Source organism: Temnothorax longispinosus, unplaced genomic scaffold, assembly GCF_030848805.1.
Source record: "Temnothorax longispinosus isolate EJ_2023e unplaced genomic scaffold, Tlon_JGU_v1 HiC_scaffold_43, whole genome shotgun sequence".
Classification (NCBI taxonomy): domain Eukaryota; kingdom Metazoa; phylum Arthropoda; class Insecta; order Hymenoptera; family Formicidae; genus Temnothorax; species Temnothorax longispinosus.
In genome coordinates, this window is record NW_027270264.1 from 96,196 (window position 1) to 160,769 (window position 64,574).

Sequence of the window (64,574 nt, forward strand, 5' to 3'; positions counted from 1 at the left end):
CATGGGAGCTCAAACTTGGGCATAGTGTCGACTATCCGACTTATGCCGACTTCGATGCGTTCCTCGAGTCCCCGCGTCCGCGCTCTCGACTCAATATTGCCGTTCGCCGCGGACAAAGCGAACGACCCTGCGGCGAAAACAAAAGCGAAGTCCAAAGCGATCGCCTCGCATACCGCTAGCGCCTCAAAATTGTCGTGCCCTGTGTGCTCCGAATCACATCTTCTCTACCAATGTCACGAGTTTTGTAAATAAAACGCTAGTTCAACGATATGAGTTAGTTCGAAAATTCAAGCGCTGTCTAAACTGCTTTAGTTCAAAACACCAAGCGAAGGAATGTACGAGTTCCCGATCGTGCAAAACATGCCAGAAAAAAGCACCACACCTTGCTAAATTTCCCTGATAACTCGACACAATCCGACGAGAATGCGTCTCGTCAAGTCCGCAAGTTGAACCTGCCAGCGCCGACGTCGCTTCTCACCTCGTCGCCGGGGCCATCGCGCCTCCCCGGCAAATATTCCTCGCCACCGCACAAATTAGGGTCTATTCCGGTCACGGTCGATTTCAAACGTCCGCGCCCTCCTCGACCAAGGGTCTGCGGCGTCGTTAATGACTGAAAACTTAGCTCAGACTCTCTGCGTTCAAAAACTCGCGCGTCCGTTAATGTAACTGGCATTGGAGATACGCGTACCTCCGTTCGACATACCGTTCTAATAACGATAACTCCGAGTCATTCCGATACCCCTGCCTATCCGACTCACGCCTTAATTTTAAAATCGCTTACACGATACGCGCCGAATAAGCTGAATTGTCAGAATCAATGGCCACATTTGAAAGGCCTTCACTTAGCCGATCGCGATCCTGCTTCATCGGCGCCCGTTGACATCATCATCGGAGCCGACCTGTTCGGCTCACTACTGCTCGAGGGTGTCCGTAAAGGTACCGCGGACGAGTCCATAGCGTAACACACAGTGCTCGGGTGGATCATTTCCAGGCCAACAGGACAGGCGCGACGCGACCATCCGATTGAAGCGCATCACGTTTCCGTGGATGACGATCTCGACCTAAACCTTCGGCGATTTTGGGAGGTGGAGGAAATTCCCCACCAGGCTAGGTTAACCCCCGAGGAACAACTCTGTGAAGAACATTTTGTACGCACGCATTATCGGAATCTGGACGGCTGTTACGTCGTGCGACTTCCGTTTCGAAACGGGCCTCCAATCTTTATCGGAGAATCTCGAAACACCGCCATTCAAGCTACCTTCGTACGGAGGCTTGTCTTAAGCGCGAACCGTCGAACGCCGCCGAGTACCACGCGTTTCTTAAAGGAGTACGCTGATCTCGGTCACATGCGCCGCGTTGCCGATCATGAGAAACCCGAAGTTCCGTCACAAATCGTGTTCATTCCGCATCACGCTGTGTTCCTAGAAAGCAGCGCCACAACCCGAATTCGCGTTGTATTTAATGCGTCCAGCCGAACTTCCAACGGCACGTCTCTTAACGACCACCTTCTAGTCGGTCCGAAACTCCAAACAGATCTCGCCGCCATTCTTCTGCAATGGCGCCTTTTCCGGTACGTTTATTCCGTTAACGTAGCAAAAATGTACCGGCAGGTTCGAGTAGACCCTCGCGATTGCTACTATCAGCGGATAATCTGGCGGCCCGATCCTGCCGGCCCTCTAGAAGAATATATATTGTGTACAATTACATATGGCACGGCCTCCGCCCCGTTTTTAGCTATAAGGTCCACACTTCAGCTCGCAAGCGACCACGGAGCCTCCTACCCGCTTGCCGTACCTGTGCTCACACGCAAAGATATATCGACGATTATACTTTCGGCGCCGATGACAAAATCCTCGCTCGTCAAACCCGCGAACAAGTCGTGGCTCTCCTGGACAAAGGAGGGCTCACTCTCCGCAAGTGGGCCAGCAATTCGCCCGAACTTCTCGACGACATCGACCCGCACGACCACGGCCTTGCCCTAAGTCGAGACATACGCGAAGACGAAAGGCTACAAATCCTCGGCCTAACCTGGCAGCCCGAACGCAATGTTTTTCAATTTAAAGTAAACAGTCAACCACTCCGGCAGAAACGAAAGAGAGATCCTATCGGACATCGCAAACCTATTTGATCCGCTCGGTTGGGCCGCTCCCGTCGTCGTTCGGGCAAAGATTCTAATGCAGCAACTGTGGGCGGCAAGATGCTCTTGGGATGAACCCATTCCCTTCGAACTTCTCGAGATGTGGCGACACTATCACCGACAACTCCCGGAAATCGAGAACGTATCCATCCCACGTTGGACTCAGAGTCATCACTCGCTCCATCAAGAGCTGCATGAATTCTCCGACGCGTCAACCAAGGCGTATGCCGCCGTAGTCTACTTTTGAGTCATCGCTGTGAATGGTGCCATCACCGTCACCCTGCTGGCGGCCAAATCCTAGGTCGCTCCGATCAAGACGATGACTGTCCCGCGACTCGAACTCTCGGCTGCTCTATTGTTCGCCAGACTCCGGCATTTTATTTGCACATCGCTCGATCTAGACGCAAAAACCACAACAATTCACTGTCGGACTGACTCCCGCATCACCTTAGCGTGGCTGAGTCGCACTCCAGCCTATTAGAAAACCTTCGTGGCCAATCGGGTCGCGGAGATTAAGACGTTGCTCCCCAACGCAATCTGGCATCACGTTTCCACGGAAGAAAATCCGGCGGATTGCGCGTCGCGCGGAATATCTCCCGAGGAGCTCGCGTCAAATACCCTGTGGTGGTCGGCCCCTCCTGGCTCGCCAAACTAGAAGAGCACTGGCCGACGAGCGACCAACATTTACCACCCGGTACCGCTCTCGAGAAACGGTCACGTCACGCGGTAGTCCACACGACGACAGCTGTAAACTCCTGGGATTTATCGCAACGCTACTCTTCGTGGTCAAAATTGTTGCGGGTCACGGCTTACATTTTACGATTTGTCACGCGCATCCGAGCTCGGCAACCAGCCGCACGCGCGGTCTCCCCATCGACGACCCGAGTCGACAGCCTAACTTCAATTGAGATGAATGCATCAGAAGTTTTTTGGTTGCGGTCAATTCAAAACGACGCGTTTCCGATTGAGTTGACGTCCCTATCGAAATCGACTCGCGTTCCGAATTCTAGCCCTCTCCTCCCCCTCAATCCGTTTCGCTAGATAGTAGATAGGGACAGAATATGTCGTTTGTTTAACGTGCGGCACCTGCTCGTAGAGCCTTATCCACACGGCCCCCATGGGCGTGGGATTGGGATACGCCCAATCAGCGCGTATCGACCGAGGTCGGTACTACCAGTACGCCGCAGGATTGCAGGATCCCGTGGCAACCCACTGGTCGGGCGAGCGACTATCCACGCTCTACCAGCTAAGCAGGCTAGCACCCGAGCTGTTGGGACGCAAGCTCACCCGTCGGACACCCAAGTTCGTGAACTCGGGTATCCTAGCCAGCATTTGGCTTAACCACTGCCACCACGATGGTCCTACCCGCGACCGGCGGGAGCAAGCTCCCTGGGCGAGCGGTCCCCGTGGTACCAGTCTAGATCACTGGTCGGATCTTCGCAGTCGAAAATTGCTCCCAGTTGGGTCTCCTGCAGACCCGGCACTGGTAAGCCGCATTCACACGTCTCACGCATTTCCACTCTTTCTTCTCTGAAACACACATGCCGCAAACCTGCTCAGACTCTCATATCTTTCCTTTCGCTCCAGTACCTCGCTCACATCCACTCTACCATCCTCACTCACCCTGACTCCCCATTCGTTTAAGCTCCTGATGTCCTCATACATTTCACATTCATTATCACATGCTTCCAATCCTCGCACTCAGCACCACACGCACAATTTTCGGTCTTAGACAATCCCTTTTTATGCAAGAACTCATTCAAACTGCCGTGACCCGTCAGGATATAGCCGAGCCATAGGCTCGGCTCAAATCCCAGACAACCCTCGGCAAACCTCACATCCCGTATGAAGCCATGTGTCAATCGTCCCTTCGCACTGTTGTCCCATTCACTCTGCCATCTTTCATACAACCTAGCATTCAACAACTCCAAGCTCTTATCCACATCTCTCGTTCTTACATCCTCTTCACTCATAATACCTCTTTCACCCAATCTCCAGCCATTCTTAATTCTTACAGTCATACCTCTTTTCACGCATTCCAGGTCCCACGGAAGACCACCCATCAATACCTGCATGGCCTCCGTGGAGACCGTTCTACAGACATTCAAACAGGCGCTCATCGCCACTCTTTGGTATCTATTAATTGCCACACGCGCATATCCGTACCCCATGGCTTTATACCACACGCTCGCACCATACATAACACACGCAGCAAACAAACCCTCAAACCAAAAACGCGTCGAATAAGCCTAAATTCATCGTTTTTTGTGCTGCTGTAGCTAAACTGAAGAATTACCAAACTCTTATAAATCACACGCCATGCTCTCTTTCGCAATCCCCATTCACTCTTCATCACTCGTCTTAACTTTCCCACTACGCTCACACATTTCTGTCTCATACGCTCCAGGTGCGGCTTAAAGTTCATTCGCTCGCTCACCCACACACCCAGATATCTCACACACTTCACATACCTCACATGCTTTCCATTCACACTAACGCTCGAGTGTCTCGTTTCCGACATATTCCCTTTCAGGAGCATCATGACTGTTTTGCTCTCTGACACTTTTACACCGACACTCGCACCCCATTCGCTCACTATCCTCATCCACTCGTTCCCTATTCTCTCCAGATCCGCCCGGCTCTGTCCTTCGACAGGCACGAACAGATCATCGGCATACGCCGTCGCCTTGCATCCTCGTCCGCGGAGTTCCCACAGGAGTCTGTCCATCTGCAGATCCCAAATGATTGGGCCGCAGATGGACCCCTGCGGTGCACCCCGCCGAACCCTCTTCCATACTTCGTCATTCGTTCCCATCATACATGCCTGTCTCTCATCAAATAGCTTTCCCACAACCCAATCTCGTTACATCCTTCCTCACGCAATTTTTCAATCACACATGGCCATTCCAGGTTGTCGAAGGCACCCTGGAAGTCCACAAAAATTTCCAACACATACTTGTACCCGGACCCACTCACGCACTCACGCACGTTATTCCACGCACTCTCGGTCAAACGTCCCTTCACAAACCCGTGCTGTGCCTCACACATTCTGTCACTCATCAATCGCTCCAGCCTATTTACCATCAGTCGCTCCAACACTGTCCCAAGCACAGACAACAGGCTGATCGGTCTGTATGACCCGGGGTCCGACCGCACTTTCTCTGGGGACTTCAGCAGTACAATCATTCTCGCTTTCTTCCACACCTCTGGAAAGCGATTGGTGTTCAGACACACATCATACACTCTCTTCAACCATCCTGGAATTGCGCGCCAAACGGCACGCAACATTTCCGCCGTTACTCCATCCAACCCTGGGTGCCTTACCCACTTTCATCGCCCTCACAGCCACATCCACTTCATTCCACTCGAACGTTCTTTCAATCATCTCTTTCTCTGCCAGTCGTACATCATCCATTTTCGTGTCCGGGAAGAAGCGATCTAGCAGCACATTCGCACTCTCTTTCCACGTACTCGTTGTCCTGTCACCCACCTTCATGGCACTCAGTCTGTCTCGTTCGTACTTACCCATACACATTTTGTACACATCACCCCACGGATCCCGATTTCCCTTATCACTCACGAACTGTCTCCAGTTCTCCTCTTTCACTCTTTATATCGCTCTCTTGTACTCTCTGAGAGTACATTTGTACGCATTCAGACATCCTTCCACTCGATTTCTATCTTCCCTCTTATTCGTTGGTAGGCACGTCTACACTTCCTCACATCCTTCTTCATGCGCTCAAGCTCATCCGTCCACCACACAAGCTTCCTCGCAACCCCACACACTCGCCTTTTTATTCTATTATCATTCGCCCTCGGGATCCATGATGTGACGCGCTCCGCCAAGCTCTCCGCGTCCCAGTCATCCATCACATTCACAGCATCCTCCGACGCATACTCCACTAGATCGCTCATGTAACCCTCCCAGTCCACGTTTTTACACACCCATCTACGCATACCTTCCATCCGCTCAGCATTCTCACCATAGGTCATACGTATCAGCAACACATTATGGTCGCTGATACCCCAATCACTCTTAACTCCCCATTCAAACTGGCACCCCCCAAACGCATCGCTTACGAGAGTCACATCAATGTCGCTTTCCCCATTGGGTCCGCTAAACGTGTAACTCTCGCTCGGCTCATTCAACACAATCATACCATTCGCAACAATCCACTCCTCAAGCACTCTGCCACGCATTTCACTTTCTCTACTGCCGCCCCTACCCTTACTGTACCATAAGGGAGAGACGGCATTCGCATCCATACCCACCAGCACACGCTTTCCTCTGGTTGCCATTCGCACTGTGTCCATGTACGCCAGGTACGGCTCGATGTCCTCACCGAACCGGCAATACACAGACACCACATACATTTCGCCGAAGTCTTCCTTCAGCCACACACACACACACACGCCATACTCGTCCGAGCACTCCCTTACACACAACACATCGAGACTGGGATCATTCACCACCACTGCTGCTTTAATGCATTCACTCTCACTCACGATCACATCCATTCTTAGCGGGAGTCTAACTACTCTTCCATCCTTCACACACGGTTCCTGCAGCAGTGCCACACTCACTCGACGCTCACACAACATTTCACCTAGGTCACACATAACCGCATACGCCCTTTGACAGTTACACTGCACCACATTCATATTCGAGACACCCTGCGAGTCCTGCCTAGCTATTGTCGACAGTGCCAGCGTGCCTCTCCCTTGCTATCGCGTATGAGGGACACCCCCTATCGTCCACCGCATGGTTAGCCGGTCTCCCCCGCCTCTTACAAACAGCACACACTTCGGCCCAGCTGTATTCGGGCACTTATCCCGCCGATGCCCCCCTTGACCACAGTGGGAGCATACCTCTTCCGTTGCCATACAGTGCCTCGCAACGTGGCCTAAGTCAGGCACCTAAAGCACCTGGTTGGTGCTGTAAATTCGGCGACCCTGCAACTTCGCCAACCCACGTATATTCTAGATGCTTTCACAAACCTCCCTCGCATATCGGGTGTCACCTCCAATACCCAGTTACATGTTTCCTCGTTCCCTTTACCCAGCCTGAATCTAAATACGCATTCTTCGTCGAAGACCTTAGCTTCTACTCCATACATGAGTTCTGGGTTCTGTCTTGCTATGGCACGTCTGACACCATCGACTCCCATATCACTAGGCACATTGTACAGGATTATACGAGGCCTCCTAGCAGCCGGACGGGCCACCATAAGACCCTTTTCCCTGATTGCCTGATTGGCAACTATTTTGTCCGCATCCGCCTTCGAGTGCGCATCACCCTACCATCCCCGGCTTTTCTTACGTTTCTAACCTTATGTTTGACGCTACTGGATCTATTGCCTTCAGTAGCGTCCTTTTAATCTCATCTACCGACCTAACCTTGTCCGCACCGCACGCCACAACAACCGAGCAGTCTCTATCACGCGGTCCGTTCCCCCTCTTAGTTGCCGGTGCCATAGCAACTCCCGGGCCGGTTTTATGACCAGGTAACATCTCTCGCCTACCAACCGCCTTCGCAAAAGTTGCAGGTGGCGGCAGTGCCACCGGCGGTGGGCGATTTGCCACCACCCTTTCCGCCAGACGACCCCTCAGGAAGGAGTTGTCGCAACCCAGCTGCATAACTAACTTGTTAGCCTCGTTGAACAACGCCGCTATCTTTTGTCCCGCCGATTTCGTGAACTTAGCATTCGGGTCAGAGAGAATTTTATCTAACTTCAGTCTGACACCGTGCATCGTATTAGCAGCCAACTCCTCTCGAGTTGCCGCATCGCCACCCACAAAAACGTCATCCTCGTCCGACTCGCTACCTGTACCGGCCTCGTTTTCGTCGCCCAGCAAGAGCAGGGCCGAGTTCGCCCGCTGCTTATCGGCCTCTCGGGCCATAACCCCTCCCACTGCTCCATTCGACTCACTCTGCGTGTTTTTTATGGGAGTCTAGGAGCCAGGTGGGGTCCTAACCAGCAACCCACTACGTGAGAATGTACGATCATGTGGGTTACCCACCGTCTCGCTCTCTTCGTCCGTCGGTACCGTCTTTGTTTCGTCCAGCGCCTGTTTTGTCGCCCACTTTTTCAATACTTCCTGAGAGGGTGGCTTCTCCGAGCCCTTCTGGTTGATCTTAGTCAGTGCCACTGTCACTGCCTTCGTGATCGACTTCTGCCCATCATTTGCATTCGTCACCGTTTTCGTCGCAGTCTTTTGCCCGTCTGTCTTGTCCGTATCCGAGTTAGCCGTTTCCGTTTTCGTCGCATTTTTGTCAACCTGTTTTTGTCCGTCCTGGTTTTGGGGGACAGTGAGAATCTCGTTAATCCATTCATGCGCGTCACTGATTAGATGACGAGGCATTTGGCTATTTGTTTCGTTTAAGGCAAAACGACCGCAATAATGCACGATCACTCTGAACCTATAACGATATTGCAAGGCGATTACTGTCGGTGTTCGCAGCTAACACCCTGGAAGTGCTTGAAAAGAGCTGTTTAGCAGCTCTCACTCTACTAATCATGCACACTCACATTCTCACTCGTCCGCTGATGCGGAGGCACCCAACTCTACGTGCCACCCCGACGTGCACCACTAATCGCGGTTGCGTTCCGCCCCGGCACATAACAGGTTGTTATACCGTTAAAACCTCTTCCAATTTAGCCATGAGCCCCAGAGGACACGAGTCGTGAGCGTACGCAGTTGGGCAGGCGTTAGGCCCAAACTACGCAGCTCCCCCTCGCTCCTAGGGCTCCAGACACCTCGCCATGAGATCGTAATGGCGGTGAAACGGACATTATTACGCGGCACCCCTGTGCGCTCCGCCACCCGGTCCACTAGATCATTACAAGATCGGTACTTCTTCACCTTGCGCTTATGTGACACCTCTAACGCAGTTTCGCTGGATACTACTTGCGCGTCTACGACCACTGCCTCATCACCCTTAGCAATGGTCAGGTCGGGCCGCCTCAGGCCGGCAGAGGTCGAGTAGGCTAACTCCACATCGACATGCCATCCCTTCTGCTGAAAGAAGCCACCGACTCGACGACAAAGGTCGTTATGCTGTAGGATTCTCCCTCCGTGCGTTCTGAAGCAACGCTGAACGCAGTGCGCCGGTGTCTCGATATCGGGACAACCAGCACGACAGCGAACCTCGCGCCCATCACGACCTCGGGAGACTCGCTCTAGACGGAATACAGTTGGCCCGTATGTGATGATAGTGCACGTAGTCGGCTCCGGGGATGAGGTCGGCTCCCGCCGACACCTAATACGAACTCAGCTTCGACGTTTCCGCCTCCCTAAGCCCGTTCCCATTGCACGACTCGCGCAACCAGGCTGCACACTGTTGTTTGAGCTCAGCGGTCGTAAACACCCTGTTGCTCCGGATACGCATTTGGTTTTCACACCAAACCAGCCGCCTAGCCACAAATGTGGTTTCGGCGGCGGCGCGCGCCGCGGACAGAGTGCTGCGACACAACCGCTGCAATCGGTCAAACTTCAAAATAGGGATTAAAATATTGAGTAGAGGCAAAACAAGCCCGCCACTCTGTATCGGCGCATGAAATATCCAGCAGGAACATCATGGGGAAATCGCAATTATCGTCTAATGGCCGTGCGTACCATAATATCAACGCCCCTCAACGTTTTAGCCGTGACGGTTCCCACTATCCAACGGTGATGATATCGTGGCAGGAGAAAGTCACGTAAGAGCCTCAGTAGCTGTTGCGGCTTCAAAGGCGCTTTAGTGAGTAGCTCGATGGAATGAGCTAGAGGCGGATTATTAGCAAATTCCCTAGCACCTTCATACATGCAGCCCAGGTACGCCCAAATATCGACAGGGGATCTTTGCGGGATCAGCGCTCCCCCCACGGTGAAGTACGGTGTTGTGTCAATCTTCACCTTTTTGTCTTTACCGGACGCCACTATGGACAGCACTCCTGTTTTTTTTTTGCGTTAATTGTTAGTCCATTGCGCGCAAAAGCAGCCTGACGCCGTGTCAAGTTCTCCTGCAGACCGGACCTGGTAGAGGCAAGGAGCACAATGTCGTCTGCGTAGCCCAAGGCGCTGATCAGCTCGTCTCCCAACTGATAGCCAACATCCTCCGAGAGAATTGCTAGTGCTCCATCCACGACCAGATTGAACAGTAGCGGCGATAACGGATCACCCTGTCTCACGCCACGGCCGATCTTGATGGCTGATACATTACCGGTGACGGATCCTATCACCGTTTGCGCATCCGAATAGACGGCCCTGATATACTCCCTAAACTCCCAAGGGAGCTCCAGCTCTTCGAGAGTCCTATGTATAGCTGGGTGCGAGACCGTGTCAAGTGCCTTCGACAGGTCAACGCACGCCAGATATAGTGTCCGACACCGCCTCCGGGCATCACCGAGCACGGCGGACAGGACTGTGACGTTCTCACACCCCCATCCACCGGCCGAAAACCTTTTTGGCGAGTGTCGAACACGTCCAGGGCCGTTAAACGTTTGGCAAGAATTTTGTGGAAGTGTCTAACCACAACTGATCCTATACTGAGAGGTCGGTATTCCGCCGGTGATGGCCGGTCAGACATCCCTCCCTTTTCCAGAAATACAGTTCTTGTTGTGGCGATCGACGAGGGTACCGTTCTTGCCAGGAGCGGCAGATTGAACAGAAGCGCACGAAGAACAAGGGGAACGGCGTTTCACATCCTCGGCGTAATCTGGTCCAATCCGGGCGCTGTACCAGTCTTGATTGAAATCCTTCGAACCTCGATAGGCTTTATAGGAGCCCAGAGCGAGGCCTTATCCGCCACCCGAGTTGGGCCAGTGGCGGCGCCCTCACCTAGGCCTTCGAGATAAATCCCTCTGGCTGTCGGTGGACGGCTCCGGCTAGTACGCGCTACCTGCCCCGCCTCTCCGTACGACTCGCGCAAGACCGTCATGTCTCCATCTGCGCCACTGGACGCCTCCATTACGGGACGCCAGTACCCGTTGAATTCGACAGCGGACGGTCGTTCACGTTCCGAGCCGCCTTCGAGGACGTGCGAAAGGCAGGCCTTTGGGCTCTTCTTGTAGAGAGTCTGCACGTGTGCATATTCTCTCTTTCTTTTCTGCTTCCTACTCTCTTTTGTGTTAGGAGGATTGCGCTGCTTCGTCGAGGCGCGCCGTGGAGGGCGCACAGCTGACGGCGGGAAGATCAAGATCTCTCGATGGCGTGGACGTCGACCACCCCCGTCAGTAGAGCATCTCTCGCGATGCCCACAAGAGTATCAGCCTGATAGCTACGGGACGCTGAGCTCTGCTCTATGAGCTGGTTGATAATGTCCCGCAGCCTCTGAGATCTTTGCTCAGGGGAAGGCTGATGTGCGCTTGGATCACTGTGTCAGACTCTATGGTCGCAGGGCCGGCAGCAGCTCTTATCATCGCGCCGTCCCTATCGCCCTCATCGATGCCAACCGCGTTTTGCAATTACAGCTCTTGGCAAAAGACTCTAACCATCTCGCGATAAGCCTCTTGTCGACGCTTACCCTTGATAGCTTCGAGACTCCTATGGGGGAACTTATCCTGCAGATGATAATTCATGAAGATAATTCCCGCTAAGGTGGCTGAAGCCTCAGCGCGAGCCATGAGCCTGACCTCCTCCACTGACCAACGTGCTTTCACGCGCTCGACATCCACCGCGCTATTGGCCACCACTGGGTGGGCCTTAGTAACATGCAGACTTAGACCACGCATGGTCCGAACTACCTTAGACAAAGCTTACAGCCAAATGCTTCTGTCCCTTCTGTGATATCGGACATGGCTCTACTCCTAGTACGTGACGGGCCAGCTACGACCCCGTCAGGTACCTCCACACCAACGGCACTATCGCTTGCGCATCTTGCACGCAGTACCCGGCCATCCGAAACCCGGGGGTTTGACATTTATACGTGAACTTTCCATAAATTTACTGCGTGTAGGGGAGCAAACGGATTGACAGCCGAGAGCTCCCCAAGTAACCGTGCCCTTTCTTGGCCCCATAACTCACCATGGACATCGGTACTTGGGCCCATATCGCTACAGGCCCTTCGGGGCGTACCTAGGTCGCCATACCACCAACTTGGTTACTGCAGCACGCATACCGGTCGGACGGCGTCGGACCCAGAGCAAGCTCTATGGGACCAAGCCGCACCGAACCGAAGCAGCACCTTACACAGCGTTCCAGCGAGACCTCGTGGAGGTGGGTTGGTATGACTTGACTGGGAAAGGCTATGTATTCGCATCACCAGCCCAAGTACCAGACCTTCTCTGACCCCAGGTCCAAAGAGACTCGTATGAGAATCAAGGGCCTGAGAGAGCCAGACTCTCTTAAGTGAGGTATCTCTCTTAAGTGAGGTATCCTTAAGAGAGTCATAGTTACTCCCGCCGTTTACCCGCGCTTGCTTGAATTTCTTCACGTTGACATTCAGATCTCGATCAGCAGTGGCTTCTCCGAGTCGGCGGCCGACTCCGCCACGCGGACATCGCTGAACAAGTCCGTCACCCGATTATTTTCAAAGATCACCCCTTAGTCCGAGTGATCATTCGCGACACTCACCTGCGAGCGATCCACGCCGGCTTTCAATTGACATTGTCATTGCTTCGCGAAAAATATTGGATCTTGCGCGCGCGATCGCTCGTCCGTGCTGTATTATATAAGTGCGTCGTCTGTACCTGCGAAAGGGCGACCGTCCCGAGCGAGCTGATAGGCGACCTTCCACGAGTCCGAGTAACTCGCTCCGTCCGCGCGTTTGCTCACGTTGGAGTCGACTACGCTGGTCCCGTTTTTGTCCGGACCACTAAAGGTCGCGGCCATAAAGCCACCAAGGCGTACATCTCGGTGTTTATTTGTATGACCACCTTGCTCAAGACGATCCACCTTGAGCTCGTCAGCGACTATTCAACCAGCGCTTTCCTCGCGGCCTTCTCCCGTTTTGGTTCCCGCCGCGGATTTCCAACGTCCATCTATTCCAATAACGGGACGACTTTTCAGGGTGCCGATCGCGAGCTGCGACTCGCCGCTCAAACCGCCATTGAAGATCCAAACTTCCTAAATCACCTGGCTTCCGAGGGCGGAACCTGGCATTTCCTACCGCCCTCCGCTCCGCATTTCGGGAGGTTATGGGAGGCTGCCGTCCGCAGTGTGAAATATCATCTAAAACGATGCATTGGATCCTACACGCTCACTTTCGAGGAGCTTACCACCGTCCACTGTCGCATTGAGGCCTGTTTAAATTCCCGCCCGATAGCGGCCGTTTCCGACAACCTGGACGATTACAATCCCTTAACCCCCGGGCACTTCCTGATTGGAGGGCCTCCGCTCTCAACTCCAGAGCCCAGCGTTCTCGAGCTCAACGAAGCCCGATTATCGCGATGGCAATTGCTCCAAAGAATCGCCGAACAGTTTTGGAAATCGTGGTCTAACGATTATCTGCTCACTCTGCAGCAGAGACCGAAATGGAAGGTCGCGCACAAACTTGCAAAGGTAGGTCAGCTCGTGCTCCTGCGTAACGCGCTCGCGCCTCCCTGTCAGTGGGAGCTCGGCCGCATCATTGCGTGTCATCCCGGAGATGACGGCCTCATCCAGGTTGTCACCGTGCGAACCGCGCGCTCGCAATATAAGCGACCGATCGTCAAATTATGCTTCCTCCCGATCGACATCAACACCGCTACCGCTCAAGGTTCGGCCTCGGCGGGCGGAACCGATTCCGAATCTTTGTAACTCATCGCGTGTGAAATAGCGTTATGCGATCTATTATGTTGTACTGCGAATTTCGAAACCGGCTATTTATTATGTCGAATGTAATCATTCGAGGCGGGCGGTATGTTCCGGAATAAGACGACGAACGGTTAACTCGGATATTTGGCGAGTTCCCGGGTTATTGTGAACCGCGCGATGTTTATGCGACGGTCATGCAAGGAGCACGCCGCGGGAAGATGATTCGGCAGTACTCGCACATACCACAGGAGTCGGTCGGCCCTGTCGTCGAATTTAGTACGAAGTTGAAACTCACAGCTCTCGGTCACGCTCAATTCCGCATGCCTCATCGTCTCACGTCGAGTACATCCTGCCGCGTGCTCCGAGCGGTGCCTGAGAGTTTTTCTAAGCCTCGTCGAGGTGTCGTACTTTCGCGCCTCCGAACCAAAGTTTTGTTAAAATACCGCCCGACTCGACGTAATATTTTACAATTAAAGCTCGGTATAAACTTCAACCGTTTACTATCATTACTGGCTTTTTGCCCGTCCTCCATTCCCGATTCTCTGAACCTATCCGTAACAGGCACTATGATCCGCTATGACCGAAAAGGCCTCTTTTCGCTTAGTGGTGTTATTCACTTATCGGTCTTTTTTCACTTATTGTATATTTATATTATAATCTTAATATTTGGACGGTCTCACTTTGCATGAAAATTCATTACATAAGATACAGCAAATCTTATTTTAAACCTCACTGTACATAACTTTTACATTAAATTTTTTCTTATTATTATTTTTTCTGATGAAATAATTCCATAACTTTAGTGGTCGATCTTTAATTCAGAATTTCTGTATTCCAACATTTACGCAATATTTTTGCAAGTAGATTAGGGTGATTTAGCTCCATTAATTTGGTACACTGAAACGTACGAAAAAATAAGCTTATTGCTAAATGGTTATTTCGATGAACCCCACCTGTAATAGAACTGTTTTTTTTATTATTTAAAATGTTTCTGTAAAAGAAAATTCAATAAATCGTCCATATAAAAAAATGATATAAAAATTATAAGTGATATGGTGAATTACAAAAATAATTAGCTGATCTTGCTGAAAACTATTGGAGCTGTCTTCTCGTGTAAACTATACTGGTTTCTTACATTTACTAATAACTCATTTTTTTAAATCATGTATTTGTACCGAGCTTATTATTAAAGTGTTCTATGTTAAATCAAATGTGACATACATAAATATCAAATTCTTTATAATGCAATTATTGCGAACGTTTCATAAATTTGTGACTTTATTGTTATTTTTGTCTACGGCACTTCCTTTTACGAGTTAACAGCTTCTTAATCTTCCTATTTCATAATAAGACCGAGGTGAAAATACAATACAAAATTATTTTTTAGAAATTGGTATTACAGTTTTAACTCAAAGTAACTATGCCAAAAAGAAAAGAACTCTGCGACTTATCAGGCAAATACTTCCAAAGTATTCGTAATCGACGAAGAAAAGAATACAATAGCTACGTTAAATACAAATAGCGACCGATCTTCTGTTCTGACAAAACTCCCGCCTGACTTACAATTAACATATAAAGATCTAATTGATACAAGAAATAATGAACATGAAAACATACATATGTCTGTTGACATCATTGACGACATTGCACTGCAAAATAGGGAAGTGGGGACCACGGAACAAAATAATGCATTAACTCAAGAAGTCCCTGATGGTGTCCACACAGCAGATTTGGATCTGCCTGAGAATACATTTTCCGCAGCATCTGTAGCCAAATGGGCCATAAACAATTCTGTTCCGCATAGCAGTGTTGACAGTTTGTTAAAGCTTCTAAGGACGCATCCGTGCCATGGAGATCTACCCAAAAATGCGAAAACACTGCTACCGACACCTAGGAAGAACAGTGTGGATCAAATGGAGCCTGGCACTTATTGCCACTTTGGTCTCAGACGTGGAATCGAACAGTTTTTGAATAAGCATAGCCGTATGGCAGATTCAACTATTTTGCTACAAATTGCAACAGATGGCATCCCGATCTCGAAGTCAGGTTCCGATCAAATCTGGCCCATTTTAGCGCGTGTCGTCACCACAAGGTACGTTTTCTGTATTAGTTGTTATTACGGAAAACGCAAACCAGCATCGGCCAATCTATTTCTCAGACGCTTTTTGGATGAAGCCAAAGAGCTTGTGAATTCAGGAATGATGTATCACGGCGCTCACTATACTGTTGAAATACATTTGATCGTTTGTGACGCTCCGGCGAAAGCATTTATATGTTACACAAAAGGCCATACAGGGTATAATAGTTGCTCAAAATGCACTACGGAAGGGGTATACTACCAGAACCGTATAACATTCCCAGACATTGAAAGTCCCAAGAGAAGCGACGAAAGCTTCGAACAACAGCTTGACGAAGACTTCCACACTGGCACGAGTATTCTATTTGAAATACCAAATATAAGATTAGTTTCAAAGGTTCCAGTGGAATATATGCATTTGTGTTGTATTGGCGTGATGAAAAAATTGATACGGCTATGGATAAACAGACCTATTAAAAAAAAGTCCGCTTTTCCGACACCTAAGTTACAAAATATTTAATGCGCTCAACGATTTACGATCATATATACCTGTAGAATTTACACGGAAACCACGTGGTCTTCATAATATATCTCACTAGAAGGCTACAGAACTACGGTTGTTTATACTTTATATTGGTATTATAGTATTAAAGAATGTTCTGCCAACGAAGTACAAGCACTTCATGAAATTGCATATCGCTCTCCGGTTACTGTGTACACAAAATACTGACCAAATAAACTTTGCTGAAACACTTCTGAAACAATTCGTGGCATTGTTTGGAACTTTATATGGGAATTAATTTATATCGCACAATGTTCACGGTTTGATCCATATGTCAGATGATGTTAGAAATCTTGGTTTTTTAGACACATATAGTGCATTTCCTTTCGAAAATCATCTTGGACAAATGAAAAAATTAATTAGAAAAGGATAAAAGCCTCTCGAACAGCTAAGTAACCGCTACGCTGAAAAATTGTCATGCGGAACAGCGATTGATTCACCGATAATATAGGTATCCCAAAGGACAGCATAACACAGGTCCAGAACTAGGGTTGTGTGGGGTGATGTGCAACATGGGGTGATGTGCAACGTTTCCGATTCCTGGTCTGCATGTCGACATTTGACAGATCCGCATACTGTCATCTATTTGTGTCAATAGTACCTTGTTTTAGATAAATAACTCGCGAGATGGCACGCACCCTGGTTTGCTGTACGAAAAGCGAGTTAAATTTTTCGAGCTCAATGTAATTTTCGCTTTTCACATTCATAGTGATTTCGTGAATTGGTTTTAGTCATCTTATAGGTAAATCTTTTTATATTGTTAGTTTTTTAAGTACTTTTGATAATCCAAAGCGATTTTGTGATTTTCTTACGTTGTGTTGGTGTCACGCCAGTCCGCGCAAAATAGCGTGTTTGGGGTTATGTGCAACACTTTTTTGGGGTGATGTGCAACACTCATTTTTCGCTAGTTTATCGCTATTTTACGATTGAACATGTGTATATGAAATGTTTTAATGCATTTTTCAATGTGTTTAGTCATTATGCAACGAAATTATTAAAATAAGGGTATCGCTAATCCGGTCAATTGCGAGCTTTGGGCAGCAATAAAATTGCTGAAAGGCGATCATCTGGTTGCGTTTTTCCTTTCATTATATTAATTTTTAAGCGATAAATAAATAAGAAATCAAATAAAAAAGAATTTTTTTGTGAAATTTTTATTTGTCAGAGGTCGATTACAATACAGTAAAATTTTTTGTTCATTAGATTTCGATTAATTTGTATTTAAGAAGCCCGAATTTAACATTTAGAGCGATTGATGTCAATATTCATGCATTTTTTACCTTAATTTTACCTGTGTTGCACATCACCCCAAGAAAATTTGAAAATGCTAAAACAAACGTTATTTTGAAAACTCGAAAAATTTTTAGGAAAAATTTAAAATTTTGAAAATCTAATCACGCAGAATTGTAGTATTTTCCTTCCTCTACATTATACAGCCATGATATATTTAAAAATTTGATTTTTGGATATGTTTTCCGAGCAACGAGTGAACGTGTTGCACATCACCCCACACAACCCTACCCACGTGCGAAGGTTCACAATACCGGCAAATCGTCTTCGAACAGTTTACGATATCGACGAAAGCACCGAATAATTGTAGCTTAAAAGATAACAGCATTGTTATTGTAGAAAATGTAATCCATTCTCGTGATGGAGTGTATGTTATTGGACGCAAATATGAAGAGGTGTGTAATTTTTACGACAACATTTGCGAATCTTCTTTCGTTGAAACATATAAAGTAAAGAAATTATCATCGCTAATGGCATGGAGCAGTAGTAAAGTAAAAAAATATATATTATAATGCCGTTTAATAACTGCAACCCGATTTCCCTCGGTCTCGCTGACCGAAGGGGCGCGGCTACAAATTAACCCGCTGATTGCCGGACGATAGCTCCAAAAGGGTAACGAGGTCACATCTCTTACCGTAATTCCCGTATCTGAGGTCTTGGGCGATACCTTTTGATTGGGCGCCAGGTGCGATTATAGACGCGCACCACGTCTCGATAGCGTCCGCCTCCTTAGCCTCGCCGTGAGCTCAGGGCGTAGCTCCGCGTGATAGGGGTGGAGGTGGAGAAGGAGCGTGACGCAAGCAACACACAAAATAAAGCTCGACGATAAACGAAATTAATCAGATATATCTCACATAAAAAACAAACAAATCATATCGGGAAACCAAGGCCGGATATCGCTCGAATGGCCGGTACCAAACGCGGTAATCGGATCGGCAGTTAAAGCACGCGCGGAGTGCGTGATGTTCACGCCCGCGAGACTCCCTTCGCGAACGAAGCTTTCAAGCGAGCCCGGCGATCTCGATTTGTATAAGCGCGACCACGCGATAACGCCAATTCGCCCACGCCTCAATCCCCAAATTTCGAACGCGCGGCAATTCTTATACGCACGACATAAACAATTCTCATACACCCGACATAACAGTTCTCATACGCTCGACATAAACGATTCTTACATGCACGACACAATGTACGCAACGCCATGTAATGGCGCGCTCGCGAGATTCTTCCTCGAGCAAGCGCGACGATATTTGCCCGCGCACGCGACGCAAAATATCTGCGAGGCTCGCGATGCACCACGAGGTGCCCGGCGCGGTTCCTCCCGACACGCGCACGGGACTCCCGCACACGACACGCAACAATATACCCGAATACGCAACACTAAGTACAACATCCATCGGAGCGTACCGCCCGCGGCACGCTTCCGTCCACGATTCACAAAACACGCACGGCGATAACCGCGAATTGACTGTCGATCATACGCAAGCTTTCGAGTAGGGCTTTCAGAAATGTTTCTGGCTGCGATCCCGGCCGGCCACGTGCCCGCGGTCCCGACAAACAGCCGCGATAATCTTCCCGGCATCCACAACGGCGGGAGCCGGTATCTAAATACGACACGTAATCAGGCCGATTCACACGGTAATCTATTCGATATATGCATTTACTGGCGCCGGATCGCGACCGAGATCGAACCCTCAATTATTAGGCAGCACCGGAGTGGAGATCTTACAGTTAGGCTGCTCACTGCTGCTCGGCGGCGTCGGGGCGCTCGTCCAGGGGTGGCTCCTCGTCCGCGGCCAGATCGACAGTGAGGAGCGGTCGGCTCGGCGGGACCACGCCGGGCTCCCGCACGTGCGCCCTCAAGCTCGCGGTTCTTCCGCCCCGCCGATTGGTCGTGTGTGTCGCCCTGTTCGCGACGTTGCAGACGATTTCCGCCATTTTCCCGCAGCCCGTTTGATTTGGCTGCTGGTTGTGCGCGGGCCCCTCGCGGTTTTCCGCCCGGCTTATCAGGCCGTGGCGGCGCCGCTCGGCCCTCGGGTGAAGTGCGCGGGTCGTCCACCCGCGTTGCAGTCGCGGTGGTGCACCCGTGTTCATGCTGCGGCGGGGCCGTGTTACGCTGTGCGAGACATTTTCGGCGCTTTTCCAGCGGCAGGTCCCGGTGGCCCGCCCGTCGGCCGACCACTCCGCCGTGTGTCTTCCGAGCGCCCGTTCCTCCCTCGTCGCGACTATCGTCGTTACATTCGGTCGGTGATCCCATGCTCCGGCACCACCTGTCATCCCTACGGTATCTAGCTAGAAAGGTTAGTTAACGCGGGTAGCCCTTCCTCGATCCGAGTCGAGGCGCCATCTCTAACCTTCCCCTCGGCCGAGCTACCGTCTGGGCGGAGGACGCGACAAATGTCACGTCACATAACTTATTTGTAGTTATGTCGTTGATTCACAGTTATTAGCGTAATGCTATTAGTTAACCGCCCTCATATTGTGATTATATGAGCTCTATAATTATTGCTCATGATCATGGACGTTCAATTGAGAAGAGCCCATGGCTTATTGTATGACATAAAAGGTCATATGTGGTAGGTCTTTTTGAGATGATATCTACAAACTGTTTCCCGTCCCTCTAATACAACGCCAAGTGAAGACAAGTTTTATAATTATTGAGAGGACATTGAAAAGGACTGTCTACTTTGCATTATATAGGACTTATCTAGGCCTAGCTTTCGCATATTCAATTCACAGTACAGAAATCTCACTGTGACCTCATGCACCATTTACAACGAGCTCTGTCATTGTTTACCTAATAAAAGTTCCCATCATCATAGATTTTGAGTATTAGAACAATCCGAACCAACTCTGACACCACATGAAGAGAGAGATTCTTTATCAATATACGCAATGTCTATCAGATACGCTATCTGAGCTAAGTTTCAGTGTTAACAATTCGATTGTAGATAATAATACAGGTAAACATTATTTACGACAGGAGCGGAAGCTCCTTTCGATAATTTAGAGTATCTACACTTTTGATAGAATTTGTGACCTGATTTGTCATCTACACTGTAAATCTTGAGCTATGCAATGTGTAATACCGATACTAATGTCTTATTATAATTTTTCTATGTATAAAATCGTGTATTGCAGAGTGTGATAAAGATACCGTTGTCTTCATAATAACGTACATCATATAAAGACTGAATATTTTAATTCGTAATAGAAAATAGATGACAATGTCGAAAGCCGGTGCATTAATTATTGTATACATAAATTCACCCAGTCTAAATACTAATATGCAAATAAAATGGAAATATTTTTTCTTTTATTAATAAATCGTAAATTATTAACATTCTTATTTTCTATCATTTCAGGTCAGGTTCTTTGAAACAAATAATAAATAAAACATTTTGCATTCACGCTGACTGCTATCTGTTTGGGGATCACAGTTTGTTTTCTAGTAGAAATCCAAGAGTGAAACCAAATATAATTATAGGTAATAAGCTGTGGGAAGGCTAAATTTTTAAGTTTACGAACATAAACTACAAATCAGTTTTTATTATTTTTAAAAATGTATACTTATGCAAGAAAGATTGGTTCACGGAGCGATGCGAGGAACCAATAACCCGTATAATACATACGTATATAATACATACTTTAGCAATAATAGACGTTGCATCATGACAATTACCGAATTACTATACATGCGGTTATATAATTTTTATCTATGCGAGACTTTTATCTACGCGTTACTTCACGTTTTTAACCTTTTTCGGTCACACTTCCCGAGAATTCCGTACTGGTCACACTGGGTAAAATACATCCCCAGCGTGTTTGCACGTGTATAATAAATTGTAGGTGACCTTAAAAAAAAAAAAAATATCCTGTTGTAGTTTAAGTCGTCCTTAAAAAGACTGTATAGGTTTGATTTGTTGTATGTAAAAAAATTGTTGAAAAAAAAGTCGGAAAAGTGACTTTTCCTAATGTAACTTTTTTCAATTTTTAAGATATTTTAATTTTTCAAACGGTTTTTTTCATTCTCAGATGACGCACTTTTGATATTGCAGTTTATGCGGCCGTTCCAAAAAAGTAATTGATTTTGAGGTTATAAGGTGCGATTTTATGCGGAAAAAAATGCCGAAGAGAACTAACGGGCCGAAAAAAACCACCGAATCGATACTTGAAGGTCCCAACTAATGCCGGCACAAGGCCCATTTCCATTGGTTTACTGGGTCGTTTTTGAAGTCAAAACAAACGCTGGGGTGTATTTTACCCTGTGTGACCGAAAAGGGTTAAAGTTTTTTTCTTTAATCTTTATCGTGTTTCATAAAGCATGAATAAAATATAAGTAAGCATTTAGATTCTATTGCCTTATGATTGGAACAAACGGACAAAGCGGACACGTATGATTAGTTACAATCTGGCCCGAGAAAATATATATTCTTTCGATATACCTTCTGCTTTCGGGTGCTATGTGTTTTCTAAGAATAAAGATATATTATTAAATGTTTGCCAAATGAGAATAATATATATAGCCTATGTAAAGTCCTCGCATGTTACGAGTATTATCGTCTTTTAAAGATATATATGCGTCAAACTACTATCAACACTTGTTCCACTTCGTTGGAAAGCCATAGTAAAATGTTCAACTCTTATTTTGTTTGTTGCATCTAGACGGTCGCAATCATGTCAAAGCAAGCTACAAAGGCGAAAAATACTCCAAAAAAGTATGTTCTCGTTGAATTCAGAACTAGAGTCGAACTTGTGTCGAGCACATGGCTTACGGCAAAAGATAAGTGTTGGTGTCCTCGACATACGAAGGATTTACAGCAATTGTGTGACGATACAGTGAAAAATCATGTTAAACCAACAGAAAAATGGAAAACGTTTAAAATCCTGCGCACATTCGGAACGTATGGTAAGAATCACTACTAATGCCAATTTTCTGCAAGATAATGTATATGTCAAATGTATTAAAAAGATAATCATGAACACAACTTTAAAAAATGTTTATTAACCCGCAATCCCGTAGAACATTAACGACAATAAACCACTAGTCTCACCTGAAACAAACTGTGTAACCAAATATTATTTAATTGTTTAATATACTGACTGCGCTATTGCGTTTACAGAAGGTATAACAGCGATTCGGACACGCTATAAAGTCAGCTTTATTTTTAACATCCCTATAAAGTTTTACGCATTGATGGCAATGAAGAATGATTTATACTAGAATGATTTGTAAACAAAACACTTTTTTAATAAGATTTTTTATCAACTCACTGTTTCGGCTTTTGATAGGATTTATAGGATTGTTTAAAAAGTACAGCCTTTTATTTAATCAACAAGGAAATTACTTTTTAAATAATATTCTATAAAAAGTTTAAACGCTATAATGTAACGCTATAATAATTGTAGACGATTTTGAAGTGGCCCAGCGAAAACGACAGAGATCCTTGAAGTTTCTAATTTAGACACCGAATCGGAGGTAAATTAATCTAAAAATTGCAATCCACGTGCAAGCAATTCATCGAGTGATAGTGATAATCATAATCAGGACTCCAGCAGTGATAAGTCGTCGGATGAATCTACTGGTAATATGAGTCATAATAATAAATGCACAATCTCCCATTTTACATTATGAGACATTGGCTACGTTTACACCCTGAATTTAGGCCGCGGCCTATACCTCAAATTCGACTTAAATTATTTAGGCCGCCTGCTGTAAACATTTGATAGGCGACCGAAACTAGCTTTAGGTCAGAATTTAGGTTGAATTTGAGGTATAGGCCGCGGCCTAAATGTCCCGGTGTATCCGTGCCCATTATAATTGATCATCGTTACGTTGCTCTGGTAACAGAGACAGAAAATCCATCTATATGTGACAGTGCTGTACACATAGTTTGTACTTCACATGGTGAAGTATGTTGCGCTCGCCGAGTCCGCGTTCGCGCGTCTCACCGCTCGCACTCTCACTCACTCGCGCAACCGGCACTCGCGGTCAATGAGACGACACAATGTAAGAAATGGAAAGACTCGTTTATTAGAGCAAACGGATTAAAACACAGAATCGAGCTGTCACGTCCGCTCGGAGACGGAGGCTCAGAACAAACACACAACAAATCGTGGTAAATCGATAAATCCATAACAGCTGGTCGTCAGGGACGATCTTCGACTTTTGCTCGTGCAACAGGTGTCTCAGCGCGGACGCAACACTGCCCCCCTTCTTTAAGATTGTCGTCCCGACAATCCTGGAGGGCAGTTTTCAGGAGACACGGCTCTTCTTCGGCGCAGACTCCAGGGCATCAAGTCGGCTTCCTGCCCTACCCCGAGCTGCTGCTACGGGTTACCGGGCGCCGATCCTTTTCCAGCCCAATCCGCCCGAAGTTCCGGACTCGCATCTTCTTTGCAGACTCCAGGGCACCAGGTCGACTTCCTGCCCTTCTCGAGCTGCTGCTACGTACTACAAAAGCCGCAAGGGCACGCAGGGGAATCGCATAACTCGAATTTAAACTTAGTAACATTAGAAAAAGCATATCCGACAATAATTCGGAAAATAATACCTAGCCAACGTCTATCGATATTAAATTTATTTAAGTAAAAATATCAATTCCTGTCTTATAAAATTCTCCATATAAAAGTTACCCGAATCGATATTGATTCTCTCCAAAAACTCCACGTCAATCGTTTTATAAGCATCCAACATTGCAGCAGAGACATCTCTATGAGATATTTTATTCATTAGAGGGTCCCCAATAATAGAGGCGGTCTTAGCCGCGGCATCTGCTTTTTCATTTCCGTATATACCGATGTGGGCAAGGCACGCAGGGGAATCGCATAACCTGAATTTAAACTTAGTGTTGGGGATTCCCCCAATTAGTATGTAAAAATATATGTACTGCGATATACGTTTCGTTTGCTTCTCACGCACATGCTCGATAAGTTCGGAACCGCCGGAAGAAGCCGATCCGCGCCGAAGGCGAGCGCGCGTCAGCATCCCCACGCGGCTCGCCCGACCGCCGGCCTCCCTTCCAACGAACCCGCCGCGTCGGGTATTTAAGTCGGCGCTCCGACAGGAGCCGGCACTTCGTCTTAGCTCCGGCTCTCTGCTGCCTTCGACGAAGCCTACCCTATCCAATTTCCTAGGGCGACACACCAAACGAGGTCCGGTGCTCCGAGTCTCGACTGAGTGCTCTCAGGTGTCCCCGAACTCCAGCCTACCCAACCGACGATCACGATCCCGCGGGGTCGAGCCCACTCGGCCTCGTAGCGAGCCCTCTCGCTGTCGTGTTCCCGGTGCTTCGCTTCCTGCCGTATCTACCTACCGCGTCTCTGTAGGCATCGGACGTAAGACCGCGTTTCGCAGCTCCGTCACACCGCGACAATTGCATTCGCGATACCGTCTATCGTTTCTACCGCGTTTCTGTAAAGCCGCGTTTCGGTAGAATCGCTCTTTTGTAACACCGCGCTTCACACTACAAGTCGCAGCGCGCCGAGTGTAGTCGCACTAATTTATCTGTATACCTCGCGTTTCGTCAGTTTTGTTTTACTATATCGAATAAAGTTTATATGTATTATAAATCAATTGCTGTCGTTTGGGCCTTCCACTCAACTTCCTAACAAGCGATCGAGTCCGCGGTTAACTGAAACCCGGTCGTCTCATAGTTAAAGGGCTGAACGAAGCCATTCGTAATTATCTCGCGTTCTCGCGGAACGGATTCGGCGATTCGTTCGGCGCGTTTAGTGCGCGCCCGAACACTTAGTAACATTAGAAAAGCATATCCGACAATAATTCGGGAAATAATACCTAGTACCATGTAAATCTAATATGTTTATTGCTATCAAGAGCATGCTTTAGTTTATTTTTTAAATCGGCAATAACGGGGCAAAGTTTACATAAGTTAAAGGATTTTAGCATTACATAACGTCATAAGGACACTCAACGAGTCCGTACAAATATTATATAGTCCCACAAAAATTCCCATAATAGATCAATTGATTTAGAGATGGCGATGACCTCCGCCGAAAAGGAGCTAGTATAATGGTTCAATTTAAACATCCTGATAATGTCCTTTGAGGGGACAAAGATAGCGCAGCCCGCCGAAGTGTCATTCTTGGAGCCATCTGTGTAGATATCAATCTCCGCAGGATACTCTCTATTAAAGAGATGAGATTAGTGAAGGCGGTATTGGAATTTCCATGCTCTCTAATCAGAGATCCAGTGTCAGTATCCACTAGAGGTAAAATTGGACAAATTTGAGAGGAGTAAGAGTATTGAGGATGTGTATACCAAATGTATATAAATAGCTCCTAAAAGGTTGGACTACCGGCCATCTAGAAATCAAGAAAGGGATGGGCAGGCGGCTTCTAAGAAAAAAAGTCCCGGTTGGATGACGAACCGCTTCAGATTCCATAGGAAACTCCTCTTATTTCTCAGGAACGAAAACTTTCCTTTAACAAAAACAGTAACATAACACGCAGCAACATTGATAAAACAATTAAACTTCTATAGAAAATAAAATCTAATTTTTCTCATAATTGGGGCACTCAGAACGGTAATGTCCCGTCTCTCCGCAGGACCAACACTCCCCCCGATTGGTCCTGAAACCCCTTTGAAGCGCGCTGTTCTTTCCACTCTTCTCCTCCTTCTCTTCTCCCACCTTCCCTTCTGTGTTTCGCGAAATGCGTCTTTCTTTTTTTTTTAAACCCCCAAAATTCTCCCCGTGAATGGCCTTAACAGCTTTCGCCCTTTTTACCGCAACTTGAAGGAAGTAACTCCTTCCAATTGTAAAGTTCTCTTTACAAAATCGTCCGAAAACGCCGAAATAATTGCGAACACGCAACTTTATCCCGGACCGCGTAAGGGCACTCGGGGTACGCTAGGCGGGCAAGTCTCTCTAGCTCAGAACCGAGTGACGAAAATCCTCCCCGAATTATTGTTTACGATTTGAAAAAAACGAATAGTAATTCTGAGAGAGGTGCCCCTCCCCAAAGCGCAACTCCAGCTTCGATTTCAACTCCGCGTACTCCAAGCTCCCAATATTTTCGATCGAATCTAAAATCGAACGCGCCTTTCCTCTTAAGCTCAAGGCCAACGCGATAGTTCTCGACGCGTCACTCCACTGATTCGCACGCGCGATAATCTCAAATTGAGAGAAAAACTCGCAGCGGAACCGACCCATCGTATTCGTCGGGCTTAAGCTTATACCTCAGCTCCGTACGCGCGTCGTTTGCTCCCGGAGATGCGGTACGAATCGCCGGACACGCTCGCGCGCTGCTCGATCAGGCGCTGGACGCCCACGAGCTGCCTCAGGAGCGCCGGGTTCTCCGCTACCCTCTCGGCACATATCGGCGCTCCGTACAGCAGTATCGAGTGAACCGTCATCGCATACAGACGACGCACGTGCCCGCCCGCCCCGCCCAAGTTGGGCAACAGTCTGGCCAGGCTGTTCGCCACAGCCTTGGCCTTGGGGACCGTTCGGGCAACGTGCGTGTCCAAAACCGCCGGTGCCGCCCAGCTATACACCCAGGTTCTTGATGTCCTGGGTGATGGAAACGCAGACTCCCTCTATTGTGAGGCTGAGCCCGTCCGGCGGCGGCTCCCGCAGAGCCCGGCTCCGGCAGACACCATATTGTATTCCCTGGCGGGCCGACCCGGCCTGCCCGTCAGGATCCTACGCGGCTTGCCAGGACCACGCCGCAGCTGGTTGTAGAACCATGCGGCTTGCGTCTTCTGCGGGGCCACCTTTAGGCCCAGCCCCTTGATCGCTCTTACCACCGTGGCTGCCGCCGCGTTGGCCAGTCTCTGTGCCACCTCCCACGTCCTCCCGCTGACCCCCAGGTACACGTCATCCGCGTACCCGGTCAACCAACAGCCAGCGGGGAGAGGTACCCGGAGGACCAGGTCGTAGGCTATTATCCAGAGTAAAGGGCCCAAGACGGACCTCTGTGGTACTCCACAGCCCACGATCCTGGTCCTCAGGACCCCCCCCCTCCGTTCGTAACCATCAGGCCCCTGTCCCGGAAGTAATCGGCTATCACCAATACCATGTATGGCGGCATGCCGATTTCTAAAAGGGCCTCTCCTATCACCGGCCAGGGCAGGGAGTTAAATACGTTTTGGACATCGAAGCCGACGCCTAAAAACACCCCACCCTGGCTCGTGACCTCTCCCACGCGGGCCTAAATGCGCATGATCGCGTCGATGGTCGATCGGCCCGCGCGGAAACCAAATTGGTCGTCGGAGAGGCCCCGACCCTCCCTCCAGGACAGGTGCTGGACGAGGCGCTCGGCGATGATCCGTTCAAAGATCTTACCGACCTCGTCCAGCAGGCAGATGGGACGGTACGCAGACGGGGAGTCCGCGGGTTTCCCTACCTTGGGAAGCAGCACGAGACTGGCCTGTTTCCACCTTTTGGGGAACCGGCCAGCCTTCAGGCACGCGGTGTAGATGCGTTGCAGCCTACCGGCCAGTCCCCCCGCGGCCAAGACCCAGGCCCTCCCGGGGATTCCGTCCGGGCCAGGCGCCTTGCGTTGTCTGACCCGTTTTATTGCTCGCTCCAACTCCTTCCCCGTGACCCCCAGTGCCTCGTCCCACTCAGGGACGGGGACCTCCGGGAAGAGGACGGCACCGCCGTCCCCCACCGGGAAGAGGGTATCCACAACTCTTCCCATAAACTGGGGGTCTAGGGTTTTCGTGAGCGGGAGCGTCCACGGTCTCAATCGGTCTAGCATCAGCCTGTAGGAACGCCCCCACGGATTCTCATCCAGGGAGTGGAGGAGCTCTCCCCAGGAGCGCTCCTTGGCCGCTCTTATCGCACCGGAGAGCGCCTGGCGGGCAGCGCGCCAGGCCTCCCCGGTCCCCTCGCGCAGCGGCCCCCGCGACCCGCTTTGGCGCAGAGCCACTGACGCATTTTGTGGACGGACACTCGCCCTCAGTTCCGCGATGGCGTCCGTCCACCAATACATCGATCGCTTTGGGGAGAGCTTTCTGACGCGGGGCATCGCAACGTCGCAGGCTTGCGTCATAAGATCCCGCAGCCGGTCTGCCCCGTCGTCGACATCGAAAGCCCCCCGGTCGTCCGCACCTTCATGCGGCTCCTCCTCGTCGTCCGTCCAAGTGAGCCCGATCACCGCGGCTCGCAGGTAATCGGGACTCAGCTTCTTTAGGGCCCATCTCCGCTTGGACGCCTCTGTTTCTCGGCGTCGGGCCAGGACCTCCTGGCAGGCGGCGTCAACCACCATCTCAATGTGACGGTGGTCGGACAGGGTTTCTCTCCCTGTTGCCACCTTCCAGTGTCCGATCCTGCGTGCAGCGGGGGGACTCGCCCACGTCAAGTCCACTATGGACCTCCCCTGTCTGCACAGGAACGTGCTGGCCCGGCCCGTATTTATAAGGACCAGGCCCAGACCCGACGCCCACCCCCCCCCCAAGATGCAACCTCTTTGATCTGCGGCGGGGGATCCCTAAAGCGGACTCTTCGCATTAAAGTGCCCCGCCACGATTATTCCGCCGGGCGACGTGAGGAGATGTCCGCGCGCACACGCGTGCATATCGTGCAGCACTCCCTCGAACTCCGCCCGACTCCACCTCGGAGGGGCATAAACACTCACCACGGAGATGAGTTTCCAGCGGACGACCACGTATCCCATGCCCCTTTCGCTCATTGAGCAGGGGGAAGGAATGTAGTGTGTCTCTCCACATCACAGCGGCAGAGCCCGTGTCGTCCGCCGCCCAACACGGATGGCCGGGCGGGATGCGCCACGGCTCCGCCACCACTCCCAAACCACACCCGCGCTCTGCCATCGTCTGCAGGAAAAGGTCCTGGGCAGCGCGAGCGTGGTTGAGGTTTCGACTGTAAAGACGGAGGGGAGTCATCTACGGACCAAAATCAGTAAGGTCCTCCACCTCTACCTCCATATCTTTAGTCCCCTCCGTTGTTAGTGGAGGGACCGTCCTTAATTCTAGGTCAGTCGAGGGTTTGTCACCCTCGTCAAGGGGAGGGGCGGTCGACCAGCCCGTCGTGCCCTCTCCCTCTGGCCAGTTTGCATTCGCCTCTTTAGTCTTCAGGGGAATCGGGCTGTTCACCAGTACCACCTTGCACATTTTTTAGCGCAATGTGCTCCGTCATGACAGGGGTTTTTTTTTGCCTTCCCTTCTGTCTGGGGGATGGCGGCTCCCTTTGTCGCCCTCCCCTCAGACAGTTGACTGCCCTTATTTCTCGCGCCTGCAGTCACGGTACTTTCGGTCGGCTTCCCCGTGGTGGCCTTGTCCCTCCCCTTCTTTGGGGGTGGTTTAGGGGCTACACTGCCTCCGGTCTTCTTTGCGGTGCCGGTGGCGTTCCTCTTCCACCGCCAGCACTAGGGCAAGCCTTGCTGCCCACCCTGTGCTGGCATTGTTTGCCCGCCTCGGCGCACAAGATGCATCGAACAGGCGCCCTGCAGGTACTGGCAGGGTGCCCGATCTCCCCACACCGTAGCAAGCCCCGGTCCTGTCGGTCGCGCTGCGGCACTTTGCCCTCACGTGCCCGACCTCCAGGCACCGGTAGCACTGCACCGGCCTCTTGTCGAGTAGCTGGGTCCTGGCACCCGACCAGCCAACGTCGATCATCTTGTCCCTAACGATTTTGTTGGCGGCCGCCAAGGGACACCTGACCATGACCGTTGCACACCGTTAGGTCCCTGTCTCAGCGGGCCAGGCTGTATGGAGGAGGGGGAGGGGTGACCCCTTTCTCCGCCATCGCGACCCTTATGTCCTCCGGCGTGACTGACGCCTCCACGCCGGTGAGTCTGATGTCCGCGGTTATCTCCGGACACGAGACCCTGACTCCCTCTTTGCCCTCTAGCGCTACTCGCATGCGGAATGCTAGCGCATCCGCTTTTCCGCGCTACCGGGCCCGGCCAGCTCGAAACTCATGGCCCCGGTGGCCGTCCTCCTCACATTCGGGGCCCGCTCGATCCGAGCTCCGACAGCTTAATGGCCGATTTAACGGTCACCATGCTGGCTGTGTATTCCCCGTCGGGGCACATCAGTATGACGGCCGCCGTACGGGGAACCTTTCTCTTCTTCGGGTCTGTTTCGTGCAGAGTTGACACCCGTGCCACCGCTCCCGTTCTTGCTCCCTCCACCCGATCCGGGCTTGGAAACAGGCTTCTTCGCCGCAGTACCTGCTCCCCTTCCGGGGGGCGTGGGAACCGGCCTCGGAGCCGTAGTACTTGCTCCTCTTCCGGGGGGCGTGGGAACCGGTCTCAAAGCCTTGGTACCGTCCAAGGCTGGTGCGGAAGTGCCAGTCTTCGCTTCTCCTTTCCTCCCTTTTTTGGTCACAGTCGACCAGAGTTCAGCTGTCGTGAACTTTGTGGCGGGTGTCGGGGCAGGGAAGGTCTTTTCCCTGATTCCACCGCTGGGCGTCGTAGTTGTCACAGGGGCTTTTTGTACGGCGCCTTTCCCTCCTTTTTCGCGACAGGCGTTTCCTTTTTTCTGCTGTATTTCCCCTAGTTTCTTCGGCCGGTCCAGTCCGGGGGTCCTTGCTCCCGGAGGGGAAAGCTTTCCTTTGTCCTCCGTTTTTCCCTTGGCTAGTGGGAGCCTCTCCTCTATCACTCCCATTAGTTTCTTTCCCCACTTCGCCGCCTTTTCCTCCACACAATTGACTAGCATAGCCGCTAGTTTTGTCTCCATTCCTTCCGCAGTTTTAACCGCGGGGACCGACAGTCCCATTCCCAGGGTGACTGGAGTTGTTTCGAGGATCGCCGACTCCACTCCGGAGCTATTCGGGGGTACCTCAGGATCCACACCCTTTGTTTACCCTGGACCGTTGGGCGCACTACTGGAGGCATGCCCTCTCTTTCTATCTCTTCCAGGATCTTTTCCCTTTTGGAGGTCTCCTCTTTGACTTCTATTTCTCCCGTCTCCGGTTGTTGGGGGATTGCGGGAGTCCTTGATTCCTCCTTTTCTTCCTCCCATCTTGGGGGTTCATAGTCCTCCTCTGACGAAGTGGTGAGAGGATTCACCTTCTTTCTCTTCGCTCCTCTGTTTCTTTGCGCGGGAGCTAATATCGTCGTGTCCTCCCCTCTTCCCTCTTTCATTTGTTGCAGTTGTCTTATCTGCTCCTTCTGGTTTTGCAGCTCCTGCTGCAACTTGTTGTACTGGCTCTTAAGGCCTTAGGCCTTCTATCTCCCTCTCTTGCTCGACTATCTTCTGTCTGAGCCTGTTCGTTTCGGCCTCTCTCGCGTACGGGTCCAAGTCCCGGTTGTCTCGACTCTGGACTAGGTGCGATATTGCGACCTTTACTGCCGCGGCAGATTTATTCAGGGCGCCTGTAAACTCCCCCTTTAAGTTGATTGATTTTTGGGCAACCATATCGATACCGTTGACCGCCTTCAGGATTATTCCTGGCAGTGCCTCGGTCGGTTCGTTGCCCAATTCCTCCTCCAGCTTCTTCTCTATCCTCCTTCTGTTGTCGGGTAGGTTGCTCGGTGCTAGTCCGTCCCGCAGTCCTCTGATTACTTCCGCTTCTTCCCTCAGAGTCTTAATCGCTTTGTGTAGGCGCTCAAGATAGTAATCGCCTGTCTCCGCCCTCCTTCCTCGTCCTCCTTCTTTCCCATCCATTTGGATTGACGGGCTGTTCTCCTCGCCCAGACACTCGTTCAGCTGTCTTTGTGCTTCGGCAAGGTGGTCCCTTACCGCTTCTCTGTTCTCAGAAAAGCCGCCCCTTTGTGAATTTGAGGAGGAATCTTCCCCGTCCGTCTCCACCGTTACGACTTCTCCTTCGTCCTCCTCCTCTCCCTCTCCGTCCAGGCTGTCTACAGCCATCGGGTCGTCGCTCTCTTCTTCGACGTCCATAGAGGGAGGATCTTTCTGTCTCCTCCTTGTTGCCGCCCGGGTGTTGCTCCTTGATCGTACCGGGCGTTCATCGCTGGACACATCCGTGGTGTCTGTCGTGTCCGGCGCCTTCTTGTTTTTGCTCTTTGAGCATTTGTGGCCGACCCCTTTACGGGCGACGTTTCGTCTTCCGTCCTGACTTGCAGCTCTCGCTGCCTCTCCGGGAGCCTTTGCTCCGTTATCTTTATCTTTCTGCCCGTCGTTTGATGACGACGCAGGGGCAACCGGGACTATATCCCCCCCGTGCCGAGCCCTGGACATCCGAACTCCCTGGGCCGGTAAGTTCATCTCCTCAGTGCAACTTTCCATAATTGCTGTAGTTTTTAATCCCCATGCTGGGATTGGTTTAATTTCGGAGTGTCCTTTTCCTAGGTCGGTTGGCTACCACGCCTGACGAGCCCGACCTGCCCGAGCCCTCGGATATCCCCGGGTTCGCCACACCCGTATCAAGGACGCCCACCAATGGCCCCGAAAGGACCACCGGCGGCCGTCCCCGACCCTTAAGGCTCCGCCCGCCGATCGGCGCCCACAAAGGAGGCCCCGCCATCCCGCCCCCGCGCACGACGGGAGACCGGCCGAGCAAGCTCGATCCCAGCCCCCGCCGCACCCAAAAGACGGTGCACAGGACCCCCAGAGCCGACACCGCCGACGGGCACCGTACGCGCCGCCGGCCCTTACGTCCGACGGCGAGACACCACCGACCCTTACCCGGAAACGTCCGGACGGCCCGGTGGGTCTCCTTATCCTCGGGCTGCCCGGCCCCGATCTCGGACTATTTCCGAGCGACTCGGGCAGCCCGCTGTGGGCCCGCAACCACCAGGATTTACCGGAGCACCGGCGTGCAACGGTCCTGGGGCTGTCCGCCATCCTGCCGGAGCACCGGCGTGCAATGGATGACGGAAGGCCCACCCTTCTCAATGGCCGGTGGGAGAATCACAATCTCCCTACCGGTCCCGACCGACCGGGCGTTTGGAATCAGGGTCGCCTTTCCCTACCGGCTGTTGGAGGCTGGTTTGCCGAAGCTAGCCAGTCTCCTAAGCAGGGCAGCCGGACCCCCGGTTTTTATTTTGGGTTTTCCTTCCCATAGGACGGCCGGGCAACGGAGCTAGCCGAAGCTAGCTCGTCCCTCACGGTCCCGTCCGACCGGGCGAACTTTTTATAGAGGCCGCCTACCTCGCGAGTCTCCGAAGAGACTCCCCGGTCTTCGCCAGGCCGAAGACTGACGAAGATTACGGTACTGGTGTGCTCGGGTACCTCGGGTTCGCAAAACCCGTATCGGGGCAGCCCGGAAAGCCCTCAATTGGCCCCCAGAGTCAGCCCACGACCCCTGAGGGGTGCATTAGTCGAAACTGTCACAAATACGTCGGTACGCAGCCACATCGATGACATTGAAACTTCTTCCGTCGAAAGAATGCAAATGAAGTTTGATAATCTGAAATCAACAGTCGACAATCAAACCCTCAAGGCCTAAATGCCGACGAAGGGTTCAATGAATGGCAAGCAAATCTGCCTTTCACCAGTGTGCAAGAAGTGGATGATGCCGAAACACGTTTACTCGGCGACGAGGCAAAGAAAAAGCAATTGGTAAGATTTTATATTATATCATTGGGCGCGTTCAGCAGACACAATTGTTGAGTCTCGTCTTATCAACAATGCGTTGATTGGTTGGTTCTAAAAGTAAGAGCCAATCACGTTCGATTGCTACTGAGCGGTTTGTTCTGCTGAACGCGCCCATTGTATGTTGGCTCCAGCTAGGTTGATTAATGATCACGCAAACGAGCCATAACTTATACTGAGTGCACAATTACAAAAGGTTGCAGGTTTTAATTTTATTAAAATGCATCAATTAATAATTTTGTCAATTCTTTTTATAAGTATCCATTTCCATTATTTTTATCACTTGTAATATTTTCTTACTTATAAAATTATCAGTTTTGTTTAAAAAAAACAACAATAACTTTATTAGAAGTATTGTTTTATTAGACAAAAATTGTTAATAAATAATACAACGCCTTTTGGCCTGTGTATTAATATAATTTGAAGCCCTTGAGAAACTAATAAAATTTCTCAATGGAAGCTAATACATTCGTTAAATAGTGACTAGACTAGTGAACCTCTTCCCCTCTTCTTTTCAATAAGTTGATTCATAACAAAGAATGATTGTGATTTAACATATTATCTTACTATAATTCTGTTTAAGTGCAATTTTTGTACTATTGTATTAATTTTAACGATTGATATAGCGCAATTATTGGTTTGAAAATGCTCTATAAAACTACCGCAATAAATATATGATAACAAAGTACTTGCTTGCGCATCAAAGTCATTGATGAAATATTTGATACATTAAAACAAACTTAAATTTTTTATAATAAAAGAGCTAAATAAAGAGTATAAGCGGCAGATTAATCGACAGTTGATAAACAACGTTTGAATTACTATTTAAGGTCTGCTTGCTCAAGAAATGTGGCGGATCCACAGTAGATGATTCCATTCGCCGTGTATTAAAGGAAATTTTTGCGAACGCAATAGCAACAAAGTACTCTTGGAAAGGCAGACGAGGCAAGAAAAATCTATCAAGCATGGCACTCACAAATGCAATGTATAGTAAGTTCAAGAATATTATCGTAATATTAAAAAAATTAAATTGTTTTTTTTTCCCTTAACCCCCTTTTTATGACTTACAACATTGTGCAACACCTTTCTGCAATGTCTTATTTTATCAGATATAATTTCATTATTAACTATATTTTAATCCATTATTTTAATAATGTTAGTTTTTTAATAACATATACATGTCAGGAGGTGCGAACAGAGGACGGAATGGAGTCGCGTTCTTGGTTAGCAGGAGGATTGCACAGACGGTGCACTCGTATGAGCCCATCAATGACAGAATAATCAAGATCACCCTTGCAGCTAGACCGAGAAACCTTTACCTGGTACAGGTGTATATGCCTACAGGCGACGCCCCTGACGAAGAAATCGAGTCAATCTATGGCGATGTGGAGGATCTCCTGAGAAATATACCCTCGAAGGAACCAGTAGTAATCATTGGGGACTTCAATGCCAAGGTGGGGAAGGTCGAGGAAGCTCACCTAAGAGGCACAGGGGGAGCATTTGGGCTGGGTGTTAGGAACGAGAGAGGAGAACGCCTCATCCAGTTTGCGGTGGAGAACGACCTGGCCATCATGAATACCATGTTTCAACACCATCCTCGAAGACTGTCGACCTGGATCAGTCCCAATAAGGAATACCGAAATCAAATTGACTACATGATGATCAAAAGAGATGGAGGACATCGATAAGAAATGTCAAGGCTAAGCCTGGAGCGGACTGTGACTCTGATCACAAACTACTACTAGGAGCCTTCAGCATAAAACTCCACTTCCTGAAGAGGGGGAAAAACAGGAGATGACACGAATTGGAAACATGGAGGCCTTCCAACAAAATCTCATGAATAACGCTGACTGGGGGAGGAGCGATGATCCAAACAAATGCTGGGAAAACATCAAGGAATGGATCAAAGGGGCAGTCAGGGAAAGCGGAGCAATAGAAATCCGGAAGAAGAAGCACTGGATGACTGATGCAACGCTGCAACTGGTGGAAGAGAGGCGACGTATCAGAGGCAGTTTGGGTAACGCAGGCAACGCAGACAATGCGGACCGATTACGCCGGATCAGCCAACAGATCAAACAAGCATGTAATCAGGATAAAAACAACTTCCTAAAAAACATATGCTCTGATATTGAACGACACGCCAACCGACACGAGTCCCATGAACTTTTTAAAACGGTCAAGTACCTGACCAAGGAATTCAAGCCTCAAACCCAAGTAATCAGAATGAGCAGGGCGAGAAGATCACAGACCCAAAAGGCATTGCAGAAACATGGCGACAGCACTGCACCAACCTGTACAGGGACGAACATAGTCAAGTGGGCCCCCCATGTGAGCCCTATGAGCAACTGGAACCTCCCATCTTGCGCTCAGAGGTAGAAAAAGCAATTGGGCAGCTGAAAAAGGGGAAGTCACCCGGGGCAGATGGCATAACCGCAGAAGTGATCAAAGCCATGGGCCAAGCGGGAATGGATACAATGCTGGAGCTATGTAACGTCATCTGGAGGACCGGAAAATGGCCTGACGACTGGCGCCACTCGACCTTCGTCCCGATCTACAAGAAGGGTTCCCCCACTGAATGCTCCAATTACAGGACAGTGGCTCTTATTCCCCACGCGAGCAAGATCCTTCTCCATGTCCTTCATAACAGACTAAAATGCTTCCTGCTTCCGGAAATAGCCGAAAAGCAGTGTGGTTTCATTCCGGGGAAGGGCACGAGAGAGCAATTTTGAATGTTCGCCAAATAGTAGAAAAGGCCAGGGAATTCAACGTCAGGGTCTTTATATGCTTTGTCGACTACAGTAAGGCGTTCGACTCGGTGAAATGGACACCCCTCTGGACCATTCTGATGAAAATGGGAGTACCGCGGCATCTGGTGGCACTTGTGCGGAGCCTCTATGAGAACAACACAGCGGCTGTTCGAGTCAACCGAACGACATCCAACGACTTCCAAACAAAGGCGGGCACGAGGCAGGGCTGTATTCTCTCACCCATACTCTTCAACATCTACACCGAGTACATAATGCGGCAGGTGCTTGAAGATTGGAAAGGAGGAGTTTTCCGTCGGGGGGAGGAGAATCAGCAACCTGAGATATGCCGACGACACGACGATTCTGGCTACGACCGCGCAAGAGATGGAAGCTATCATGGAGAGACTCGCGTTGATCAGCAGGGAGTATGGCCTAGAAATTAACCGAGATAAGACGAAGATCATGATCATCGACAGACAAATGAATAACCAGCCCAATGTGAAGGAAGTGGCTGGATTTGAAGTCGTTGAAAAAATGGTCTATTTGGACTCCATGATAACTAACAAAGGAGGATGTTCAGGAGGAGATCAGGAGGAGGACGGCCATGGCCAGGGCAGCCACCATAAAATTGAGTAAAATATGGAAAGATAAAATCATCACAAAGAATACCAAACTGCAACTGGTGCACTCCCTCATCTTTCCATCGCAACCTATGCAGCCGAGACATGGACCATCAAGCAGGGGACAGGAGGAGGATAGAGGGTGGGTTTGAGATGTGGGTGTTCCGGCGCATCCTCCGGATCCCTTGGACTGCACACCGGACCAATATATCGGTGCTGGAAGAATTGGGCATCAGAACAAGACTTCTCAAGCGAATTAATCAGGCTTACCTCCGCTACTTTGGACACATCGCCAGACAAAGAGACACAATGGAGAAGCTTGTGGTGGAAGGAAAGGTTAATGGAACGAGACCAAGAGGAAGATCACCAAACAGATGGATAGACCAGCTGCGGCCCCTGGTGGGGAGTTCGATTCACGGGGCGACTCACTTGGCGCTGGATCGGGGGGCTTGGAGCAACCAAGTCAAAAGTACTGTGGCGTCACCATGAAGCGCCGCCACGCCCTGTCAAGGGCAAAAGGATTGAGGGAGGAGGAGGATTATACGCTTTAAAAATGTTTTATCGTAAAAAAATCAATAACACATAAGAAACAAACCAATGAATGTGTAAACCTTTATTAACAATAAAGTACGCGTTGCGCGTGTCTACGAATATCTAAGTATTCTTTTTACAATACAGACGCCTTATCTATCCACGCATTGTGCGAACTGTACATCCCTAGCCACTTCACGTACGCTCGATTGCCGCGCTTACGCAGAACTTTTTCCACGAGATATACGTCGGGATTGGAGACGCGTAGCAACTCGTGTTCGTAGAATCCTTCGGCTATCGCTTCTCCGCGAACGTCTTTCAGCAGATACGTAACGGGATTGGTCCTTTGTACTTTGGCTATGCAAAAGATCTCGGTGGTCCAATTGGGAGTGTAGCCTTTTTCGAAGATCGTTTTGAATTTTCTCACGCGCACCGGATCGTCGACTCGAAATCTCGCCGGCGCGGCGATCTTCGCGCGACTGTACACCGTGCGCAGCAGTTTTTTTCGTCGACGGTGGGAGTCACGTCCGCCGGACGCATTCGAATCGTTCTGTGTCTGCGACGATTGTAATTCGACAAGAGGCGCGGCAGCGAGTCTATCCATCTGTACGATCCCTGGAGCGTGAAGAGCTTCCACATGTCGTTTTTCAGCGTGCGATTAATCTCTCCACCACCGACGCTTTCATCACTGAATACGTGTAGTAATTCACCTTGCGCCCGTCGAGGATTTTGCGCACGTCGGCGTTGTAGAATTCCTTTCCTTTGTCCATTTGCAGACTCCTAGGGTGTCGCGCGTCCTCGCGAAAGATCTTTCGGAGAACCGTCGCGACCTCCTTTCCGCACTTACTTTTGAGCGGGATCGCCCAGGCGTACTTGCTCAGCACATCGATGACCGTCAGAATGTAATTGTGACTCGCGTTTGCGCGCGAATAGGAGCGCATCTCGACCACGTCGGCCTGCCACAGGTCGTCGTAACCGCGCACCACGACGCGGCGGCGAGGAAAATTTTTCGCGCCGGCGCGTGCAATTCTTCCACGAGTCTACGTTTTTCCACGCTCATTTTGTTTGAGAAGCTGTAAAACAGTCTTGATTGCGATGATTTCAATCTCGTGCTATCCACGGTATTTTCACAATAACGACTCTTTTTTAAATTTTTCATCGCGTCACTTAAAGTCTTTCCGAGTTCCGCGATCGCTCCCTCGACGAAGCTCCTGTTGGCCGCGTCGGCGCCGACCTCCGGCGCGGCTACGCGTCGTATCTTGCGCTCCGACGCGTCGTAGGAATTCTCGCGTACGAGAAGCGCGTTGTTTTGCAACGTCGCGATTTTGTCTCTAAAGGTTGAGTGTCAATACCGCGATTTTTGACGCTCAAGCCGCGCAATTGCAGCCGCGCGCACTAATCGCGCGACAGCAGTCGCGCATACTGTTGTCAAAAGCGCGATGAGAGTCGCGCGATTTCACAGAAAAAAATAATTATTCTACAGCTAAGGAAGAAATATTTTATTTCTTTTAAGTAAGTTTTCTTATAACGAAGAATATTTCTTATTAATAGTTTTCAAATATCTTGACACAAGTCTTTGAAAAGCCAGAATCTTGTTTTGAGTAAATGTAATACTTACAACGACTTTTATGGTAGATTTTCCGGATACATAACTTTATCAAATACTTGAAATACTTAATCTGCAAATCTACAATAAAGTCATTATAGAATGATTATTTTTCTGTGTGCAGTCTTCGATGAAACATGAAGGAAAAAACTTTAATGATTCTGCTGCTATTAAAGAAGAAGAAGAGGAAGAAATTATATTATTATTATTTTGTGAAAGCTATAGGAGTGCTCCAAATGATTTGCTATTGCAAGAGACACAAATTTCAAAAAATTTTATAATTTTTATCTTGTGGGTCATATAACCATTTATAGTTGTTCACAATTCACATAGCATAAAATAATTCATGTTGTGGAACTAAGGTCGAGTGTCAATACCGCGATTTTTGACGCTCAAGCCGCGCGTCTTTGATTAATGTCTGCTTTGCATGTAATACAATGGAACTATTGCCAATCCCGCGTTTTTAGTCGTACGACTTTAGCGATTGTGGCGACGCGATTCAGAATCGCGCGACTCAACTGCTCCTGGAGCAGTCTAGCCGCGCGGCTCAGTTCACTCAATTGTAATTGGAACAGTTTAGTCGCTAATATTTTGGCAAGTTCTACTTTTTAATTAAATTAACGTTCCACAACATGAATGATTTTATGCTGTGTGAATTGTGAACAACTATAAATGGTTATATGACCCACAAGATAAAAAAATAAAATTTTTTGAAATTTGTCTGTCTCTCGCAATAAGCAAATCATTTGGAGCACTCCTATAGCTTTCACAAAATAATAATAATATAATTTCTTCCTCTTCTTCTTCTTTAATAGTAAGAAGAATCATTAAAGTTTTTTCCTTCATGTTTCATCGAAGACTGCACACAGAAAATAATCATTCTATAATGACTTTATTGTAGATTTGCAGATTAAGTATTTCAAGTATTTGATAAAGTTATGTATCCGGAAATCTACCATAAAAAGTCGTTGTAAGTATTACATTTACTCAAAACAAGATTCTGGCTTTTCAAAGACTTGTGTCAAGATATTTGAAAACTATTAGTAAGAAAATATTCTTCGTTATAAGAAAACTTACTTAAAAGAAATAAAATATTTCTTTCCTTAGCTGTAGAATAATTATTTTTTTCTGTGAAATCGCGCGACTCTCATCGCGCTTTTGACAACAGTATGCAATCGCGCGGCTTGAGCGTCAAAAATCGCGGTATTGACACTCAACCTTTAAACCTTGAGTCGCGTTTGTAACGATGACGCCTTTGAAGTTTTGATCGGCGGAGTTCTTTTTTATCTCTTCGGTCACGACGCTCTTGAACCGTTTGATCGCGCCCTCTACGTAGCTCCTGTTCGTCGCGTCGGTGCCGACCTCCGGCGCGGCTCTTCGCCGTATCTTGCGCTCCTCCGCGTTGTAGGAATTCTCACGTGCAAGAAGCGCGTTGTTTCGCAACGTCGCGATCCCGCTTCTCAATTCTTCAATTGTTGTTCTTCTTGATCTCTTCGATTAAATCCTCTTGAGCCGCCCGATTGCGCCATCTACGTAGGTCTTGTTCGCCGCGTCGGTGCCGATCTCCGGCGCGGCTACGTGTCGTATCTTGTGATGATCCGCTTCATAAGAGTTTTTTTAAACGAATGAGGAGCGCTGCGTCCCTCACCGACGCTATCTCACTTCTCACCTCTCTCGTCAGGTCAAACTTAGCATGCCCGATCTCAAGATCGACGTAACTCTTGTTCGTCGCGTCAGTGCTGTCTTCCGGTGCGGCTAACAGCCGTATCCTGCGTTCCCTCGCGTCGTAAAAGTTCTGATTCGAGAGGAGCGCGCCGTTCCTCACCGCCGCTATCTTGCTTTTCAATTCTTTGGTCGCGCTTTTCTTCGATCGTTCGATCGCGTCCTCGACGTAACTCCTGTTCGTCGCGTCGGTGTCGATCTTTGCACGGCTACTCTTCGTAACTTGCGCTCCCTCGCGTCGTAAAAATCCTCGCTCATGAAGAGCGCGTTGTTGCGCGCGTAATTACGCAGAGACTCGATCGAGGAGCGTAATCTCACGTGGATGCACCGTCGACTCCGTCACCGTTGCCCGATTTGTCAGAGACATGCCGATTTGTTGACGGACATCGCGCTGGCGGGCGCGCGATTCGTACTGCCGTCACGACCGACGCGACCGATCAATTTATGACGAAAACCGGCCTCGCAAAGTTCCTCGATTATCGACAGGATTTCGTTGTCGTGAGCGTCGTTGCCGGCTCGACGAGAGGCGTCCAACAGTCGAAGTCTATCGACCAGCTCGTTGGGATCGTCCCAGTGAACGTAATCGATAGCGTTGTCAGTCAGTCGCATGGCGACGGTAGTCCGGTACCCTTCGTAGTCCCAACTTTTTGAGACAGGTTTACGAGCGGCGCTATTATATTTTTGTACTTGGGTCCCTTGTTGCCCTTGACAGGGTTGTCGGCGTTTGCTGCCACGTTTGTGAGCGCTGGTGGCAAAAAGTATAGTCCTGTACGTTAGTTTGTCCTTGTTCGTGTGGATTCTAGGGAATTCGCTTGAAGATCAATTCGTACAGACCGCGCGTGCCCTTGTACCGTACACCGTCGATGACCATGGAGTCATCCGCGTTCACTTCGAATCGCTTGTTACCCAGCATCGTGCCGTTCTCGCCGAGATACACTCCATAAATGATGTCGATCTCCTTGTTTTTGTCGCCGCTCAGAACAGCGCCCCAAGTATTCCCGCCCTAACGGTCCTAGTTTCTATTTAGAGCGTCGCGACCTTCCGCCGTACTCAAAGATTTCCGGCGGACGTCTCCAACGTGGGAGGTGGAGTCGTCGTCTCCGAGACGATCTCGCGTTCTCTGGGTAAAAATGGACCGAATCGTCGCGGATCGGCGTGAAGCTCATCATGGGTCGTCGCGGGAGCCGAACTCAACCGTGCCAAGCGCGATTCTCTTTTTCCGCCGTGTGGTTGTCCTGATTGGCGTGAATACGTCGTCGTCCTCCCCGTAATCGCGCTCCAGGTCGGCGCATGCATCGTCGTCGTCGTCGTCGCCGTTCTCGCTGTCCTTCTTCGTTTTCTTCGTCGCTTTCATCTTTTTTGCGAACGTAAAGCCAGCGCCGTCGTCGTCGTCGATCTTGCCCGGTCCTTTACCCCTACGTTCCACGTCATCGGCGAGCCGTTTCAGAGGTTTGACGATAGGTTCGTATCTCTTTTCCAGAGCGATCTCGCTCTTCATTTTTCCGGCTCTGAGAGCGGCGTACTTCCTGCGAATCAAGGCGCGCGTCTTGGGTATCTCTCGCGCGGTCCTTTTCTCCGCGATCGCGCTCATACTCGCGTCGTTCGGCGAGGCGCACTGATCGGCTCTACAGCACGGCGAAGTCGTGGAAGCCCCGTCTGTACCGTCCGCACCGCGCTGTCCTTGTCTATCACGGCGAAACCGTAGGTGCGCCGCCAACACTCGCGACAGAAGGCGCGAAATTCGTCGTACGACATGTCGATGTTCACGTGATCGTCGTACACGTGTCGCAGATTGGTGCCGTCCTGCCTGAACAGGATCAGCAGATTTGCGTTATCGCGCACGAGATGTTTCGGTATTTTGGCGTACGTCTGACAGAGATAAAAGCAATCGATATTCGAATGTCGGCCCATAGAAAAGTACTCCCTCATTCTGTCCTGCTTGTCGCAGGCCACGTCGTCGAAGACGAAGACCGAGTCGGGAAGCGCCTCGTCAGGCGGAACGACGTCGCGATTGTCGGAAAACGCGTGATAGCCGATCTCGTCTATAGACTCGAACAATCGTTCGAGGTATCGATACTTCGGTTGTTGCAGAGATTTCGAGTACACGTATACGTTCTCAAAACGGAGACCGTGCGGTTGTTCCAGCAGGCTCAGCAGAACGTTCGTTTTACCGCAATTAGAGGGACCGCAAATGATGCAACAGACGACGTTCGGAAGGAGAGGACTGTGCCGGCGCGATTCTCCGTTTCTTCTCTTGGTCGCGCCCGACCCCGCCAACGTTTTGCGATCCGCATTCGAGACTCCTAACGTCGCCGTCTGTCGCACGAATCGCATGTTGCCCTCTCTTTCTCTCTCGGGTTTTTCCGCGAGCGCGATTTCCGCTCGGTTCGTTCGCGATGAGCCTCTCGATCGCCGGAAAAAGGGAGGGAAGCGCGGACGTCGTTTTGTTTCGTCGCGCGTGCGCAGACGCCTCGCGCGCGGGTATAAGTAGCGCGAGCGTGTCGCCTTATCCGTACAAAAAATTTATCTAAAAGCAACGAATCGTTCGCGCGCATCGGTGAGATGTCTCACAACCGTATGTTTCCCATACTGGTGGACAGTTACGAAATTCTCAATCTAACGGCGGAGGAGTTACAATACGTTCCGAAGGTACTTCTGTTGCATCAATTTGGGAAATACGTGCATCTGTTGTGGGACCGTTTGCCGGAACATATACAAGGGGATCCCGAGGTGCAGAGATATCGCCCGTGCATGCAACACTACAATCGTCCGTGGCAGCGAACGCACATAGACGGTCCGCCGCCGCTCATCAAGGACTGCCACGAGTGCAATCACTTTCTCCCTATGAACGGTGAGTCATCGACTTCCCGTTCGAAGTAAGAAGAAACAAATCCTCCTCCCGCAACCGCGACCGAATGCGCGGCACCGGTCTACTCAATCGCGCGATAAACGCTCTTTCCTTCGAGCTGCACATACCCGGTTATCAGTTTTGGGGGCCCGGTACGCGTCTAGCGAAGAGACTAGCGCGCGGCGAAAAAGGCATCAATCCGTTGGACGCGGCGGGTCGAGAGCACGACGTCGCGTATTCGCGAAGCGGCGAGCTCGCCGAGCGACACGTCGCCGATCGACAGCTCGCCGAGAGACTCGCCGCGGCGGCCGTATGGGCGGCTATGAAGACGAAGACGAAACTGGGCATAGGTATGGAACGCAAAAAAAAAACGAGAAAAGGAACGGGATTGAGGATAAGCGCGAAGACGAGAAGGAAGAAGCGGAGGATACTTCCGACGGCGAAACGCGGCGGCTTCTTGCCCTTTCTACCGATGTTGGGCGCTCTCGGTTCCTTGATCGGTGGCGCGGCCGGCGTGGCCAAAGCGGTGAGCGCCAACAAAGCGGCGCAAAAACAACTCGACGAATTGCAGCGACACAATCGCGCGATGGAGGGTCGCGGGTTGTACCCTCGCGCCGTATAAGAAGTGCGGAGGTGGCGCGAGGAGAGTCGTTGAAAAAAAAACCTCGCGGAAGAAGGCGACGTTAGCGCATCTACCTCCGTACGGCGTCACGACTGACGAGCAGCTCAATCGATCGGCGCGTCGCCTGCGCATACCGTTCTTTCGCGGGGTGTTTATGCGCAACGCTCTGCCAACGAGGGTGCGACGCGCGGAGTGCGGCATCGTAAATCTCGACAACGCGGTGGGCCCGGGCACGCATTGGGTCGCTTACGCGAAAAAAGGGAACTCGGCGATCTACTTCGACGCGTTTGGAAATCTCCGTCCCGCCGACGGATCTCGCGCGGCGAGAGCGCGGTCGCGACGTACAATCGTCGCGCGTTCCAGACATTCGATCAGAGAATCTGCGGACAGCTGTGCCTGCGATTTCTTCGCGAGATCGATTGGGGGAGCGGCGGACGATCGACGTTCTCCCGCGATGTCGCTGACGCTCACGTTGACCGGGACCAGCAGCGTTCTCACGGCGAGTCACTTTCCCGCTTTGGATCTGAGCGACGGCGAATACGAGCTGGGTTTGGCGACTTTTGAGATGTACAATTCGATACCGAACGTTACGTCCGCGAACAATCGCTTCTACTACGGCAAGGACAACCGGAGAATCGTCGTTCCGGAAGGTTCGTACGAGCTGCGAGCCGTGAGCAGATATGTGCGCGCCGCTCTTCTCTATCGCGAACGTCGCGCCCGCGAGAGACAAAATTAAAGAGAAAGGAGAAAAACCGCAGACCGATGACGCTGGACGGGTAAAAGAAAAAAACCGAACAAAGGACGAAGCCGACGACGAGGTTTATCACATATACGAGGACGAAGCCGACGACGAGGTTTATCACATATACGAGGACGAAGACGACGACGATGGCGACGGTTATGACATTTACGGGGACGACGACGGTGGCGATAGAGTGCTCGATCTTCGCGCCAACGAGAATACCATGAGGAGCGAGATAAAGTGCGCCTACCGAGTGATTTTTGCAAAACCGAACAGCATCGGTTCTCTTTTGGGTTTCTCGAGCGATCGTATCTTAAAACCGAACAAATGGTACGTTTCCGACGGACCTGTTGACGTCATGAGCGTGAACATGATTCGCATCGAGTGCAGTATCACCGCGGGAGCGTACAACAACGGACGCTCGGTGCACGCGATACACGAATTCGCGCCGAAAGTTCCACCGGGATATAAATTGTCGGAGACTCCGACGCAGATCATTTACCTCCCGATCGTCGCGCGAAACGTCACCGATATCACGGTGCGAGTCGTGAATCAGAAAGATCGGCTGATCGACTTTCGCGGCGAGGAGATAACGATTAGACTGCACGTACGTCGTCACGGTTAGTGTGTGTGTGCGCGTATCCCTGAAGAGAGAGAGCGAGAGAAGGGATGCTCGTTCTGAACGGATCTAGCGCGAATTGTACGAACGAGCAAACTAGCCCGTTCTACGACAAGATCGGAAGCGTAGGGAAGAAAAGAAGCGGAGGAGGAGAAAGAACCGTTCTCAGCAACGCCAACGTCAGGTTCCTACGATCGCTGGGTCTCGCCGTGAGAAACGCGTCACTACCGCGTCGTTTCTACTTCGAGAAAAAAAACCATGGCCGACATCCTGAGTATCGGCGGTGAGCCGATCTTCGACAAGCGCAGCGTCGGAATCGAGACTCACACGTATAACCCGTACGTCAACACGACGTTCGGGCACAACAACGAGATACGAATACCCATACAGCAGCAGGATCTGTATACGCTGCCGTGCGACAGTTTCCTGTACGTCGAGGGACAACTCAACGACGACGGCGCGACGAATGAGGAACAATACGCGAAATTAGTCAACAACTGCGTCGCGTTTATGTTCGACGAAATTCGATACGAGCTCGACGGCGTGGAGATCGACACGTGTAGAAACGTCGGCATAACCAGCACGATAAAGAACTACGTGTCGCTGACCACCGAACGAGCCAGAAGACTGCAGAACGCCGGATGGAGTTATCCGACGAGCGAATCGAATCTGAACAACGCATCCCATCAATTCAACTTTTGCGTACCTTTGAATATTCTTTTGGGTTTCTGCGAGGACTACAGACGCGTGGTGATAAACGCGCGACATGAACTTATCCTGATACGCTCTCGTAACGACCACAACTGCGTCGTGGATCCGAAGAAGACCGTGCCGAGAGATCCGGCCAAGGATCCTAAAATTACGTTGCTGAAGGTGCAATGGCGTATGCCTCACGTGGCGCTAAACGACGTGACTAAATTATCGTTGTTGCGAACGTTGGAGAGCGGACGATTTCTGAGCGCGGGCTTTCGCTCTTGGGACCTGTACGAATTTCCCCTGCTGCAGAGCACGACCAAGCATTCGTGGGCCGTGAAAGCCATGCCGCAATTGGAGAAGCCGCGATACGTCATATTCGCGCTGCAGACCGGACGGCGAAACGAATTCGTGAGCGACACCTCGAGGTTCGATCATTGCGTGCTCGCCAACGTGAAATTGTGTCTCAACTCGGAATTCTATCCTTACGACGACGTGAACGTGGATTTTGAGAACGACAAGTTCGCTGTGCTGTACGAGATGTACCGCGAAATTTCGAGGAGCGTACTACGGGGACAGTCGCGACGACGCGCTCTTCTCCCCGCGCGAATTCGCGCGGGTAGCTCCGCTCGCGGTGATCGATTGTTCCCGTCAAAACGAATCGGTGAAGAGCGCCACCGTGGACGTGCGCATCGAGTTCGAAAACAAGGAAAACGTTCCGCCGAAAACCACAGCCTTTTGTCTCATTGTTCACGATCGCGTCATCGAGTACAGTCCGCTGACCAACGTGGTGCGCAAAATTATCTAACGGAAAATGCGATTGTGGAGATACCTCATCCGGGAAACGGAAAATGCGATTGTGAGGATACCTCATCCGGGAAACGGAAGAATGTGGTTGTGGGGTTGCTTTATCCCGGAAACGAGGAATATATAAATTCGCAGGTTCCTTCCATTGTTCCTCAAACTCTGTTAGAACGAGCAACTTAAACGGACGTCTAATTTTTTTCCAACGCGCGCTGGCGCAATGGCGACAGCGGCAAACGACGACGACGATCTTCGTCGACCTGCAGGGATTCACAGTGGGCGACAGATTCGTCGCGGAGGTGGCCGTGCTGCGAAGCGAGACGCGCGTACTCGCGCATCACGTGTTTCGCGCGCCGATGAGTTGGGATCTGCTGACGAGCTCCGAGAAAGCAAGGGCCAGTTGGTTGATAGCGAACCATCACGGCCTTCGTTGGGAGGACGGTGACACGGACTATCGCCAGGCGAAAACGATCATTCGACGCGCGGTGTGCGACAACCTGGAAGAGTCGTGGGAGAGAGAGGAGACGCCCAGCGCGCGAATCTACGTAAAAGATTTCGAGAAGAAGAGATGGCTGCAGGAAATTCTCGGCGACGTCGACGCGACGATCGTGACCGTCGACACGGAGTACGACGACGTCGATCGGTTGGAGTTTCTTCGCGCCGATCGCTCGTTTCGCTGACGGCCACCAACAGTGCTGCGCCATGGAGAACGTGATGAAGTTGCGCGATTGGTGGATCGAGCGACGCGAATGTCTCGCCAGCATCGACTCCGCAAATTTAATGTAAAAAAAAACATATTATATATTACTCGTTTAACATAATTACATTTTTAATGTATTAATCGTTTTTTTCTTATTGTATTACTCGTTTTTTATTTCATATATATTTGCCTATCTATATTGTATTTACTCGTTTATTTTACTCCATCATATACCTATATCGTTCTATCTATATTTTATTAAATAAAAAATTGACGTAAAATCTATGAACAACGATGTTCCTTTTTTTGCTTACCTACCCCGTATTTATATACATACATTATAAGCTACCGAGTGCGCGAAAATGGCCGGTCGCGGGAGCGCGATAATGCCGAGTGCGTAATAATGGCCGGTCGCGGGAACGCGATACCTCTTAACGCGATAAACAAAGAAACGGCGAGCGAAAGCGAGAGCGCGAGACGGGAGGGCGATAGCGCGATAAGGAAACGAACGGGAACGCCGAGACGCTCCAGCGCGAGGCTTGGATAGGAACGCGAGTGAGCGATAACGCCAAGCGTCAGATTGAGTGAGGTAGGAAGCGGTAAAGGAAACGCGATATCGATAACGCAATTTAAAATTTGCGTAATACATATTGCTGAAAGAGAGAAGCTCGCTATTACGATAATTGCGTTTAAACGCGCGTCGTGTAAATGGGAAAAAGCAACATTTTAAAACACTATTTCGTGAAGACGAGCAGTATCTAAACTTGTTAATTTTAGTTTTTTTAACGATGTTATCGCTTAAACTCAACTAATTAATTTGCATCGCCGACCTTATGGAAAGCGGTTCTATTGTGGTTTTCAATTTTCACAAAAATATTTATCTTAAAAGAGTGCAATAATTTAAAGAATATTATTTAAAGTATTCGAAAATATTCAATTCTACACTTTTTTTGTAATAACATAATGTTATATTTATAAAATATTAAAGATATTTGGATGATCTTTATAATAAATTTTCGTGGAATGAAGATTATTTTTTATAATATATTTTTCATATATATATACATTATTGTATTTGATTAATTATATTTGATATACATATTTATTACATTTTTCATAATTAATAAAATTTTTTAAAAATATATTGTATTTCACACTTTTTCACTTCTGGGAGGACCAACATACGGGGACGTCGTCATTGATGGTTATTACTCCTTCTTGACTGTTCGGGTTCGGACGATCCCCCTCGTCGTCATCGTCATCTCTCTCGCGACGATCTGCCTCCTCGTTCGAGTCCAGCCGCGCGATGTCCCTATGCATCCCACGAAGTTTCGTAACGAATAATCTGATTTGGTTACGAGACTTTTGGCTAAGGAAGTAATGATCGCCCTACACAAAAAACAAATACAATTAATAAATATAAATCCAAATAAATATAAATATAAATAAATATAAATAATATATATAAATAAATGTAAATAATAAATATAAATAAATATATAAAATTTGTTATTTAATTATATTATAAGAAATAATTTCGCATTTGAAAGTGATACTTACGTTCTTTCCAGCATTACGGCATCCTTGTCCACGCGAACGGTGAGTTGCAGACAGGGGACACCTTTTCTGTTATACTCTTCACATGCTGCTGCAACTGCCGCACCATGTTACAACAATCTTCCACCTCCCTCGTCAGGGCTGTGGTGTGAATTTGTAATAAATGACACACTTTTTAAGTCATTAAGTTTCTCCGTCGTCTTATTAAGTTTAATTTACTCATGAGTTCGCTCGAAGAGTGCGGATAGACTACACCCAAGTCTACTAGTCTCGAGTTCTTATATATGGTAAAAAAAGGATGTTGCGGTAAAAAAATATACTAAAATAGCATTTTTTTGCGTTGAGGAAAAATGCATCGAGGAAAATAATGCATTTTATCTAACCAACTCATCCGCCGGAATCGTCGACGCAATTTTTTCCACCCGAGACCCAGCCGTCGCATCTATCCGCGCCGAGATAGCGCGACAAAGAAAAAATATCGCGGTAAAAAAAATGTAATAAGAACAGCGTTTTTTGCGTCGAAAAAAAATGCATCGAAGAAAGATGCATTTTATCAAACCGACTCATCCGCCGGAATCTTCGACGCATTTTTTTCCCACCCGAGACCCTCGCCGCCACCTATCCGCGTTATCGCTAACGAGCGTCCTCGCGTAAACGTTCGCATCCGGAACGCTCGTCGAGATCGCGCTCAAACCGCAACGCGCCGTCATCGCAGTTCCGCCGTCTCTCTCTCGCTTTCGACGATGTGGCTCGCGCGCGTAATCGCGTTAACCGCGTGTTTTATTTCCGCGAGGTGCATCAATCCCAAAATTACGGACGAAAATTACGCGCTCACGTTCGATTACCTGCAGAAATACGGATATCTGTCCACAGACGTGAACGCGGTTTCGACTCAGAGACGAAACGACGTTCTTCACAAAGCCTTCAAGGATTTTCAGAATTACTACAATTTACCCGGCGATGGAACGCCTAACAACGAAATGCTGCAATTGATGAGGAAGCCGCGATGCGGTTTCCGAGATATCCTGAAGCACGGAACGAAAGCGAGTCTATCCAAATGGCCGAAAACGCACCTGACGTGAGATTTTCACTTAGCCGACGAGACCGAGCTGAGCACGGCGCGGGCCGCGTTCGACCTGTGGTCGCAGCATTTGGCATTGACGTTCGAACGCTCCGAAACAAATGCCGACATTATAATATTTTGGCGACGCCTACGTCACTATAACACGAATACCAAGGTAAACGGAGCAATTAGCTCGGACAAATTCGACGTCCCGACAACGTGCTCGCCCACGCGTCTCTCCCGACGGACCAAGCGGGATTCGTCTCCGAGGTGCACGTCGACGGGGACGAGCCGTGGCACATTTACATCAATAAACATCCCGCGGATAGGTTCTCCCTGCATTACACGCTGACGCACGAGATCGGCCACTCTCTCGGATTGGTGCACAATAGGCGCAAAACATCGGTGATGTTCGCGATACAGCCGGACCAGCAGTATCCGGTGAAGCTTGACCAAAACGACATCGCCGACATTCAACGTTTGTACGGTGAAAAAAGTACGAACAAGCCCCCGCATCAGACGCCGGCGCCGGCGCCGCCGCCGCCATCGCCGGACCTGTGCAGCCTTGATCGCGTGAACGGGATATTGATTTTGGAAAATCGCATGTACATCTTGTACAAGCGTTACGTTTGGTCGATCGATCTGGACGGTAGGACGTACAACGGACCTTTAGCCCTTTCGAATCACATGAGCTTTCTTCACGACAATTACACGCGCGTAAACGCCGCCTATCAATCCCCGTCCGGCGATCTCGTCGTATTCGTAGATAATTTGGTATACTTGGTTCATATCCGGAATTTAGTCTGCGGCCAGGTTGGCCGAAGACCTTGCAAGAACTCGGATTTCCCGAAAACACGTTGATCAACGGAGCGGTAAACACCCCACAGAGGACGTTCCTTCGTGGTGTTCAACGGTAACTCAAGGACAAGAGAGTCGCCAAATTTACGCCCCTCGAGGCGACGTTTCCCGGAATACCAACTGGCGTGACGTCGATCTTCCGCTACGTCGACGGCAATCTGTACTTCACCACTCGGGCGCAGTTTTACAAATTCAACGAATTTACGAGGACCGTCTCGTCGGCCGGTAAATTCGATCTGCGGATACTAAATATCGTCTGCCCTAAGGCCGAACTGTTGCAACAGTTGCGCGATCTCCTCGATCGAATCGTACGCCTCAATGATAACTCATTAACGTCACCGGCGAGCGATTATTCGGACAATGACGACAGCGGCGTTCGGCTTTCCGATTGCCGCATCCGCCGAAGGAAGTAGAGGACCGCGCAAATTTTCCCACACCACGCCACGCGCGACATAAGTAAGATCTTTCCTACTTATACCGATGTGTCCCCCCAAAGCATCAGTATCGCATCGTCGGCCGAATACGACGCGTCGGAAAAAAAATCAGAAACGAACGGTCACCGCAGCGCGCAGGGCGAAATGTTCTCGACGTTGGCCGATCGACCCGCGCCGAGGGGTATTTCCCCTCCGGAGACGACGGATTCGGAGGCAAACGACAACGGCAATAAAATACGAAAGATCAGTTTGATAAACGATCGTTATTATCGTCATCATCGTCAGGAGTCGCGTCGCAGCTCTCATCCTCCCACCGACGCGCCCGTCGAAGACGATCGTCATTATCGTCGTCATCGTCAGGAGTCGCGTTCCAGCTCTCACCCTCCCACCGACATCCCTGTCGAATTGCCCGCGGTGGGCGTCCCGACGACGCGTTATCTGCTGACGACGACTGGCTACAAGTACATAGCCATAGGTATCACAATTAAGTCGCCGTGGTACAGTATACATACCACGCCTTCGTACGTGCATATCGCCCTGGGAGACAAACAAGGCAGGGAGATCTCCCTGACGCTCGACATGTGGAAAGGACTGGTCTAGCGCAAACGCGACATATTGTCGTGCATGGAACACAGTCTCTCCGATGGAACTCGCCCCCCCCCTCGCCGATGTCGATCGAAGGGATGACGCTGCGATTCGAAGTGATCAACAACATGCCGATCCTACGTATAGAGCTACCCAACTTGGCTCGCGTGGTAATGGTGCTCAAAAACCCTGCTCACGCTGTACGATCTCCAATTTTGCGTTGATCGCGTCGTCTCGGCGCTGAGCGCGGCGACCGAGGAAGTTGACGCGAAGTTTCCGCGCTATCGGGAGATAGCCGCCAACGCGATCAAAGTGGGAACTTCGGCTCTGACTGCGATACTGAAGAGCGAATTCTTCGATCCTAACAACATCGTCGACTGCGAGATCACCGCACTCTGTTTCCGATCCTAATAATGTCGCGACGCGCGTCTACAAATATATATATTCATACGCGCGAAACAATGTAAACGCACGTCGACGCGCGTGTATTTTTTCTGAATAAAAAACTACGTATCATCTGTGCGCTCTCTCTTTCTTTTTTCCCTTTTTTCCCAGATCCGTATACCTATCTCCGCGCGAAACACGCTTACTCCGAAATCGCGGCGATCGCGTCATCCGCGACACGGATCAAAACGACCTTCGAACCGAGAAAAAAACAACAACGAAGAAAGGCGATCGAGACCCGCGAAACGAACGACCTTAAACGCATTTTCGCGGAACGTCGAGAGGAGCGACCTCGAACGAGTTCGAACGAGTTCGGGCGAGTTCGGACGCGCCCGGACGCGCGCGAGCAAAAAAAATTAGATCGCAATTTCCAAAACGGTTGATAACGGCGGGAGCGCCGCTCCGAGCGCCCCCTCGGAACGCCCGCGTCCCCGCGCCAAGCCCGTTGGCGACTCTGCGGCGCGATATTCCTAATTACCCGCCTAAGGAATTTACTTCCTACAAGGTCCCCCACAAATACCAGTAAACAGCCGTCCCCTCGCGTCGCGCTCCCCCCCTCGCCCGGCAAATATTAGTAAATCGCCTAGGGACTTTTGCCCCCCGCAACACCCCCCCACCGATGACCCTTAACACCGTCCCTCGACCCCCTCGCTCACCGCTTACGGCGTTCCCCCGCGTCAGCGAGGCCCTCCGACCCCCTTAACCGCAAGCACATGCCTGAGTGTAAAAGTGGCTGTTACCTTCCTACTATATTTCTGTAAGATTTTTATGTCTTTTGGTCAATTCTATATTGAATACATATATATGTATACATAGAATATTTTGTTTTTTTCACTTTGTATTGATTCGATATAGAGTTAGTAAAAAAAAATAGTAAAATTAAAATTTTATAGAAATATTTGTAATTGTTTAATTAACATCACATATCATAATTGTATAAAAGCAATTATGATAAAAAACAAAGAGATTTAACAACCAATATTCGACTATTTATTGACGTATCGACGTCGAATTGATGTCGACTTGACTAATCATTTCTGATTGGGATACTTTAAACCTCCATATTAATAACACATTGCTTTCTTTGTAGCATCTCCTTACGGAAAAACAAAGAGAATCCGCTGGTCTGAGGAAGAGCAAGAAGCAGCACTTGAGAGATTTGCCAAATATATGGAAGAAAGAACATTACCATCACTGAAAGATATACAAGAAATAAGAAAAAAATATAAAATATTTAAGTAAACGTTCATCGCCACAAATTAAGACATGGCTCCATAACAAACAAAACCCAAAACCCAAAAAACGAAAAAGCTGCAAAACAAAAAGCTGCAAAACGAATATTATGTAGGTATTTATTTTGTTAATATTACAAATATATTTTAGATATACATATATGTTAATAGTTACAAAACTTTTAAAATTAATTTTTTTTTTAATATATTTGATTTGGATGATTTATTCAAAAAATACTAAAGATTGGACATTTTTCAATATAATAAAAAGTCTGACAGAACTTATATACAAATATATAAAAATACAAATAAGAAGATATAGACAAATATATCTCGTCTCCCAAAACAAATGTGTTAAGGTTACAATATTTAAAGGATACATAAAATGTTTTGTCTTTTGATATAGTTTGTGTCTTTAAATTTTTTAATTTTTTTTTAGCATTACACAATTCTAATTAATCCAGTAACTGAGGAAACGCCGCGGACGATGTAAGTTTGGTTTATCACGAGCCGCGCAAAGTCATTCCCGCGATGCTGCTCGAGTCGCTAAAGAAGTACGATCTGGTCGATCGATTCAAACAGACGGTCAAGGGATTCGCGAACGGACTTGAAAGACATTTATTATAGAAAGTGTTAGTAATGATCCAACATTGCATTGGCAAAGTGATACTACAGTTAGAATTATATCGCATGCATGGAATTATTTGTTTTGATGAATTACGTTATTGGAAATACAAAAATATACAGTACAAGTTAATTTTTTGAATTATACGATAAGGAATTATTAGATTTACCATTATTAATAATGCATATAAAATAAGGTTTTATGAGAATGTTACAAAAAAAGATTCAGTAATAATTCATATATTTGAAGAAGTAACCGTACAAATAAAATAAGATTTACAAGATCCTGAAAAATGGATCAAGAGAAAAGATAAACGATTGCAATTTTGATGAATGCTTAATTGTTTCCACATAGTATTTTCAATTACTGGTCATATTAATTTAATTTTATTATATTGTATTAAATATTATTTTAGTTTTATTATATAAATTTTATTGTACGGATAGATAATATTTCGTTTTCGTATTGTATGATCACTCTACTAACACATGTCAAACAACCTTAACTTTTCAAATTATATTATATTTATATAATAAAATGTTAGCACACACGCGCGCACACACAGAGCCAGTTGTCCAACTTGTTGGTAAACTAACTAATAGCTTAATCATATATATGTCTTTGTTTATCTTTTACATTAGACAAAGATATACATATGATTTAACTATTAGTTAGCTTATCAATAATAGAACAACTGGCCCACACACACACACACACACACACACACACACACACACACACACACACACACACGCACGCACGCACGCACGCAAGAACGCACGCACGCACGCACGCACACACGCACACGAATGGAATATTTTTTGTATTAGATTATTTTGAATAAGTTTTTGACTTTATATCTTTAATACTTTGTATGAGAAGAAATGTTTAAAAAGTGTGATTTCTTTAATTTAAAAAATCCATCATACCTATCTGCGGTATATGTCTATATTTGCGGTCTGTACTATTTTTATAGTTACTCTTTCTCATTTAATCGTTTTCTTTATTTATCTCTTGCAAGAAGTGTTAAAACACATGTACTGTAAATACAAACAGTATTTGTACCTTTTTTATTTCTAAATTTTACCTTTTCCCTACTTTGCCGGGTGCCCCCGGTGTACGGGCCGATCAGTCAGGTGCTTCCGATTGATCTCCTGACCACCTGACCGTCCGTGTAAAGCAACCGTGCCTTCGCGATAAGGCCACCGGGCCTCCGCGAATCCGTCCGCGTAACCGTACCAGTCCGCGTAGATATAAGCCGTAGATATAAGTCGTACCTGTCCTCACTGCTCCGCGCCTCCGCGTCTGTCTGCGAGCATTCCCGCGATCAACCGCGAGTCGGCTGAGCCAGCGTCAATGCCCACACCAACACGGCGAAGCGACACACAAACACACACGCACACTCACGCTCTCCATCTCAGTGTAAGATAAGGATAAGGAATAAAGATATATTGTGTAAAACTAACCAGTGTCTCTACGTTTTCTCATCCTGGCCCGGCGCGGCGAGCTAACTCCGTGCGGGAAAACGCGAACGTTACAGTTGTAGTTTAAGTATCAAAAAAGGTTCACATCTAATGATCATTATGATCAAAGAAGAAAAATTTTGGATCGGATATGGTATACGATAATTTTTAAACTGGGCTATAAGCCACCGTGTAAACGTAGTCATATTATAAACTTTACAAGATAAAAAATCTGCGCTCTGCTTTGCAAGAATATCAGGATGTATCATATATATAATATGTAATCACTCTTTATGTAACATAATGTTGGACGACCATCTCAACTTTTAAATCATATTTCTGACCTGAAAAATGTCACATAATTATATAAAAAATGTTTAAAAATTAGTTATTTTAAATAAGCTTTTGATGACACTTTATGCTCATCTTTTTACACTTTGATATGAGAAATCTTTTTAAATTATCAATTTTTAATATAAATTTTATTTTTACAGGAGCTCAGAGCAAACTATCTTGGCATCCATGGTAATTGACAAGCATTTTAGATGTCTTTATCTGTCGTCAAGTATCCAGAGAAAATCCATTTACGAAGCATAAGATTCGTTAAGCGAGAGTTTACTATTTTATTGTCTCCGCTTTTAGAATTTTGTGAAATGTTATGGTATCATCATCAGTGCTGTGACTAATCTAGTTGCTTTGTGTATTGAAAAATCAATGTACGTCTAAGTCTCAATACATGTTTGCAGAATGCATAAACATTTATATTTCTAGCTAGCTAATTTGTGTACCTATGTATTTTAAAATAATCTTTGCAAATTTACTACAGAATGCATCGTAATATATTATTTACATCGCGTTATTTAAATAATGTATGTGTAATTTATACCAAAAATCCGTAGTCTGCTTTATATACAAATTAATATATTTGTAAAGATGATACAGATGATAGGAATTTATACATATATTATTAAACTGAATAGCAACATAAAGATTTAATCAATCTTCTAACATACACGTTGACAGTACACAATCATTGTTTTTTCAATAAAAACGAAAATTTATTAAGTAAACGTTGATAATTATATCACATTATAGATTTCAATAACGGAGAACATTATAGATTACAATAACGTTGAACATTATGTGATGGATCTATCACGCTCATTTATTAAATTTTGTTGAATGAGGAAACAATACTATACTGTCAACGTATATGTTAGAAAATTGAATATATATTTACGTTGCTATTCAGTTAATGTATGTATAGAAAATAATACTTTATTATTAATAGACGAAAAGAAAAGTGGGTAAAGGAAAAATTTACATTAAGATAAAGAAAGTAACATTGTTTGTATTTATGTATAAAGTATATATGTATTTTAACACTTGACACAAAAAAAGTTGAGAAAAAATAACATTTGATAAGAAACAGCAAATAATAAAGAAGGTGCAGTTAGAAAGAATACACAGACATACGGCAAATACAATATTTTCAAAATTTAAGAAGTCACACTAATCTCTATACAATCAAATAAATACCGACTATTGTATGCAGACGTCCTAATAAAAATATAAGTTATGTATGTTGAATCATCTAATCTAAAAAGTGTGAAACGAAACTATTGCATTTTCTGTAGCAAATTGCAAACTCAATTAGTACGACGCGACATTTTGAAATGGTACATAAAAATAAATCGGAGGTAAAAAAATTTGCTATCTTACCTAAGAAGAATCAAGAAAGAAGGAAAATTATCGATATTTTGCGGAAAAATGGCAATTTCAAATTTAATACAAACTCTGGAGTAAATAACGGACAATTTATTGTGTGCAGACGTCTTAATGAAAATATAACAGGTTCGCTACAGATTATACTGCTTGTGCAAAATGCAAAGCTCACTTTGCAAAATCAACAATACAATTTAGATTAGATAATTCAAATTCATTTTATATTAATATCCGTATTAATATCTGGCATAAGTAAGTAAGAGTTATTTTGAGAGATCTACCGCGGGGGCTCCGAGGGGGGGGAGCGTGGCGGGGCGGTACCGCTGGCGAGGGGGGGAGCGGGGCGGGGGAACTCGAGGGCGACGGGGTCCGCGGGGAGGGGGGTGGGACTCGAGGGCGCGGGTGGTCCGCGGGGAGGGGGTGTGGTCGTCGAGCATGTCGGACATGTTTATTAAATGTTAATAAACATATCGTTGACAAAGGGTACCGCCGAGGGGGGGGGTGTCCGCGTTCTACGCCGAGGGTGGTCCGGGGGGGAGGTAGGTGCCCGCGTTCTAGGGCAAGGGGGTCCGCGCGGGGGGGGGGCATTACTTTATCGGCGCGGGGTAATACAAAGGCGACGGGCGCCGTTCGGCTGCTGGAATTTTATCGGCGGCGCGCCGCGGGAGGATGGGGGTCCGCGTCCAACGGCCACGTCGGTCCGCGTGACGTCACACGGCTCGCCCGCGTCTCGTTCGCCGTTGTCTTTCCCTCAGCGCGGTCTCTCTCGCTCCCGTTCCCCTCATTGATGTTCTCTCTTGCTTCCAACCTCCTTTGTCTCTCCCCCGTTCGCGCGCGTCTTTTCGTTGGCGTTCTCTTTTCCTCGCGCGGATTTAACTTAATAATTATTATTATTTAAAATATTATTATTATTAAAATATACTTAATAATAGTGAAGAAAGCGGAAAAATAAATAATAAATTATGTATATGGAATTAAGCATAAAAATATTTATTCATAAAACTAAAAATTTTTAAAATTACCACACCTCTTCCTCTTCAACGTCAAACTCATTTTGCATATTGAATAATCTTCGTAATCCGAAGATGTTTTCGTCTCCTAAAACGTCCCAGATTTCCTCGTTATAATCGGAATCCACTGTTCTAAACCAGCGTACCAAACGCTGACGATGTATATTGATAAATCCCCGAATTCGGATTTCATCGAAATATATAAAATCCTGAGAAAGAATTTAAAAAAATTTAAAAAAAGTTCAAAAAATTTTAAAAAATTTAAAATCTGTGAAAAAAATATTAAACACACCTGTCTGTGAGGGATCCGAACCTTCACCATATTATAAAGGCGGACCTCGCGCACCGGCACGTTGTCGACCCGTATCCACTGTAACGCGTTAACAAATGGTTAATTTTTAAAAAATATATAATATACAATTATGTATTGTTGCGTGCATGCCGCCCGGTATGCTTTTTCAAAAAATGTTACGACAGTGAGTCCCCGTGACTCTCTCAGACACTTATTCACACTCGCGCACTCACGAAAATAACGACGATTTAAACGATCGTCGTGACGAAGTGACGAACTGCACGCTTCAGCTTGGAGTTCGAAAAGCATACCGGGCGACACGCACGCAACGGTATTAAGTATACATACTCCTACTGCGGGGTACACAATTTCTATGCATTGTTCGATTACGTGATATCTTCGTTCCATTTCTTCTCGTTCCTCTTCTTCTCGGTCCATTTCTTATTCTTACACAGTGCGAGTCTACTTGCGCTTGCGAACGTTTTCACACTACTGACTTAACTGACTGCAGAGGACTGAACCAGAGCTCAGAAAAGTAATTAAGATAAAATATATCTAGCATTACAATAGCGAGAAAGGATTCGTTGGAGCATCAACACCACATAGGCGAGCGTCGCCGGAGCATGGCTTCATAGTTTACGATATATGATATACCTTAAATTTCAAGCGGCCCGAATGGTTCGAGTTGAACGTCGCATATACGGCTCGAATGGAAATGCGTGTAAAGAAATTAAGTCATGATTTATATTTTAAAAATACATTTTTTTATTTTTCTTCTTTTACATATTTTTTGTTTTTTTACGTTAGCGCACTAAAAAATAAAGCTGCGAGCTCACAATCGACGAGCTGATGTTTATCGAAGGCATCGCTATCGCGACGTCAAGCTTGGGGAGCTTGGGAGTTTAAAAACACAATAATTGTGTTAATACAATATTTCATTTTTCCTCCAATGTCTTTTGTGATTCTTTTATTGATAAATTCCGTCCAATTGATTCTGGTCGTCAAGCTTGGGGAGCTTGAGAGTTAAAAAAAAATACTTTTTTTTGGTTTAAGGTTTAACCCTTAAATTCCACCTTTACATTCCACCATTACATTTAATACTTGCGTAGGATTCGTTTCAGTGGACGCGATTTTGGAGAATTGCGTGAACTTGACATCGACCGTTTCGACAATTCTACCCAGTCGATGGAACATCGCGTCGATGCACGGATCAAGATCGAGCATACGGTGTAACGTCGATTCGATCATCGTTAAGCGTACGTTTAAAGACTCGAAACGTACGAGTTTGACACCGTTAATCGTACAAATTCTCAATGTTAGCGTCCAACGCTTATAAAATCACACGTATCTTTAGAGGATTGAATGAAATTCAGAATGTTCCGTCGTTGTTCGTAGAATCCCTTCCACGTTTCGAGGGACAGTATCAATTCCGTTCCTCGATGATCTCCTACGGCGATCTCCACGTAACTCGGTGGGACCCACGTTAACGCCAACTTCAAGGAATTTGTATCCCGTAGCGGTCAACGCGTATCGTCTGCTGAGTATACGAACCGCGCGACGCTTCAACGAAATGCTGTAAAAAATAACGAAATTAGTAATAAAAAATAATACAATTTATAATTTGCAATTTAAAAAATATAAGCTTTATAATTTAAGAAAAAAACGAAAAAAAAACTTACTTGTTACACTTGTTCTCGTACGATGGAGTTTCATCATCATCATCGTGAATCGGTACGTAATAATTCATACGTCTACTGCCACTGCTGTTACCGCCGTTGCTTCCTTCAACGGAATACATTCTTTCTCTCGGATATGAGAAGTGAACACCGTTCGCACAAGCAGTCGATACGAGACTAGTCGTATAAAATTAATCGAATATACGCGGCAACTTCCAAAACTATGATAAGGAGGGGGAAATTAATGTTTCTGGAACGCCCAATCAGCGCTCTGAAATTTAGGAGAAGGGACTAAGGTAGGATGTTTTTTTTTATTAAATGTATCCCCCCCTCTCCCTTCCGCATGACATCAACCGCGAAACATGTTCAGACATGTTCGCTGAAACCTGATACCCCCCTCGAAGCTATCGAGTTAGAATTCGTTACGTATACCTACTTATTCTTTAATTTTGTACACTATCGACTAATGGGGGAAAGGAAATAAAACATTGTAAAATTTACACATACATACATATAAAATTTATTTTTTAAAAAGATGACAATTTTTTCTGGCGTTTCGACCACCAGTTAAATATTTTTAATACATTTTGCAACGCGCAATTCTTAACGTGTTTTCCACATCGCATAGTATTGGTAGCATCTAGAATATTTAAAGATTCGATATCTTCGTAATCCGCATCCAGAGTCTCGATGTTTAGGTCTTTTCTCGCTTTATTTTCAAGCAGATCCACCAGTCATTCTCGTTCCTGACATCCCTTGACGTACACGAGAGTCGGCATCTCGTTGTCGTCGTCGTCGTCATCGTTGTCGTCCTCTTCCTCACCGAGCACGGCCGACGTAATTAAACGCTTCACCTTGCTGTACGGCACGTTTCCGTCTTCCCATCGTAATCCATGGTGATTGCGAATCAACCAGGAAGCGCACGATTTGTCGGATTTTGTGAGGAGATTCTACGGCATGAGGCATGTAAAGATGTAATGCGCCAGAACGGCCACGTTTCTCAGCACCGCCACCTCCTTCACGACAAATTTCATCCCGACGACGAAACCTTGCAGGTTGACGAACGTTGGTGCGGGCATGAAGAGATATCTTTCTTTCTTCGATGCGTGAATCGAGAGGAATGACGCGCGTTTCGCGACACTCTGATTTTTATATCCTGCTCCCCTTTTTTTCCTCTCATGTATCGGGAGTTAAAGAGAGAGAAAATTTTCGTCGACGTTGCCGCAAACACTCAGACTATTTTGCGCACTACGTTGGTCAACGGATTGTACTCGATCACGCGATCGTGTATGATGAGACAGTACGCGGAGGTATTCGGCGGTACGTTCTCCATGCAATCGAATTCTAGTCTGACATCCACGGTGCACAGTGGGCTGAACGGTAAAAAAACGGACGTATTTGTAGAAAATGATGAAGTTCAAAAATTCAAAATTGCATTAATGGTTATAGTTATTAGTTCAAGTAAGGCTTAAAATTAGTTTTAATAATTTTTTATTTTAATTTTTTTAAAATCGAAGAAGTTTTCGTAGTTGAAAATGAACACCTTTTATTTACGTGTTGAAATGTTTTATTTTACCTTCATTTCAAATAAGTGCCATGAACACAATTATTGTCCGATTTCAAAAAACCAAAGCTTGTTTTAAAGAAGTGCATGTACGGAATATGAAAAAAAATAATTTGTATACAGTTTTAATATTTAAACAATATTAATATGTAAATTACTTTTTAAACGGAAAATGTTCAAAAATTCGAACAAAATCTAAATTAGCAATCGAATATATGAATGCCTCCGATTCGATCCAAGAAATTCTGCACAGATACTTGTTCAATAAGTATCTGACTACAAGTGCCTATTAATATTTTATCCAACTTTAACCAATTCTTCTCAAAATTAAGGGGTTAGTCTACCTTAGATCGGGCAGAAACAGGCGAATTTTCAGGAATTAATTTCAGACAAAATATCGGTGATACATGAATGATTTTTTTTTTTCATTATCTTTATTAGGGTTTCAAGAACAGTACAAATTTTTTGGTGTAAACAAATTTTAAAATGGCGATGAGGCACTCCTTCGCGCGCAATTATGCTTTTCAGACGGTGTACATGGTTTCTGAATTGGGGGTGGTCTAAAAAAAAAAAAAAATATGGTCATTAACTATATTGTATTGCCTTCAGAATGACGGAGCTTTTTTTCTCTCCTCGTTTTTGGCGTCAAGAAAAAAAATTCCTGAATTTTTCAAAAATGCAGTGAAAAATTCAAGAATTTTTTTCTTGACGCCAAAAACGAGGAGAGAGAAAAAAGCTCCGTCATTCTGAAGGCAATACAATATAGTTAATGACCATATATTTTTTTTTTTTTAGACCACCCACAATTCAGAAACCATGTACACCGTCTGAAAAGCATAATTGCGCGCGAAGGAGTGCCTCATCGCCATTTTGAAATTTGTTTACACCAAAAAATTTGTACATGTTCTTGAAACCCTAATAAAGATAATGAAAAAAAAATCATTCATGTATCACCGATATTTTGTCTGAAATTAATTCCTAAAAATTCGCCTGTTTTTGCCCGATCTAGAGTAGACTAACCCCTTAACGCTTTTCGGTTCTTACTCTTCTGAGAACTGGTATATCAAGCTAGTCTTTATATTAGAGTTTTCCTCACTCTCTGTCGAATCCAGAACCACGAACGCGGACGAATATACAGGGTATCTCTAAAGTTTGACCTAGCCCCCTGAATCTCGGAAACGGCTTTAGATATGGAAAAAACGTCGAAACATGTGTGCGATTATTTGGAGGGGTTGCTTATTGTATGCCAAAAAATTTCTTAGCCTTCCAGGGGGCGAGGGTGCATCAGATTCGTAATCAGCGATTCAAAAACCTCTCAAATACCGAGTTTTACGTGAATCAGGCGACTTTTAGTAACTTGGGACCAACATTTCATATCCGCCATTTTGGATTTTGAAAATTTAACCTCAGATTCTTATAAACATGACCAAAAAAAAACATTTCGATACCAATTTTTAGACTGTTTATTGACATTCCAATGAGTTATGACATATGTCCACAAATTTGACAATTCAGCCCACTGTGC

At 47.6% G+C, this 64,574-nt stretch overlaps 5 protein-coding genes across 5 annotated transcripts; 4 read left to right on the plus strand and 1 right to left on the minus strand.

Moving 5' to 3' along the window:
* The first annotated feature begins 12,985 nt into the window (after positions 1-12,985).
* Positions 12,986-13,855, plus strand: LOC139824545 (uncharacterized). Its single transcript, XM_071797081.1, has one exon. It carries the CDS (start codon positions 12,986-12,988, stop codon positions 13,853-13,855), a length of 870 nt encoding a protein of 289 aa, XP_071653182.1.
* A 21,590-nt stretch (positions 13,856-35,445) lies between these two features.
* LOC139824546 (craniofacial development protein 2-like) lies at positions 35,446-35,955 on the plus strand. The gene has a single exon (XM_071797082.1). It carries the CDS (start codon positions 35,446-35,448, stop codon positions 35,953-35,955), a length of 510 nt encoding a protein of 169 aa, XP_071653183.1.
* Positions 35,956-36,717: 762 nt separating this feature from the next.
* LOC139824547 (uncharacterized) lies at positions 36,718-37,650 on the plus strand. The gene is made up of 3 exons (XM_071797083.1): positions 36,718-36,953; positions 37,067-37,234; positions 37,296-37,650. The coding sequence occupies exons 1-3, from the start codon at positions 36,718-36,720 to the stop codon at positions 37,648-37,650; spliced, it is 759 nt and encodes a 252-aa protein (XP_071653184.1).
* Positions 37,651-37,739: 89 nt separating this feature from the next.
* LOC139824548 (uncharacterized) lies at positions 37,740-38,123 on the plus strand. The gene has a single exon (XM_071797084.1). It carries the CDS (start codon positions 37,740-37,742, stop codon positions 38,121-38,123), a length of 384 nt encoding a protein of 127 aa, XP_071653185.1.
* Positions 38,124-38,301: 178 nt separating this feature from the next.
* LOC139824549 (uncharacterized) lies at positions 38,302-38,769 on the minus strand. The gene has a single exon (XM_071797086.1). The coding sequence runs from the start codon at positions 38,767-38,769 to the stop codon at positions 38,302-38,304; it is 468 nt and encodes a 155-aa protein (XP_071653187.1).
* Between the last annotated feature and the right edge of the window lie 25,805 nt (positions 38,770-64,574).

What these genes read in the sequence shown, in the direction of transcription:
- LOC139824545 (XM_071797081.1), top strand. Translation starts at nt 12,986, where the DNA reads ATGACCACCTTGCTCAAGACGATCCACCTTGAGCTCGTCAGCGACTAT.
- LOC139824546 (XM_071797082.1), top strand. Translation starts at nt 35,446, where the DNA reads ATGTCAGGAGGTGCGAACAGAGGACGGAATGGAGTCGCGTTCTTGGTT.
- LOC139824547 (XM_071797083.1), top strand. Translation starts at nt 36,718, where the DNA reads ATGGGCCAAGCGGGAATGGATACAATGCTGGAGCTATGTAACGTCATC. An exon ending in CCGGAAATAGCCGAAAAGCA is followed by an intron (nt 36,954 to 37,066) that starts GTGTGGTTTCAT and finishes TGTCGACTACAG; the next exon opens with TAAGGCGTTCGACTCGGTGA. An exon ending in CAAACAAAGGCGGGCACGAG is followed by an intron (nt 37,235 to 37,295) that starts GCAGGGCTGTAT and finishes ATAATGCGGCAG; the next exon opens with GTGCTTGAAGATTGGAAAGG.
- LOC139824548 (XM_071797084.1), top strand. Translation starts at nt 37,740, where the DNA reads ATGGACCATCAAGCAGGGGACAGGAGGAGGATAGAGGGTGGGTTTGAG.
- LOC139824549 (XM_071797086.1), bottom strand. Translation starts at nt 38,769, where the DNA reads ATGGATAGACTCGCTGCCGCGCCTCTTGTCGAATTACAATCGTCGCAG.